The sequence below is a fragment of the Micrasema longulum genome, unplaced genomic scaffold (assembly GCF_059751315.1).
Source record: "Micrasema longulum isolate JH-2025_06_02 unplaced genomic scaffold, ASM5975131v1 h1tg000158l, whole genome shotgun sequence".
Classification (NCBI taxonomy): domain Eukaryota; kingdom Metazoa; phylum Arthropoda; class Insecta; order Trichoptera; family Brachycentridae; genus Micrasema; species Micrasema longulum.
Window position 1 is genome coordinate 8028 of NW_028277363.1, and position 60948 is coordinate 68975.

The following is a 60948-nucleotide window of genomic DNA, read 5'->3' on the forward strand; positions in this document are numbered from 1 at the left end:
TTGCTAGATAAAATGTGAAAAATTATCAAAGCAACATACATGTATAATACATTAAAAAAAAATACAGATGAGCAATTTAACAGCCTAATAATTCGGCAATTTTCAGATCTATGTACTAAATAACTCCTAAAATAATACATAATTTAGTAATGAAATACTTTCTAGTATAATAATTTCATAATTCCATTCACTGACAATGAATATATCACTAGTCGAAGGAATATAGATGTTCAAATATGGGCAGAATGGTGAATGTTACACAGTGTGTAAAGTGGCCACTTAAACCAGCCAATGACAGGTCGTAAGCCCTGTTGATGCCTAGACGTCTATATTACCTTCTCTTAAATGTTCTTCATCTCTGTTGTAATATGTTAATATCACTAGTGTTTAGTATTGCAAATTTGATCAAAATAATCTCCCATTTGAGACGTCCAATTACTTATTAACATTTTATATTACAAAAAATAGTAATAGGGACTCGACTGTTTCCCGACAGATGGTGTTTTATTGGCCTTTTTACATCTGGCAATACTACAGCCATCGTGAAGCTCCACTTATAGGCTTGAAATGACAGTATAATAGGTTGACTACACGACTCGGGTTGTAGTTCCATGGCAGTGTTGCGGACCCACGGACCAGAGGTCCAAGGTTTAAACCCCACTCTACCCCAATTTGATTACCATTTTCTGATAGTGAGTTATTTATAACTCGTTGAAAATGACTCCAAGAAAATTTTTTTTTGGCAAACCATAAAAACGCTTTTTTTAATCGGGTTAAACATGTCGAATTTCGTGCAAAAAAAAAACATTAGCGGCAAATTTTACTGCATTACTTTTTTTTCTTTTTTAATCAGCAGCTGAAGCATTTAGAATTCTGGTAAAGACTTACGGTGACCATGCTCTGTTGGAAACAACATGCAGATATTGGTTTTAACACTTTAAAAATAATGATTTTTATGTTGAAGACAAAGAACGCTCTGGCGCACCGAAAAAGTTTGAATGCAAAAATTGAAGAAAACAAAATTGCAAAATCATTTGAACGTAGTTATGCAGAAAGCAGCCAGTCCACAGTTTTGAAAAAATAAGATATTAATGTTATCGGGTGCAGTAAGGTCAATTCTATGTTCTGCTAAAACCAGCCAGGCCGCTTTCATACAAAAAACTGTAATTATCCCCTTCTGAAAACGGTGTCGATAACAAAAACGGCATTTCTCAATTCGCTGAAAACACCCACAGCACTAGAAAAATCTTACGGTACTCTCAAAATCATTAAAACTGGTCAAATACGTAATTCGATTCGGTGAAAAACACTAGTGTATTTATTGTTTATCATTTGTTAAAGTCAAAAACATTCCAGCTGTTGTGTAGATTTGATAATTTACTCTTTTCACAAAGGTGCTATTATCTCTGTTTCACTTTTCTATGGCTGGCTGCTTTCTGCATATCGACATTCATTTGGATTTGATCACACAACAGTTGCCAAATGTTTCGAAGCATTAAAAATGAATCAAAAGCAAAGAAATTTGGTGCCATACGAATTGAAGCCGAGAGACGTCGAACTAAAAACAGCGAAAACTTAATTCTCAAGTCGCAATAATTAATTTAAAAAAAGAATTAAATTGTAAAGTGTTACATTTCAACAAATTAAAAAATGCATGAAAAATATCATATTTTAACCGCGGTTAGTGGTTAGATAAAAACGGATGACAAATAAGGGCTCTAATTTGTGAAAATCCTTGAAATTACACGGGTATAACTGACCAATATTACGTTCATCTCTTAATTTATTTTTTCCGCATTATTCCGACGCTTTCTGAGAGCAAAAACGTCAAAGTTGATTAATAAATCAATCTTTTAATGTGATTAATGAAAACCGTCACGCACTCGTAGAATAGCGAAAATTCTTTGATTTGCATTTGAAAAGTGTCGTCTATTGGCGGGAAAAAGTTTAGCAGAATTTGGCGTCGGCGTCGGAGCACCTTTAGGCGCCGTCTGCTGGGCGCCGGTGAGCGGTGACGCTGACAGGGCGACAATTTACAGCACACCCCTCTATCCCCACACTCCGTCTCCATTTCCCTCCCTAGTGTAGTACTCTAGTCTGTAATATATCCCTTTTCCCGTTACCTTGCTGATGAAGGCGATAATACTTACGCTTTTATTTTGAAAATTGATTTTAGCTAAAGGATTTTTTGTAACCATACAATTATTCTGACGGATTTTTTCTTTTAAACAAATTATATATTTTTGGGTATAAAATAGTAAAATCAAAATCGGCACCACTTTTTTTTATACTATGGTCTAAATTTAAACAGTTTTTATTCATTCATAATATTCATTACTTAATAATATTTCTAATTTGTCCAAATATTAATAAACAAGATTAGATTTTAACCCCTTATCAAGATAAACATACTAGAACATGGATGAAGAACTTTTTGAAAAGAAGTATAGAAGTCTAGGCATTAACAGAGCTTATTAACTGTCATTAGCTGCTTTAAGTGGCCAGCCACACTGCATAATATTAACCATTTAACTTCCCGAAAATTTACATTTGGAAGAATTAATTAAATATCGACAATAAAACCAACATATAATGTAATGGTCAGCGCGTTTGCCTACCATGCAAGAGTTCTCGGATTCGAATCCCGACATGGTTGATATGAAATATTAATTTAAAAGGGTGTTTTGACACTAGAATATTTTATAGTCCCTAGACTGATACCTGAAGCAAAAGACTCATTTTCTCTTTTCGAAATTTTTCTCCATCTGGTCTGTAAATTGTTCATTAATTAGTTACTTAAAAGTCTATTTTGTCTAACTTCGACTCTTCTAACAGACTTGGACAAAATGAAACTTTTATTTTCAAAGGTGTATTTGCACCACGATATTTTTTTTTTTATTTTTTTTATTTTCTTTTATTCAGGAAACATACAGTACAGTTACAAAGTTTAATATTTTACACAATTGGACTTAATTCTAATGGACCAGTGAAGTTTCCATATTAAAAGATAAAAAATAAAAGATAAAAAATAAAATAAAAATAAAAAAGATATTTTATAACCCTAGTACTGAAACCTGAAGCGTAAGACTGATCATCTTAAATTCACGTAACAAAAATGTAATCGAGATTCGCTGCGATTTGTGTAACAATGCAGTGCCCTATGCGGCTAAGGAAATAATGATGAAAAAATAAAGTAAATTTGACTGAAGGCTAATAATAAACCTTTTGATTTCCTATGTAGAATATTAATTTATATTATTATTATATTTCTATTCTGGTTATATAAAAAACTACCAAAATCATATTATCCGTTTTTAAACCTATGTAGTTTCGATAGATTTTCTGAAAATTATACTTTGAATTTTTCTTCTGACATTTCTTGGTGGAACTGCATTTTAATTATAATAATAAAATACGTATATATGTAGGTAGCTACCATACCAGTCTGACGATGTCGGTCACGACGAAACCCGGTTACTGGTAAAAAATATCAACAAAGTCAAATAAAACCATGTGCGTATTTTTATTATTATAATTAAAATTATACGTTTAAATCTGTGGCTTGATCCTAAAAGGGACAATGTCAGCTTTCATTTTTATCTTGCCAACATTAAGATCTGGGTCAATCTGGATCAATTTAAAAAATAACTAGTATATTTAACTATTATATATACACATACATACGTGGTAATTTTAAAAAAATATATTCGTTTCAAACACGCTAAAAATTTCATTTTATCGCCACGAAACTGAAAAACTACTATTCTGTAATATTGCAGTTTACGACATTGTCCCTTTTTGATCCTCACCACATAAATATTTGCACTTTGCTAGGTATATTTCGTGAACACAGATCTGACTATTCAAAATTCGTTCGCATTTCTGAAATTTGACAGTCGAAACTATTCAGCAGTTTGAATGCTCAGAGAAATACTTATAATATATCAAAGGCTACACATTTATGGACCATTAATAGATAAATGATTGTCTCAGGAGGCTGATAGGCTTAACTTCCGCTAGTTGAGTACGCGGAGTTGAGACGATTCAGTTCTACTCCGCTTCGCGAGTCACCCCTATTTACTGTTCCCAATAAACTGTGGCACCACTTATACGATTATCCTAATTTGCCGTTGACAAAAGCTCGCTACTTTTCCAAGGATAGGCTCAATTATTTCCTACCGGGTGATATACATGTTACTAAACATCCCTTTGATAAATTTTCTTGAATATTTTTTAACTGAATTTTTGTTGCAACTGGCCCTTATCAATTTAGAAAAATACAATAAAATAGCCATTGTACTCGTAATAGTAACCAATTACATAAAAGCTCAAGAAACCATGTACATATACATGTCATATATATATATATCTGTTTTACCATTCTTCATACATACATTCGTTCCACAAATATATTTATTTCTAATTTATTAAAAGTAATTTTCGGTTGCTTTCATTTTTTTCTGATATATAGACAGATATATTAAATCCCATTGGGTATATACATGTACATATTACTTATTGTTCATTTATAAACCTTTCTACGGTGATTTTCTTAAAACTTTATTTTTTCCATTTGTAAAATTGATTTTTTGCAAATCTGGTTATTAGTTTTATGTGTATCTTCTTCTTCTTTTGCCGCTCCTACTGGAGGTTGGCGACCATCGTTCTGAATTCATCACGATCCTGGGCCAGTCTAATCAGCGCTGCTGCTTCCGGCACACCGAACCACTGTCTGAGATTTCTGAGCCATGATGCTCATGGCCATTATCTTTCCTTCCATAATAAGTTGGAAAAGAGCATACTTCTGATTGCGGAATATGTGATTAAAGTAGGGGACTTTCTTTCTTTCGACAGTGGTCAGTAACTTCATCTCTTGTATATGTATATCATTGTTTATTATTTTATTTGATTTAACAATTATTTTACGAATAAAAAATTAAAAAATTATATATAATGGTTGCTTTTCAGTGAGACTCAAATTTTTGTGCTTTATTTTCACCTACATTCGAATATATATTTATGTTAGATTTGAGTGTAACATCGCCTTATTCTAAAGAGTTTAATTTTTTGACTTTCCTCCGACTGCATAAAAAATATCGACGAGCAGTAATTTATATTATATTATCATTTAAAGTGTCGAGAAACTGTTTTTAAAATAAGCCTTGAAGGATTTTTTCTTTGAATTATTCAAAGAAAGTAACATTAAAAATGGTATAAATATAAGTATAAATAAGTATAAATAAGTATAAATAAATTGTATAAGTATAAATAAGTATAAATAAATTGCAGAATCATCTGCAGGCGATTACTAGTACTTAATTTAACTCGGAAGAGTCTTAAATACATAAAATAAAGTAATATGCTAATTAAAAATACTTAACTTCAATATAAATACATAGATGGTGCTCCAACACGCTAGTGAATGGTTTCTCATTTAATAAGATATATACAAGAATCAAAATGGTACCTGTGTCGATATTCGCTAATAAGCGGAATGGGGAATGTTGTAAAAACGTAAAGTGGCCACTCAACCCAGCCAATGACAGGTCATAAGCCCTGTAAACGCTCGAATATCGATAATCCTGAATTTGAAAAAATTCTACCTCATCTCTGTAGGAATATTGATATAAAAAAATTAAAAATGGTATTTGCGATATCATATTATGCTATTCCGTTATAAACTTTGACTGAATGTAATCCCGTCTGGCGGAAATAAATGTCCTTTACATGTGTGTCCTAAGCCAAACCAGAGATATTTTTCTGTTTATAATGATCTCTTCTGAAGGACCTGAATTGTTTTTTTTTTGAAGCAAGATAAAAAGTTTTTTTACTCAGCAAGAGAAAAAAAGGCGATAATGGATCATACATACGATAGTTTATAGCAAAAAATCCAATTTGGAAATTATTTCATAAGTGTACATTACGCCAGTTACACGTGATACACCTTGGATTTGATATAGTCAAATTGGTAACTCCATAAAATCCTTCATCAATGTATGGCTACGGGTATTTGTTACATTTGCTCTTTCAATTCGGCTAGTTTAAAAAAATGTCAATACATTTATTGTTTTTTGTTTTGTTTTCAAAGAATAACAGTTTTAAAATTACAAACGAGTAATAATAAACTGAAAAGGCGCGTGTTCTCCGATCACTCTGTACTCATTTCAGAGCTTTGTACACGTTACTTGGCAACGGTTGCCTTTCTGTAGAACAAATCAATCTTCTGGTAATAAGGTTAAACACTCACTAGAGCTTCTAGTTTAGTTCTATTTATGTGCGAAGTTTATATAATTTATATCGTATCTACTTATAATTATAATGATAATATACTGAACGTCCTTTGAATGTATTCCAGGACATTATAATTTGAATGGATCAAAGCAAAATCGTTTAAGAACATTTTTTTGTTAATACTTCTCGCAATACGACTAATTAGATTTTGAGTTTAGAGTGGTACTTTCTACTATAAATACAATCAAACTATTTAAGTATAAAGAATAATAAAGTTAAGATTTAAAAAAACAAACAAACCATCATATTTTCCGGGTGGAGTAGGCAGAGAGGATTGAACGCTACTCTACTCCGTCTTTGTGGACTTGCAGATCTCGCATCCTCAATTTTCTAACTCTATATTCATGTTTTTCAGGCACGCGAGACAATTATTTCGATTCACAACATACCCATCTTCAAGTGTTTGTTGAATTTGGTCATGCAATTTCTTTCTTAATCTTCCTCTTTATCTACGTCCATCAACATTCGCATGGTCAATCCTTCAAACCCTCCTTTCACTGTCAACCCGCTCACATTCTTCAAACCAGCACTCCTTTTTTTTGTCTCAGCCTTACATTACGCATGAATCTCGATATCTGTGCACCTATCCTACAAATCAGGTTGGGGAAAAAGTAATTTCGTATTTCGTGCTCTTTTCTTTCAACTAAATATATCTCGTTTATTATTGGTTACATCGAATTATACGATACAGCGTTGTAAAGGTGTAAGTGTATACTTCAAACGCTTTATTGAGAGTATTGCGCTTGGTCGGTTCAGTCGTGAACTATAGTGCGTCGAGTATGGAGGCCTCAAAGGAAGAAATTCGCTATATTTTACATTTTTACTACCTGATACGGAAAAACGCGTCGAAAAGGAACCAAAAAAAATTGCGATGTATACGAGGCCGATACTCTTTCGGTTCGTGCTGCATAACAGTGGTTTAAGCTATTTCGTTCTGGTGTAGTTGAGGTGAATGATGTACCACGCTCTAGCAGGCCTGTCGTCGAAAATGACGGTAAAATCATAAAAAATATTGAGATAAATCGTCAAGTTAGCAGTCTTAGCATCGCTCAAGAGCTGAATATCGATCATAACACATTTGTCAACCATTTTCAGATGGTTAGATTTAAAAAATAATAGTTGATGTTTGGGTGCCACACGAGCTGGCGCAAAAAAAAAACCTCATGGATCGAATTTCTACCTACGAGTCGCTGCTAAATTGCCACAGAATCAACCCATTTCTGAAGCGGATGGTGACTGGTGATGATAAGTGGGTCACTTACAATAATGTCAAGCGACAGAGATTGTGGTTGAAAGCCAACGAAGCGGCCTAGACCGTGGCCAAGCCAGGACTGACGGCCAGGAAGGTTTTGCTGTGTGTGTGGTGGGATTTGCAGGAAATACTCTACTATGAGCTGCTCACCTATGGCCAAACGTTCAATTCTGCTCTCTGAACAATTCGACCATTTGAAGCTGGCGATCGAACAAAAGCGGCCAGCATTGGTGAATAGAAGAGGAATCGTGTTTCATCAAGACAACGCCAGGCCGCACACATCTTTGATGACACGCCAGAGGCTCCGGGAGCTCGGATGGGAAGTCCTTATGCATCCACTCTATAGTCCAGATCAGGCACCAAGTGTCTACTGCCTGTTCTTGTCTACAGCCAACGCGCTTGGGGTCACAAATTTGGCCTCAACGGAAGCCTCTGAAAATTGGTTGTTCGAGTTTTTTGCCAATAAGGATGAGGGCTTCAACAAAAGGGGCATTATGAAGTTGAATTTAATTTTTGAACATCAATAACAATGAGGAACTTCAGCCCTACGGGAAATTTGATAGAATAAATTAATGTTTTCTTTCGCATGGTATTGGAAATAGGAGCAATAATTTGTACTGCAAAGTTTCCTGAAAATGTACGAAAAAAATTATAAAAAAATATTTTAATTAAAACGAACTATTTTGAACGACGTCACTTGTTCATATGAATAAACCAATGATAAGAGAGAAGATTTCCGGTGTGCTTGTCGTCAATGGAACAATGGCAGAACTGATCGAGAATAAGCGGAAGAGTACCTCTGACGTCACACGCGAAGTTTTTTCAGAAACACATAACTTTAAAGAATCATAGCGCTAATAATTCGATGTATAAAAATTGTAATAAAAAAAATTCGGCGTAGTTTAAAAGTCTATTAGCAAATAAAAAAACCACTGAACATCCTTATTATTAAACAAAAAGGTGCACAAAAAAATCCATTTGAAATAAATAATGTAAGGTTTTTTTGTCAATATGTACAATAAATTAGCGAAGAAAATCAAAATAAATTAAAAAAATAAAAGGTATACCTAAACATACTCGTATTATAAGTAAGTACTTTCTTTTTAAAATGTTGCAGTACCAAAGATTTGTGTTAAGCTTGGGTAAATACGAGTATCACCGTCAAATGTTTCAATAAGTTTTGTTAAAATATTTCGTTCCGTTTTATTTAAGAAATCTCATACATGAACATTTTACGTAATCAATATTAAATTATGTTTTTACGCCGAATTACCTGTATTCGCAATTAATCATTTTATTATCTCATAATCATTGCGCTACTTTCCTGTATACCACTTCAAAGAATAGTTAATTAAGTCTGCAAAACCCAATTTCATTGAAGTGTTGAATAAATTCTGATTGCGGTTTTGCTTTCCGAGTAAGTAGCTGGAAGTAACGCCGCTCCGAAATTCGAGATCAAGTGTTCGATGGCAAATTGAATGAAGCGGTTTGAGTTAAGAACGGATAGGCCGTGCAGCTGATTAGGTTAATCTGCCCACCCCGCTTGACAGGTGCTAGGGTGCCACGTGATAGACGCCCGCGCCGTGAAATCACAAGCGCCGCGACGCGCAAGTTAATTTCCGACGCCCGAGTATTCTCATCGGCTTGTCAAGAAAATTGCTCCGGCTCCAGTCACGCCGCTATCTAATATGCTAAATAACGCTTGGAAGACATTCTTCGTAATCTTTCAGTAACTCGCGTAATTCGATTTGTCACTTGCGTTGACAGCATAATTTTAAGATGAAGGCTCTCACCCACGCGTCCCTCCCTGCCCCTGGCGGCACCACCCTAGCACCTATCCCCTGCCCTGATAAGTGTCACAAGAACCAGCCTTCCGACAGATGTGATGAGCGCTCAAATTAAACGCTGTCCTTCTTGCTCAATTAAAATTATATTCGTCAATTTAGTGCCTGAAAAGATTTACAAGTATTAACAAATTTCTGGGCAGAATGCTGGAAAGGCGGTTTTACTGAAAGCCCCGCGTTAACTTGTCAGAATTGGAATAATTTATTTTATAAAGTGATATAACTTCTTATCCCTTTGGTTTTCTGGTTTACTACCGAGAACCTTGCCACGGTAATGCTTCTACCCAACTTTTTATCCGAAATAATTGAAGACTTAAATTACTGTACCGACAATGAACTGAGATAAAAAATTGATCGAGAATTGTCTTTGATCACCTCATTAAAAAAATAATCCGAATATATATATTTATAAGTTTAAATCACGCTACAATGCACGAGACTCTTTTTCGGAATCGCCGTGACTCCTGAGGGTAATAACACAAAAACCCACCCAAAGTTTTTATTATTCATGTCGCATGCGAGTAATTGGACGTTTAAGTGGAGACATTCATTTAGACATTTCAATAAATCAGTACCGAGCTTCAATGTTTCTGAGTATTTTTTAAATATTTCAGTCACTTTGATATTGCGGGAATTCAAAATGTTCTCACGTAAACCGAATAAAGTGATTTTTCATACTTGTACTGTCACACTCTGTAAAAAATCGCTCATAAATAATATATAAATTCGGTGGCGCGTTGCCAAGCCTCCTAATTGGCAGACTAGAATAAACTCTAACAAAGGGCAAATATATTTTTATATGACCCCTTTAAAGATGGGTTGATTTAAGCAAATGTTTTATTTCCTGATTGCAGTTACGCTACACTTTTAATAATTGTGCTGCCAGCAAACGCCTAGTAGTATGACAATTATGTCATTATTTTATGCCAGCACGGTAACATAGAATAATAATCGTTATGTAAATCAAAGAAAACCTACACCCGAGTCTTATCTAGGTTCTTGTAATGGCAACTGTAACTTTATTAGACGATCAGGTATCATCATGACTCATTATGATGACCATTTTAAGTCTACTTCCTACGAAATTAGTACAAAAGGCGTGTAGGACTACATATACACATAACTTTAGCCTTCCTTACGTGTAGTAAGATCGTTTTAGTTTAACAAAAAACGTTTTCATCAAACTAAACTTCACCTGTATATCTATAAATATAAATATAGGTGCATATAAATAATAAATATATATTCAATAAAACATTTTATCGTGACTTCCTCTTACTGCCTATAAATTGTTATCAATTGCGATAGATGAAAATCATTAACACATTCCTTCTTCAATTTAACACGAGACTTTTTCTCTTCCAATGACTCGTCATCGTGTACCATGTTACTCGATTCTAGGCAAAGTTAGAGTAACATTGATTTAAATCTTCAATGAACTTAGATGCTCGGTAATTTTAATTGGGATAAACTGTGACATGCGTAACATATTCTGTACATTTTACATTAAAAGACAAATCCCGAAAATTACTGAATTTGCATGACATGCGCAGGAAAATTTCCCGAACGGAATACTTAACTCAGCTTTACCGTACTATACTTCACATTCCTGTAAACTATTAAAGTGCAGAAATGCACGAACGAGTATAATTCAATTCAATGTGTTTTTACGTAAACATTTATAGACACGTATTTTTTAAATTCATTATTCGCCTCCATCTTTACCAAAGTTATTTCGATGATTTAAAGTGACTAAGATAATGCGAAATCTGCGCCTTTAAGAAGTTTGGAAGTTGCCATCGATTAAAAATAACTTAAAACACTTTTCCGAAAACATAATTCTTCATCGCGGGGCGGGTAGCACTAAGAAGTAAGAGTAGGCGATAATTCACGCAGAGCTCGGATTAACGATAGTTATTAACGGGTGAGTATTTCAGAAATACATATATCTGGTGGAAGATTGAAACGGGAAAAAGTTTTTCACGGTGGTGTTAGCAAGTTTCCCCGTGAATATGTCTATCGTAGGATTCCCGGCGCCGGCGCTTGCTTTCGACCCGAAAAAGAGAAATCACCCAAAAAAGCTCTACCAACTTGCGAACTTTTATAATCTTTACCTCCGCTCCCCGATACGCGAAATTTCTCTGAATTCAGACCAGAACTTACGACCTTTCGTTTATTAACATATCGTGATGATATCTGCGGGTGTGTAGCACTTTGGTTAGGTATACTTAGGTATTTATTTCATAGGTAGCTTTGGGAAGACAATGTTTCCCATGCCAAGGGAAAATATATCTAAGGTATTTTTCAAGTAATTATTTGAATATGTTCTTTCCTAGGTGAAAAAAATATTTTTTACTATGATTTTATAAACCTGTGTTTGAAAAATATATTTTTAGGTATTTTTTCAAATTTATCTCACGATTCTCAAAACGTTATTTTATCGCGCCGGACGATCATTGTGAATACTCGACGACTGGATTACCTGGGCGTCATATGTATATACATAATATTCCAATTGCACATTTCACTCTGAGTGCAAATGAATTTTTAGGAAGATGAATGTTTTTTCACGAAAAATTTTAACGGAGCGGTGGTGCGGGAGAGACGGGGAGGAGACGATTCATCAATAGAATAGTTTCCTCTAAGAACGGCGAGTCTTTACCTTCCTCGGAGGGACCACTGCCTAGGTGCTGTGGCGCCGGGCTGGCGGGGAGGGGTCGCCGGGGAGGTAGAGGGGGGAGGGGGCTCTAGGTAAGATAAAGGGAAGAAAAACTTAGGTGAGAGATAGTGCACTGCCTCTACGAATCTCTATCATTTTATATTTCCCTGGTAACATTTGAATTAATAGGTGGGCGGGAGTTATATATACGACTTGGATATTTGGGTCAAATCTGGAAATATCCAACTAATCCTGTTACAGAAACGCCTTGTACCCATTCTTCAGGAGAACAAAAAAACTCGGCGTCTTGGATAAAGTGCTCTTGGGGGATATTTTATGATGTCTGTATTCAGTTACAACTGACTATACACACTATCCCGATACAATTTTATATGTATTTAGATTAAGCAAAAAGTTTCGCCTACCTTTCGAGAGATTTATTTCGAGAGCTACATATTTTACCGTCAAGTTATCGGGAACTTTTGTATTTATCTTGTTTTATAGTATCGACGTCCATTTTGTCCCTAATTAATTATTGTGTATTTTATATTCTTTTTTTTAATTCATTCTTAATTAAGAGAAACCTTTTAATATCATTTTTACATGCCCGTATTTAATCTGTCATGTACTGAAAATACGGTTTTCTTTAACTTAAAAGTCGCATTTAACCTTTGACGTCAAGCTTGTTGTACTCAATTTAAGGATTGTATTTTTAGTCCAAAGAAATGTAATTAACTTTTTTAGATAACAATTAGTTTCATATTCAAAGAGTTTCGGTTTGTCGTGTGTGTATATAACAACCTTAGAAAGATAATTATGAAGGTCAAATATTTATTTTGTAAAAGAAATATGTGTGTATATTGCAATGATTCTAATCAAAAGTTTTATAACATTGCCATTTATGAAATTTTTCAAATGTTTATGGAAATATAACATGCAATAAAAATATCGTATCACCGTGGAATATTGATTACTTCAGCAATTTCTGACACCTTTTGTGTGATTTGATAAGTGATGTGTTCTCCGTTTGTCCCATTTCCCTTTTTTCCTTTGCAAAACTTTAAAAACTCGGTAAATAACTAATATTAGAGTCGCCCACATGAATTTTTACGGCACTTTCTTGTTTGTTTTATCTGCTCGTCTTGTGGATACTACTGTTTAATGATAAGATAAAATGGTTATACTTAACTACTTCTGAAATTGACATTCTGGTGTTTTAGTTGCATATCGTCGGACCAAGCAAAAAATCACTAATTTGGATGTTGGATGCATGCCGCAAAACTCTTTAAATGTTATAAATATTTATATTAATATTTTTATGAATGCAGTTTAACCACTTCTTTTTCATTCTCTTAGGAGAACACTCACGTGTCTCTACGATTTTTCGAGCCAGATAGTATTTCTGCCCCTTAAAGGATAAAACGCAGGAGTCTTTTTTTGTCGTTTTGAAGTTAAAAAATGAAGAAATTATCGCACAAACTTATTTTACACTTGAATAAAACAACAATAAAGTCGACTTTCGTTGTAAAAATACTTTTTTTTTAATAAGTTGACATAAAATCTGAAGTTCACATAGTTTTAATACAGCATCGGTAGTCCTTGATACACTATTTGAATATGTATTATTATTATTACCCCACCAAAGCAGTAAACTTGTTTATTTATAATTATTTTTGCATTTCATCGTTTGTATTTGTATCCACACTGTGTCTATGAATATATGCCATATACTCGTATATTTGGCATTTGTGCGGATGTTGGGCCACCGGGAGCTGACAGTAGCTTGTTACTTGACCTAATGTCTGCACAGTTGTTAAATGTGTGAGCTGTACTAATAATATAATGTTGTTTTCTTTTTCTTCTCTTTTTTTTTCTCTTACTATTATACATTTATATATATATCTGTGTGGATTTAAATATGAATACGTAATATTTTATAAATATATTTTTAGACACTATAAGTATAATATATTAAATCATGTAAATGAATGCCTCGACACGGGTTGTGCCCAGTGAGGTATTCATATTTAAAAAAAAGTTTTATGTAAAACGTGAAATAAAAAAAATAAAAATTATACGAGTATATAAAAAAAAATACCTTGAAAGTTTGTTATAGGTTGAAATTATTTCTAAATTTGTTGCAACAGAGAGGGAAAACATTTTTTAGAAGGGAATTTTGAAGTCTAGGCATTTACAAGGCTTATGACCTGTCATTGGCTGTCCAGCCAGTCTGCAAGCATTTGGACATACTCAAAACATTGTTGAAATTATCTCATTTGGTTCAAAAGTTATAAGTTTTTGGATATCACACAATCACAAAATCTTGCTTCTTGATCATTTCGTTCAATGTGACTCCCGTGGTTTATCCTTTAAGGTACATATACGAATCTGTTCCTTAGAGAATAAAATACGAGAGTCCACTTTTTGCCGTTTTAAAGGTAAAAATGCAGAAATTATCGCAACAACCTATTTTATATGTCAATAAAACACTGAAGTCCACTTTGTTTTAAAACAAAAACATCAGTAGTCCCAGATACGCTATTTTAATATATACTTTTATCATACAAATAAACATTTTTTTCATTGAAAATTCTTTATTTGCTGAAACTTTCATATTTAATTCAAAAGTTAATATGTTTTCGGACGCACAATCACAAAATATTCTTTCCTGAACATTTTGTTCAATCTGACTCCCGTGGTTTATCCTTTGAGGCACATATATATACCACCTTTACTATTCTTTGAAATCAATTGAATAAAATATCGAAAAGAACACTGCAGTGCTTATAATACTACAGTCTTCTGTTCAACAGTCAAATGAGTAAATACAACAAACAATAATGGCCATTTTAATGTCAATATACATTAAGTTACGAGCATAAAGTAATTTTAAAAGCTTGTGTTTGTTCTCCTGCAAAACGGCCGATTTAGACATACCACAGTGTACTTTTGAGCGTGCGATATGTTAGAATTGAAATTCTGGGAATATTTAAAATAACATTTTTATTTATGTTTTTTATAGAATCATACAGTCAACAATGATGAATTACTTAGTATTAAAGATAAGGTTGAAAGGCAGACCAGTGAAGTTTCTAAATAATAATAATATATATTATTTAATGATGGTAATTTCTTATATGTGTGCTTGATTATCATAATATTTAGTATTGATAAGTTAATTATCTGCCTTACCACGGGTCTTCTGAAGAAAAAAAACAATATCCTGGACTAGTGTTTTTGACTCGATGGCTACTATCAGGTCAAAATCCTGAAAAAGGAAATCGAGTGGAGAAAAGTCCGCTTTGTAGTAAATTGGTTGTCGCGTTCACCTGCCATGTTTGAGGCCCCGGTTTCAATTCATAGGAAGGTTGACACGAAATATTTGTTTCCAAAGGTCCTTGGACTGGCACCTGAATGATGATCACCTTGCCTTCCTGTCACTTTGACGTACGCTACGTTTGATTTAATTGTAAAAAAAAATATTTCAGGCTAAATGATTTTATGGCAGTCTAACAATTTAGATCAAGCCGGAGAATATAAATGTTACAATGAAAATCACTCTTTTAAATAATGATTACATGTTGACCACGTTAAGAATCGAACCCAAGATCTCATGTATGGTAGGCGAATCCACTACACCACAGACAGACTTATGAGCCCATTGTAAATTAAATGAACCAACTGACATAATAATTTTGTTTTCGAAATTCAAATTCTTTGGGATTTTGCCTCCTTTTTTTTTTACTAAGCAGTTCTTATATTTTTAATTAACGTGTATATTTTGTACAAAAAAGAACCAGGAAAAAAGATGTTTATAGATTTTACTGAATACAGAAATTTAAGCAATTACCTCACTTTTTAAATATCAGTTCACTTTACGTGCAATGGGCTCATGAGCCGGTACTTTTTTTTCCTTTAATGAATCAAATGCTTGATGTCCATTTTTAAATCACCATACGCTCACGACCTAGTGCAGTTGTGGCAACTTCTTGCGATGAGCACTGAGCACATGTCCTCATATCCACATTAGCGTCCATCCCGGATCGTTCTCGCCCGGTAGCGCCCGGTAGCTGGTAGTAGGACCCCATGTCCGATACATCATCCTACGCTAATCTTGTAATTTCCCCGAAGCGTTTTACTATCCGATCAGTGTGCGCAGCCCCCGTGGGACATAAAGCCGGCTTTATTGCCTACATATTGTATGGAACGGTGATCGCGGGTATTAACTTTGTGGTCGAAACATTATTTGCTTTGAATAGTAAAAGGGTTCTAAAAGTCGGCCGTTAAAGGCACTTTTATGTCTTGCGGGTTAAAACAATGGCCGAACGTTAGCGCATGTATTAAACGGAATTCTTGACGACTGCGATATTAAAATTTTTATTCTTGCCCGAGCGAAAGAAACTACAAAGGTTATTAATCGTAAAATGACATTGAAGAAGTGAATCTGAACGCCAACATTCTTTTTATTATTTGAATAACGCATCGCATACCCACATCGTTTTAATTTCTATATTAAACGCATTCAATTACATTACCTGTATATACACAAAGAAACGAATTTATGTTTTCTTTTATTTTATTTTATAAATTTATTGCGTATTAATTCTATTTTAATTGCACATATATATTTAAAACAATGGAATTCATTTAAAAATACTGAATTGGAAAATTAATTCGAAGCGTCTTCTGATTAGGATAGCCTCCATCTAACATGGCTCAGCCTGTTCTAAGGTGGGGATTTTTTATGTTTTGAAGTATAAGTAGTTCTATACTAATATACCAATAACAAAGAAAAAATATAACTTCTTAATTATAAATGCATAGCGAAATAAATATAAGAATTTAATTATCATTATTACATGAATATAAAGTAAATATATTTGCTAAGGATACATCTCTCTCCGATGGCGCTACAGCCCCTATCGAGCTTAGGCCTCCTGCAACTTTCGCCTCCAACTCTATCTGTCCTCAGCCGCCGTCTTTCAATTTGCCACCTGGAGAAACTGCGCTGCATCCATTCTCACTTCATCCTCCCATATCAGCCTGGGTCTTCCCTCTGATCTCCTACCACTCGGTTGTCCGCTCATTAATCTTTTAGGGACACGTGAATCGGGCATTCGCTGTACATGTCCGGCCCATCTCAATCAAAGCAACTTCATATGTGCGGAGATGCTCGGGGCCTGGTCGCCTGGTATATTTTGTACAGTTCTTCGTTATACCGAATGCGCCACTGATTATTCTTCACTAGTCCTCAGATTCTTCGGAGTACTTTTCGTTCTAAAGTGTCCAGCATTTCAGCCATCTTTACTGTCAGTGTTAGCGCCTCACACCCTTATGCCAATACAGTACGTATAATTGTTTTGTATATGGTAATTTTAGTTTTTCTGTGAACGTTACGTGATATGAACACTAGCAGCAAAGAAAAGTATGTTTTGTTGGCTGCTGTGATTCTTTTTCTGATTTCTGTTGGATCTTCATAGTTCTCTGTTATACTGAAGCCCAGATAGGTGAGTTGCTCGACCACTTCAAAGGAGTAATTATCTTTGTATTCGACACAGCCTCTTGCTCTGTGCGATGCGTTTCTGCTTTGTGTCGTCATTTTTTAGGAGGGATCGAGGATACATAATGTTACATAAACAAAAAATATAGTAAAATATGTAGTAAAAAAATATATAATTTAATGTCTATTTCATGTTTTTCTGTAGATACCGGTCATTAGTTTTGTTATCTGAATATTTTGTTTATTATATTTTTTAACCTGTATCATGTTGATATTCCCAATAAATAAAAAGAAAAAAAAATGTGGACTTTGTATGTATCTGTTGTTTATGTTCCAGACTAATATAAGCTTATAGTTAATTGACATCGGCTTTATAAAATTAATACAAGAGGCCAAAAAAAAAAAACATTATTTATCAAAGATGCACAATCGTTTCACGGCATAATAAAACGAAATCAGTACCTATTTAACTGACTGTTGATTATATATAAGTCTACCTTTTGTTTTTCAAAGAGTACATTTTATATTATACTTTATAGGAATATTTTTTAATATTTCGTTTTGATTTATAGAATAAAAAAATGATTTGGTTATTATTTGTATATTGCCTAAGAAAAAGACAAAAAATAATATTTTGGTTTAATACCATCTATTTTAAGAAATTCAAATAATTTCGTTACAAGTTTAACTAGAATTATATATCAGTTTGTTTTTAATTTTAGTAGAATATTATGAATCTTTTAAAATTATAAGTATCGATTATTTGTTTACCTATATTTTTCTTTGCAACTTTCACAAAAATGCTTTGAAAATGCCCAGATTAATAAAGCAGATTTCAACGTATCTAAAATTCGTATACAAAAATCGATATAAATATTGCTTCGTCGGCTTTATAAATTAATTACTTGATTATCATAATTTCCGTTCTCAGTCCTCTGCGGAGAGTCTATCGAGTAATATTTAAAAGCTTCAATCTCCCGGGTGCATATAATTCCTGCGATTTCCCTGGATACAATATGCTGGATTATGTAAAGATTTCAATGATTTATTTACCCTTAATACAGGATAGACAAACGCCGATAAGCAGTTTTTTTCAGTTTTCAAACTTTTGCGATTCCGCCATTTTGTCGGTGTAGAGTTATCCATAAAATATAAAATTTTAACACTAAAAATACTACGAAGTCATTCGAATTGTTTGAATTTAACATCCATTTTTGTATTACCTGAACAGAATAGTTTTATTTACGATCATTTATTGCGCAAGTTTTTACGCTGCCAATAATTGGTGGTAGTTTTACGAACGAGGGATGAGAATTAGATTAACAGTAAAAACTGAAATTGTCACCAGATATTTAATGCCTAGAAAATACCGTAAATAAACCCTTAAATCTATATTTTTAATGCTTATTTTACGACTTTTTAATAAAAGCAAAAGGAAAAAAAATACTTCCACAATCTTTTATTTAATTAACTTGCGCTACTTAGGGCTAATTAGTTAGGGCTAGTTGTCTGAAAAAGTGATGAAATAAAAAAAAAATCAGGCGTTGTACGTAGGTGAAATAATTCGGTCAGAATGTCACCCGTATCAATAAAGGTTTCAGCTCCTTAACTTCACAAAGATCAACAGATGGAAGAATTCAAGGAATATGGATGTTTAAACAGGGGCAAAATGGTGAATGTTATACAGTGTGTAAAGTGACCACTTAAACCAGCCGATGACAGGTCATAAGGCCTAGACTTCTGTATTTCCTTCTAAATATTCTTCATCCATTTTGTAATATATAAATATTAATAACTCACAAGGAGGTTAAAACCTGTTCTTGTCTTCAAAAAATTAGATCTACTCAAAATATTGTTGGTTTCTCCAGAATAATTAAAACAACAATAAAATGAGCGCACATAATGCACTAAAAATATACTTTTGAGTTGAAATAATAATCATATCACGAATCGAAGCTTGCATATTAATACGTCGTTCCTCATTCGTGGCAACCATTTGACAATATATTTTTTATTTGTTTTTTACTTTATGTAAGTTGGAAGACAGTCGGAAATTCTAGGAGCCAGAAAGGTATAATTTCTCTGGGATAGCAGTATTCGTGTGAATTTGTGATTCCTGTAGATCGATTTTGGACCTTTTTGTGAACTGACTTTATCTTCTGATTTCCAATAGCTTACTAATGCTTCTTTCACAAATAACTGCCGTATTAATGTTTTTATTTGATTTATTTCCAGAATTCCATCCGTCACAACCTCTCTCTGCACAACCGGTTTATGCGCGTGCAGAATGAGGGCACGGGCAAATCTTCTTGGTGGATGATAAACCCTGACGCCAAACCAGGCAAGTCAGTGCGCAGGCGCGCCGCCTCTATGGAGACATCTAAGTTCGAGAAGCGCAGGGGACGAGCCAAGAAAAAGGTTAGTCAGAAATGTATTCTTAATTCCGCCTGGATACCGGATTTTTTTTACTTTACATTGAGTAAAAGCCGGATAATAGCTTTAAAACGGTGATAAACTGATGGCTGAGTAATTTTTCGAATGTTTTATGTAAGTTGAATACAAAAATAACACCATTTGATACAGGTGGAAGCTATGAGAAGTGGAATAACAGCAGACACAACACCCAGCCCGAGTAGTTCAGTTTCTGAAGGTCTCGATATGTTCCCGGACTCTCCACCCATTCACAGGTATAGTAACTAAATTAAACCCAACCCTTCTTTGAAAATAATGAAAATCAAATGAGTTATCTCTTTTGTTGGAAAATCCAAATAGTATTATCGTTTAATAATAATACGAATTACATTTTGACTGTCAAATCGTCAAATATCCTAAGAGCGCAGCCCTTTAGTTATTGCCTTCAGTATGCCTCGTGGTCTAATATTTAACACATTTACCTGCCGTGCATTAGATATTCGGTTCGAATCCCGACTTTAACTATTTATTTAAAAAGGAGTTTTAATATCGCTATATTTCATAATTCCATCTTACCTTTACATAACAAATAATGGAAATACATTGCGATTGGTGTATCAATCCAATGTCCGATGCGCCTTTGGTGCGGACAAGAGAAAGTTATGATGGTGCCTTCATTTTGAAGTATCAAACTGTCGATAAAACTCAAAAATTAATAAACGAAGGGAATATTTGTATCTCTTTCTCACATGCATGTTTGTAAGACCTAAGTAGGTACTTGTATCGTGAAATATTATATCTTTCGTTTTGTAAGTTATCATCTTATTTGTATGAAACATACATACATACTCGTACATACTTCTAATGAAGACATTGAACGATCAGGCAATTTGATAATTTCGCACATGATAAATGTAATGTCCTGCGTGTAGTTGATTTGAGACGTTTTTTGTCACGAATTAAATATGTGCAACTTTAAATTATTTCGTATCTGCCCTGCTTTCTAAACGCGTATTTTGAGTATCCATCTTCGCGTATATTAATAATTGAACGTAATCTATTTAATACTGTCATCCGTCTAATTGTCGTGATTTGATTTTTAACAACATGTAAAATATTCGCTTTTTCTTGGATTTTCCACAAAAAAAATAACTTGTGTCGGTTTTATACAATATATTATGCATCAGTAGACACTCATAAGTTATTTGCTGCTCATAAATTTTAGTTGACTTAATGCACACGTTGCATTTATAGAGTAAGCAGTTTAGTTTTATGCCTTAGATTTTTAGAATCGGTAGAATTTAGAATGTAATCAATTTGTTTTTGGATAAACGGTATACATCAAAATGGCATTAAGTAGAAATATTAGGAAAGGTAACAGTTTTAGTTGTGTTCAGATCTCTTTCAAATTAATTTTTATTCAATGTTTATGTAGTTTATTGGGCTCGTGAAAATAATAATTAAATCATTTTTATACGTCATTCTAACAAAATATGACTTTAACCTTAAATTTTATCCTCGCGTCGAAAATACAACGTTTTTTTACAGTTTTCGTGTGAAAAACTAATTAATATTAAAGATTTCAACAAGTTTTCTATATCAAAGTTGTATATACATCACCAACTTTACCGCTAATAATTTATTCTCTCTATGAATTAAAATCGCGATTGCCCTTATTTGTTAAGTTCGAGTTTGTACACTTTGCATATTTAATTTGCGTGTTCCATAAGTACACAATCAATCAAAAATATTATTCAATGAGGTCATTATTTGCACGTCAAGGCCTTTATCCCAAGGCTAACCATTCAACGTCAATGGAAATATCGCTATTCGATACTCTTGACAAACGTAATAGGTACGCATAATTATAAAATATGTTCGTATTCATTACTATTATATAATAGTATAACTTGCGTTCAATTACAAAGTTTAGTGCTACCTACAATTTGAACATTAAATTATGCCGCGAAACTTCTCTGAAGCGTACAATTTTTTTAATTGAAATACTTATATAATGACACTAATGACATTTAATTAAACACCTAATTGTCATCATTCACAAATTAGTTCGCCAGTCATGCAAGTTTGTTTGGGGAAGTTTTGCAGGTTTTGTAGAAAAACTAGAAGGTTTGTAGGTGACGTTACAAGTTAAAATAAATGAGGGAATAAAATAAAATCAATCTATGAAAACGCACAGTAGCGTCGAAACGATTTTTAAAATATCGTTAAAAATAGTACACTCATTTTAAAAACCCTAAACTAAAACAAAAAAATAGTTTATTTGGTTTCAAGCTGTTTTATTATCGTTTTGAAGAGGAATGTAAATTATTTGTATTTCAATCGAACCATTTTCCCGCCCACCTTTTGCAATATTACGAATTCACCTTTGAACTGTAACAATACCTCTAGATCCCGACAAAAACTATGACCCACGGCGAACGTTTTTCATCTCGCGGCTTCCTCTTAGCCAATCAATTTCCCTCTCCGTCAGAATATTTGAGTCTTGTCCCCGAACACAGGGATCCTTGTTTTCGTTTGATTTAGTTTACCAATTTCCTTCGAAAGTAGCTTCGCTTAAACATACCTTGACTGGCGACATTTCAGGTAGGTAATGCAACCGTATCGTCGGGAAATGTGTCTGGGATATTCAGGAAACTAAATATGATTTGCACTGTAGATTTTAAGAGTAAAAGGTGCTAGGATTTTTGCATGTTTTTTACAGTTGATATTTTTTAAGGTTATATTTATTTTCTTATCCTTTGAAAACTTCGTGCGATACTGTAGTTATTTTTAATCGACTATTTTTATTACATAGCGGTCATTTTTTTATTCACGATTTTATTTAGTCACAGATAATACTTTCGCTAGATCATACCATATTAATTTAAACTTTAATCTGCTAATCATAATATCTGAATTCATTACTTTGACCGTTTTATATTTATCACAAATAAGCATTACACTGGTAGAACAAACCGATTTTAACTTACATATATCCCGGTATCTTTGTTTAGTGGGTAAAAGCTCATACACACACTAACATACAAACACATTTCTCAAATAAACCAATATATCAGTAACTGCGCGAGCACAAAGTTTTCACACAATGAGTGAATATATTATTTTTGTAAGTATTTGATTTACTAGTAGTATTGCATTTTTGTTTTGTTTCTTTTTATTTTGTTGCCGCTTCTGGTCGTCGCGTTGTCTTCTACAACTCCCGCGATGTGATGCTCTGTGGACGGAATCTTCACCCCGACAAAAACACCGCACTCGCGCGATTATCGGTATGCGGAACTAGCTCTGCCCAGAGTGGTTTCCTGCCATCCTCGGGACTGTCCCCCCTGGGCGGAGAATACCGCGCGAGGGCGTCCTCTAACGCGTCATCTTGCGGGAGGCTGTCCCCCATCCCCTCCGTATTCGGAGGAGAAAACGACTGGGGATCCCAGGACTACCCTCCGCCCGCCGGGGCAGACCAGCTGGCCGGGAACTTGGCGGACGCCATGAACCTTCAGGGAAGTGATCCCTATCTCAACTCGTAAGTATAGTCACTTGGCCGATAAGAAATATGTCCATCATCCGCATCCCGTGTATTATCTCTACCGTATTGTTAGTATTTGCACGCTGCATGAAGTTCACTCAATATTGCATTCAATCAGTTTTGTAATCATGCATGTCGAATCGAATCGCATGCGTACATGTTTTGGTTTGATCGCCGCTCCGCAACACATGTACACAAAACATTGAAGATTATTTGCTGACAACTCTTTTTCTTTTAAAGTACACATTGTCAACTGCATATTTCAAATACTTCTACTTTTCCCGTATTAATAAAATTACTGTAAAATTCATTGATCTTATTGTTCGTGACATGTTTACGCATTTTCATTTTAAATTTATTACATATTTTGCATGTTTGTATTTTAAATACCAATTCGCTTACTCCGCATTTTCAAATATGACAATATAATACATTTTAAAACTATGGATGTGAATGTAATAAACAAACTGCATATTTGTATTTTATTTAGCGTTGTCGTGTCAAATTACTGTTTAATAAATGCATTAATACAAAACTCGATTTACAAAACCTGCTGATGTCCTAATACTCCTTTCATTTCTATCATTCAAGTATTAACAGTCCATCAACTCATTATTTTGTAAGTAGGAACCTTAATTAAATGTGTTTAACTTAAGTGTTCATATATTTGATAATTAAATTAAGTGTTGTTTAAATAAACTAAACTAATCCATTCACTTCCTACCTATATTCAATGTGTTTGTATTTTTAAAATCAAAGGTGTTTTTTTTTCTATCGTAAAATTCTCGAAACATGGATTTATAATCTAAACGGATGATAATAATTCATTTCAATCGTTTTTTTTTCGTTTTTCGATATTTGTCTTTCATAAACAAAAATACTTTATGTATATTTGATATATTTTGCGGATTATTATTTTATGGTGCGAACTGAGCTGATCCAAGCCAAAGCCTACGGGCCGCATGCCGCTCGCGAACCTGTTTTTTGCTGCCCTCGGTACTGTTTATAACATTAATTTAGAATACCTATTAATTTAGGAATACGTTGTTTTGATAAATTATGGGCTCTTTTTTACGGTTGTTTATTTACTCAGCAGCAAAAAATACACTAGTTATAAATACTGTAATATGGAAAATCAAGAAATGTTTACTCGGGCAAGTTTATTACGATATTGCAGTTTTTTTCATTCAACCTTGTAATAAAAAAAATCTATATATTTAGTCGAAAAATCTTTATATGTAAATACATTTACTACGTATACTTTTGTATCTCTTGAAAGCTTGTGCGACCCGTCACTAAAATTTTTTGGGTCAATCTGGCCCTTAGACTTTGAAATTATCAACAAAAAAAACATTTCATCTGCATTTTATTATATTTCTGTAACACAAAACAAATCATTTACCTTTGACAAAAAATCGCTAGATCCTTTTTTTCGATAGAATTTGGGTAAATGAACACCCTTTTCTCAAAATGCAGAAGTTTCTGTTATTTTATTATAGAACTAATTGTTAAACTTTACTTACGTTTCTTATTTAACAAAAAAATAATGATAATATTTTGAATAGTTGGTATTCATGGTTTACCTCTTAAAAACAGGAGTCGATGGTTTCCTTAATTTTCAGGTTTCCTAGCAGCTTAAGCAACGGCCCTTCGGGGCCTCTACCCCCGTACCCTGGGGGCGCAGCCTACGGCCGGAGCTTCATCACCCACGGCTGTAGTCTTCACGGCCTGCAGCCCTGCGGGTGTATGCACCGTCCTATGCATCACGGAGAGGTGTTTTTTTAATCCATATTCAATGAAATAAAAATACGTGCATTTTTATCTTGATTTGACACGATTTTTTTCAACGTTTTTTAAATCAATCGTAACATTAAAACATGTTTTTTTAAGCATCTGAAAATGTTGTTAATCAAACCTTGTAATTTTTATACCAAACAACATGTATATGTATTTTTAACTTTGTTTAAAATTAAGAAAAAAAAACTATATCGTTGAGATGATACATTACTTTTCAACCAGCCAACAGTTTATTTATTTATCATATTATCTTACGCATAAAATTATGCACTTATATAAAATTGCTTTGACTAACTAGGGTAAATAACCTCGTTCTAATATAGTCAAAATGTAAAAACCATAAAAATTAACAAATTAAAAACAATATTCATAAAAAAAGGTTGTTACATTAACACATTAAAAATAATAAAGATCTCCAAAATGTTTATTTATTTATGTTTGACCAAGAAATCTACAGCCTAATTTACATGTAGTGCATACATTTTATTGTGATTAAAAATCTAGCTAGTTTGTCAATTACGAATTTCTCTAATTTTCGTATTTCAACAAATATGTGAAAATACAACAAAAAAAACATTTGGTGATAAATAAAAATAGTTGTTTGCTCAGTTGTGTGAATGTTGGTGAAGGTGTTTTAATGAGCAAAGTCTTAATAAAGGTGTGTTGGTGAGGATATTCTCTCAGCATCGTTATGACTAGTGGGTAGATTTTTTTTTGCACCACAACTGACAAAAGGCTCAGCAACAGTGATAAATAACAAGACTTCAAGATATTCAACTCCGCGAAGCACTTCTTGACTAACCGAGTCTTGAACAATTCGAACAGTCTTCCTAAGAAGTGACCAGTGCGGTTTTCGTTGCTGGGTTTAATAATAGATTTGATGACCACAGTAGAAGCAGCTCTTGTACTATTTAATAATAATCATAATAGTAAATTTATAGGTGTTCCTTAAATAAAATAAATAAACTCTCTTCCACAGAGCATGTCCCCGTCATCTGTACAGGTGTCTCCTTCTTACCCATCGGAGACGGGAGGGGCTGCGTACCTCAGGGGGAGACCTTCCTCTTGCTCTCCTCCCAGAACTCCCCTTACCCCAGGATCGCTCATGTCCAGCCAACACCTCACGGATATGATGCAAGGTTGGTCTTTGGCAGACAAACTAGGTCAAGAATGACTGCAAGTTTAGAGTGCAATAATTTAAACGATTTGTGCTAATTATCTGCACCTTAATGTTGATTTGTGCACTCGTAAACCCTAGCACGTTATTAATCGGTTCAGGGTTGCGACAGGCTCTTCAGTAACTGCATCATTTCGTCTAGAGAAGTCGAAGGAAAACTACATACAAAATTATAGTTGACAGAGTTGAAACTGACTTACTAATACCAACGCAAACCATGCATGACTATCCGCGTCTTCCTATACTTGCGATCCAAACTTCCAAAAAGTTTGTGCTCGTGAGCAACCAATACAAGCAAATACGGGAGGCAATTGGCCAGAACGCATGGTATGTATGATCATTTGCGTACGGCTTCCGGAAACAAAAACAGGGGTATACAGCTCCGAAAATTCAGGACGCTTAACCCGTTTTTTAAAACTTAATATTTTTAATTACTTCTTGACATACATAATGAATGTATGAATGTATAGACATAATGAATTTGAATTTGATATTGAATTCGTTTAAAACTTAATATTTTAAATTACTCCTTGACATACATAATGAATGTATGAATGTATAGACATAATGAATTTGAATTTGATATTGAATTCGTTTTTCTGGGTGGATAATTTATATTCGTTGTCGACGTTCCGGAGCATTGAAGTGACCATCTTCTGTTTGTTGTTACGAATATAACACACGCCCAACATGTAAAAATGCAACCAGCATCCTAAAAACCTAAGAATGGTCAGTAGTATTACTGACATCGAGATAGTATTTATAAGAAATGTTTTGTCGAATAGGAGTCCTAATTATCTGTCCATAATATGAACAATTGCAACCAGCAAACTCAGTGTGGCTACTCGTAAATGACTCGTTATTTGCTTAGACCATTAATAAATCATTATTGTGTATTCAAGTTTAACGAAAAAAACTATTGTTTATTAATCTATGGAGTATATCATTTTAATATTAATACTTCTCCGATGAGATCCAAGTGCCTAATTGGATTTTGATGGTAATGGTTTTTCTTTTTCTATATACCTACACTATTTTGGTGTTGTTTTCAGGTCAAGAATCGCCTATGCTAAATGGGGCTTTGATGGGAGCCCAGCAGGAAGCTCTAGTCCCTGGATCTACCATGATGGGACAGCTCATGGGAGTACTAAATAATACCGCTCTACTTGATGACCTTAACATTAATATCGAAACTCTTGAGCATGGAGCTTTCGACTGCAATGTAGATGAGGTAAATATACTACACCTAATACTATGTTTGCTTATTACACCGCTGAACGATTTGGATTTATTTATTTATTCACAGTAATATATTTAATTTTCAATTTTCGAGACATAAGTCCGAACTCCATGGGACTAAAGTCTAACATATCACAATAAATAGTATACAAAATAAGAAACATTATTAAAATATATTAGATTGTACGTCGATAGAAAAAGAACAAACAAAGACAAAACATTTGATTTACATGAAACAAACCCAAATATTTAAAAAATCATCAAGGAGTTTCCTACTCAAATTTCTCTTGCCAAGGGAAACCCAATCCTGAATTCATCTTTTGGAAATAGGTATTGTATTTAATACGCTCTTCCGAAATATCGAACTCTTTCGGTACAATGAAGGAGATGTGCCTCTGAGCATAAGTCTTGCGGGCTTTGGATATGACAATTTGCTGAGATCCCTCCTTATTGTTCGACCAGAAGTGTGTTAATGCTTATTTTAGGAAGAGTTGTCTCCCATTCAATTATTCTATAGGATGCAGTGGATTGAAATATAATAAAGTACACACTTCTGAGAGTGGCAATATCCGGAATGTCCCTAAGAGAGCAGAATAGATGGCACATCTGTCTCATTTTTTTCTCGTTTTTCAGCCTTTTCTTTTTCTTTATTTGCAGGTCATAAAACACGAACTTTCAATGGATGGCTCCCTCGACTTCAACTTCCCGCAACAACACCACCAACACCAGTTACAGCAACACCAGCAACAGAACCTCCAACAACAGCAAGCCCAGCAACAGAACCAGCAACAAATGGGGTACCCCAGTTCCCTGCCCTCGGGGGGCGTGACGGGCAGCGAGGACTCCTTGGGGCAGCAGAGGCCCCCCGCCTACTCCCTCGCGCCCTCGGTAGCCCCCTCCTGGGTACACTGAATGTAGGCCAATAGCTAATCTCTTATGTTCTTGTTCTCGAAGTTCATTAGATAACGCCGCGATTCAAACAGTTACCACCGCGCGTCGCCGAGTAGGATCGACTGCCGTGGTTTGTTCGAGTACTAGGTATCGCTTGTCGAATGGTTGTGTCAAGTTCCGTCAGCTCGCTGACGCAACAGCTGAACTGCGAACGTTTGTCAGAAGCTTAGCTTGGTTACCATTTACGCGCGTTATTAAGGAAACGGGTCAAGATTCGTGGGTAGGGAAAATATATATATACATACGAAAACGTAGGTGTCAGCATCGCGCGAGTTGTGGTCGATGCGTAGTTAGTTGAAATGCTGATAGTCAATTGTCTCTTACATTACTATATATTTGCCGTTAGTTTATACTATATGTTTATGTTAGGTTAACTCCGTTTTTACTTAATATTTGTTGTCTTAATCGCTACCTGTCTAAATGTTCGCGTATCCCTTTTTTACTATCGACTCTTAATTTTACGAACTGAACTTTAAAAATTCGCGATAATATCTTGTGTTCTCCGTTGTACCGACAACATCCTTTTGAATTTCTTCGATTGTGATATCTTCTATAATACTTTACGAGTTTCACCCAATGATGACCCTTACTCAATGCAGTGCTGCGCATTTTAGATGAAGCCCCAACAGTGGGATTGGGAATGTTGAGGTTAATTACAGAACTATTGGGCCAATTTGTACAGAGCACCGAGCAGAACACACCGCCAATACCTGTTCATTGTAGGATTCAGTAGTTAGCTAGAATTTTATAAAATATATACAAAATTATAATGTATATAGTTATGAAGATCGTTTGAATGCTAATAGATTAATATATTGCCCAATTAAAATAAGAACTTTTTGAATTAATTTATAGTTTTTATCGACAATATTTTTATTGTTAATTGTTGATTATTTTGTTACGGCTATTATAATTTGAAATATTTCGGGTAAATTTCGCCGCTATGAGACGAAACGATAGTGAAACTACAAGTATGTTCGAGAGCTTTAGATATATTTTATATTCGTCGTAAAGTTCCACAAATTATTTAGTAATAAGGTAATAAGCGGGAGGGGGCTCTCGGGATAGTGCTCGTAACTTTGTGAGCCAAATCCGAATATCCTAGATGATTCTATAGATGGTAAGATAAACTTTTTATTAATCTGTATGTTTTACATTATTTTGTTGTTCGAATTGCCAGTTTGATTTGATTTATGTAGTATGAAATTTCATTAGGTCATGTAATTCAATTTTATTTTATTGCATTCAATAAATTTGAAAGCTTTCTATTTCAAATACCTTATAATTAAAAAAATAATGAACAAAAAAGAGAACCTAAATTTATCTTCAGTTTGTTTGTACTATCGATTTTTTTCTAAAAAAATATTGAAGTAAAAAATCACGGCCGTCCGCGTCCATTGCAGCCAGTTGATTGATATGCTCTCACACCAAATAACTGGAACATTACCTTCCGAGAAATTCTCAAAAAACATCCCACCGGATAAAATCTGGCCTAGTTTAATATTAATGAAAGTATAAGCATGTTTCTTGGGAGAAAAGATTTCCCTTTTTTACTTTTTTAACGTTTTGGACCTTTCACTTTCCAGACGATCATTTTGAGGGCGAAAGTGCAAATTAAACGACGTGTTTACATCGGATTTGCGGTATTTTTTTTACAAGAGGGAAAAAACTTACTGAAGATAATTTGGGGTAACTTTTCTCGCCGCACATTGTGCCGCGATGATATTACAGCGTTACAATATTACCCTCACGCTAACTAGATCACTGAACCACACATTACTTGTAACGAGTTCAACAAATTCTATAATAACACTGAACAGTGTGTCTACGGTTCCTTTAATACAATCATTATAGTACCGTATTCGTAATAGTATTATTTGAAATTAAAACGCTTTTTTCACTTTGTTTCTTTCGGTCATTTTTCATTGAAATATTTTGTCGATCTTCTCAATTTACGAGTTTTTTACGACGCCTCGACGAGCGGAGCTCAATTTGATTTTTCGGATACATTTTCGGTGATAAAATCGCGGGAGGAAATATCTCTCTCGAATGACAGGCGACTGAAAGTATAAGAAAGAATCTTAACCCCCTCTTCAGCCATTCTGGCCGATATACCCATTGACGGTGTCGCGCGGCATAGAAACCCGAGAAAGATTAATTTAACACTCGACCTGTCCCATTCTTGCGCCTTTCGCTGCCGACAAATCCAGCGGCGCTTCACGTTTGTACATAATTAATCACTTAATCCGCGGACGGGTGGTGAAAAAAAGCAATTAAAGATTCCATTGTCGTCATAGTTGGCCGAAAAAAGCAAGGGAGAAATAGCGTCGGCGTTTCATCCCCTTCCCTTATACCCGCGCCCTCGTGGCCTCCAACTCCCGGTTCATTTATCAAATTTCTTCTTGTTCCGCGCGCAGTTAGGGATGTTATAATTATTTTGTAATAATCTCCCCTCGGACAGGCTGCCCCTTTCCCACCCCTATCACGCATTGTTCTTACTTTACCCGGTGTCGGATTTCCCTTTTTTCAGTTCATACTTCGATCTTTCCTTGTAAATAAGATTACAACTATCATTAAAATGTAAATATTTCATAAAACTCTTATTTTAGCAACTTAAGGAATAAGTAATTAAATATGTTTTTTTTGTACTGCATATTGAATATACCTCGCTAATATAAACATTTCTGAAACTTCTAAAAGTATGTTCTACAGTGCAGACGATGAAACACCTATACACATTATATTTACAAAAGGAGCCCTTCCTCGGTGGACCATTGATTAAACCTGAGTATGTGAGAGCACTCGCCCCCTTCCAAATATAGCCTTTTATTTTAAGGACTCGGGCAAGGAAGAGGAGATTTAGCAATATGAGAACACTCGCCTTCAACTCTGTAGGCCAGGCTCTTAAAAGGCCTAGGTTTGGAGAGCGGGAACTTACTCACGGGAACCCGTCATAATAGATTTACTCAGGTCGCAGTGACGTCAGGAGCTTATTTAGCACTGACCCCATCTACAATATAATAATAAAAATAATAATAATAATAATAGCACATAAAGTCCATGCCACTGAAAACCCTGTGTTGAATGGGGACATATAAGACTCAATAGTACAAAAACAAACCAAAAAAGAATTGAATTATTATTTAGAGAGATAGAAAAAGACACAGTGATATGCCGCTCTGTTCTCTCTGCCTACTCCAATAGAGAAATGTCTTCATGGTTTGTTTATTTTGCTCTTGTTTAAATACTATTTTGCAATTAATCGGGAAAATACTTAACACCGACATCGACTTGCGCTTGTTGGTACCAATGTATAATACATAATAATAAAAAAAATTGCTAAATATGTTGTCTCCCAAAACTTAAAAAGCTGTAAGGAACAAAGTGTAAATTATTTAAGAAAGGAAAATGGGAATTTTGAATAAAAATCTGGTTTTTGTAAATAATATATTATTACGAATTATCGTAATGCAGGTACTGTACAACTAAAATTTATTACTATTTATACATTAAAAAAATATACAAATATGTTGTTTTCGTAACATTCTGTTCCCTTCCTTTTTTAAATTTACACATTCTCCCCTACGTCATTTCAAGTTTTTCCGTCCACGATATTGCACGTTGTTCTTACCTACTGTATACACTCTCCATTACAAGTGGCAGGCAAAAAGGTACGGGCTCTTTAAAATTAATGTTTTATACAATGACAATAGGCATATCGTAAGATCTTGTTTTCCGAAATGTTGTCTTGAACCTAGTCATCATCATTATCATTCATCTTTCTGCACCTAGTGGTGCATAGGGCACTGTATTTTCTCCTTTTTTAGGGCCTCGAATCGAACCCAGGTCCCTAAAACCGGTAGGAGAACGAGCTAACCACTTCGCAACGGTTTTTGGGTGAGAATTTTTAATTGGAATCAGCCAGTACCTAATACTCACCCAGAAAATAATGGTTATGATGAGATACATTCCGATTGAAATCGAATTTCGGCTGCTGTTTCGGCAACTTATTTCGATACATGAAAAGCCACTTTAAAACGCCTAAAATGAAGCTTTTTTTATTACTAACCCTTACGAGTTCATTAAAATAAATGTTAAATTAAATTCACAATGAAATAAGATCCATAAATTTAATTAGTATATTTGTCAATTTTTCGGCGCTTTTTGGTTTAACATATACAGGGTGTACATATATTCTACAGGGTGTTCTTTAAACCCTGTCACATCCGAAACCACAATGATCAGTACGACCAAGAAGACATATTGGCACATTAAAATTAATTTTTAGAACGAATAAAATTTACAAAAATAAAATATTTAAAAAAACAAATGGTTGCTTACTTCTGCAAGGAAGAAGCGAGGAGAGGGAAGGGGGGAGTCTGATACACTATCAACCACATGGCCACGCCCCCCTCGCTTCTCCCCTTCAGAAGAAAGCAACCATTTGTTTTTTTTTTTTTTTTTTAATTCTGCATTCTAAATATTGTTTTAAATATGCTAATATGTCTTCTTGACCATACTGATCATCGTGGTTTCGGATGTGACATGGTTTAATTTACACCTGTATATGTAGTTCTTCAATGTACGCCATAGGAATTTTAACTTATTTCCATTTTTTTTTAAATTTATTTATTTTAAAGAAACAAACAGTTGACAATGTATTTGTATGAGAGTAATACCCGTATGCAGAGACAAACCTTAAGGTGAGGAAAGTACATTCTATTGTCTTCACCTTCGGGTTATTCTCTGCATTTGAAATTAGAATGTACTTCCCTCACCTTAAGTTTTATCTCTGCATACGGGTATAAGTGTAGATGTGTATTAGTGTGGGAGTAAGTGTTCAGGAGTGTGTTACTATAAAGGAATTACAAAAATATAAATACGAAAGATCTTATAACTACTTACTATAGTCAACAAATCACAAAATTAATCTAGTTTTAATTTTTATGTCAGACAATGACAATACAATAGCTTGCCCGCCACATACCGCACACCGCATCTGAGGACATAAGGTGCCATACACGGAAAAGTTTCCCGTTACCGAACGAGAAAAGCCGCCCAAAGGAGCTCTCTGAACGACATGGGAGAAACTAATTATTTGAATGGACAACAATCCAATATCTCCAATTTCCTAATTTTCCAGCCCAACGTAATCCGGCACATCCCGACCGCAGGTTTCGGTTGAGCCGAAATTTCGGCCAATTTTAGCCGAATCCGAAATTTTGGTCGGTCACTAGTTTCTAAATCAAATTACGCGTTTTTATTCAAACTAAGTGGGACAAATGAGCAACTCAAACTGAACACAGTTTTCTACACGCGTTGAAATTTAAATTACCTTTTTGTATAATAAGTTCGCTCCCTGAATGCTCATTTGAAAAGTCGACAACGTCTCTGGCGAAGTTTTCTTGATAACATCGTAGGAGACCAAACTCAAATTGTGTTTGGACATATTTAGGCAAATGAGGCGGCGCGGCGTCACGCCATCATTGTCGGCAAAAATGTCAATGGGCAAAAATTCACTGTAGAATTTAAAATGTAGATTTGGACGACTTTGTAATGGTGGGACGTCTGATGTCTGATCACCCGCTTTTATTCCTGTAGTTTATATTTCTAATATAATTTTCACACGCCTTAAAGAAGACAATTAAACTTTCTAAACATCCCTCTTTTCTTATTTTCAAACTTTCAACTTTATTTATTTCCTGTTCATCTTTGATTTCTTTATGGAAATACGAAATGTACATATTCAATTACAATTAACTTTTGATGCTTTTTTATACCTACCTTTTCAAACTTTGGGCAAAGAACGGTTTTCTCGCACATTTTCTTAAATTAAACAGTACATTTATTTGACATGTTTTCCTGGAGGGAATATATCTTATTATGTAGAAGTCTAGGACTTCGAGGTTATTTATAAATTTTAAAATTTATTTTTTCCATATCAATTTGCTTATGACCTCTAGAGGATTAAATTGTTTAAGATTTGGACATACTCAAATAATCGTTAAAAACTTTTTGTTCCTAAACATCACCATCATCTTCCCCCTTACCGCACCCAGTGGTGCATAGGACACTTCATTGATAAACCAAATGAAGCGTAGTTTTATCATCAGTTACATAAAGGTAAGGTGACCAGACCAGTCTTACGCTATAGGCGCTTGTCCTGGAAAAAAAATATTGCTGTTCTAAAAACCTTTGAAAATCAACATTTTACGTCCACCTTGCCAGGAATCGAACCCAGGCCTCGAGAATGGTAGGCGATAGTGTCAACCACTACACAACGAGGCGGACTTGATTTGAGTAATTGATCCAACACTTGTATTCAAAGTTTGAACTCTTGGGAGGTATTTTTATATAACTAACGCGGATACTTTGTACACGAAGAACCAGGGAGAAAAGGCGTTTGGATTATACTGATGATAACAGAAATGTAACGTAAGCAATGAGTTTACTGTAGCTTATTTTTCGTTATTTTTATTATATCAACAATATTTTGAGTTTGTCCAAATTTTTGTATCCAAGAACTGGATTCAACCCCCTAGGGAGCTGTTAATATTAACATATTACAACATAGATGAAGTACATTTTAGAGAAAGAAATATAAAAGTCTAAGCATCTACAGAGCTTATGACCTATCATTAGCTGGTTTATGTGGCAACTTTACTCACTGTGTAACATTCACCATTCTGCCCATATTTTAACATATTTAAATATATTCTAACTATATTCCTTCAATTCCTCCGAATGTTTGAGTTTACTGTTTACCATATTGATATACCATATATATATTTATATTATTGTTATGTTTCTGATCCTATAAAATACTGACTATGATATACTCATGTGTCTACTAATTGCTCGTCCCAACTCAACACACGACTTTGAGTCCCATGGAATCGGGACTTATGTCTCAAATAATGTGTAATAAACAGACTATACGTTAATAAATAAATTATTCTTTCATCCGCTGAATTTCGCAAAGTTAAACCTTTACGAATTCGGGTGAGATTTATCTGATTGAATCATTTCACCTTTATACTAGGCAACCCCTGAAAATATTTTTTAATTTTTATACTTCTTAAACCAGAACTGGTATTATGAACACATTCATAGCGCAATTCGGCGTATTTTAATTATGTAGATACGCGCTATACCGAGCTACAAATGCGTTCATGATACCAGTCCTGGGCTGGTATTCAAAACGCTCTCGCGGCAGTAGTATCTCGTGTATTTACATACAAAATACTTGCGAAAACCTATTTTTTCGTACCGTGAGAGTGGTTCAGAATAGCACCCCGGGTAGATTTATCGACAAAATTTAATGTTTGAGAAGCCTGTTGTGTAATTTTGAGAAGCCCAGCAGATGCCTAGATTTATTATATTCCTGTCTCATAAATGTTCATCATCTCTGTTGTGATATATAAATATTAACAGCTCCCTGGGGGTTGAATTCAGTTCTTGTCTAAAAAAATTAAATAAACTCAAAATATTGTTGATAAATCCACTTGAGTCAACAAAGCAACACTGTAAATTGCCTAAAATTGCAAAAATTTACTTTCTCGCTATCCACCAATAAATGTATCAAAGATAAACAGATTTTTTCATACCGAATATTTCCATGAGTATTATAATTGCATAATGTAGAAAATTTAATGTACACCTATTTTTTTATTTAAAAAACGTTAAAAAAAAACATGCAATGAAGAGTTAAATTTCATCAGACATCTGCGTGATTGTATTAAGGAAAACCGTTCGGACGAACATTTCTTTATTCTTCTTGGTAATATATTCCTAGCAATTCTACTCTCCTTGGTCTGAAGATATCTCTCCGAACACTTTCCTATCTGCGAGTTATTCAGTGCCTCTGCTCACCCCTACTCCGGTTTCTCCTACACACCTACAATCACCGCAAACTTCAACTTTAGCTATTCAGCTAACGAAGTCGATGTCCAACTTTTCTCTCGGCCTTTTATATTCTTTCATCCCCTTTGTCTAGATTTATTAGATCTCTTATTTTAATTTTTCACAACATCACTATCCAAATTACAGTGAAATGGTATTACGGGAAATATATTAAAATCTACGTGTCCGTCGTTAAGTTGTTCAAAGTTAAATTGAAGAGTTGCTAACACGTTAGATGATTGGATAACCCACCTTTTTAATTTATTATCGTATTCAAATTGCCGGCGTAAATTTGAAATGTTGCAAGGGAAAAAATGTGTATTTATTTATTGATTTATTTATCCATATTTTTTATTTTACAAACTATAATTAATAATAAAAATAATGTGACCTCACTTGGGTTACCCGTGCCGATCACACTTAACAATATACTTGTTTTTTTTTTTTTTATATTTTTACAATTAAGAATAAACAAAGAAGACTAACTTTATAAATAGAGATAATGAACAAAATGTTCAGACAGTTTTAAACACTACATATTTATATTTATAATTAATTTATGTACATCTATATCATTTAATATTACAAAACGCATAATGAAAGAACAAAAATCTAACATAAGCTATACACTTCTGGAGCAGTTGATTCAATATTGGTTTGGGCGAATGAGACAATTGATTTTACTTCTACCTAGCTCCACTATCCATTTTATATGGCCTTTTTGAATATTTTCTCGTTACTAATTGTTTTAATAGATAGTGGAAGTAGGTTATAGATTTTAATTGAATAATACTCAAAATCCCTTTGTCCGAAAGGGGTATTAGTTTGTATTTGTTTAAGTTGTCTTTGTGTTGAGGATCTAGTGATTTTATTCTTTGTGTGTGATGTATTGTATAGGTTATGCATTGTTCAAGAAAAGGAATAGAAAATATCGTGGGCATTCTGCGAAAAAGCATTGCGTCAAAATTACTAGTTTAGAGATATTTTAGTTAAAAATTTGTTAGGCATTAAAAAATAATTTTACAACTAAATGTTATAAGATATGCTATTATACTAAAAACCGTGGTTTCATAAAAAAAATAGCGTTTTTATGACCTTCAGACCTGCCCTTATCGTTTTTGGTAAGGGCAGGTATGAAGGTTTATATAGTAAGTATTACCGAAGACATAATTTTACGTAGAAATAAAGTAAAATGTCACAAAAATGTATGTGGTTCAAAATGCTTGTATTTCTTTTCAAAATCAAAAAACTAAAATTTGGTTTCGGCCACTTTCATGTTCAACTTATTATCTTTAAATTATTACAACAAATTTCACTTCAATACTTAGTCTTTATAGAGATCCCAGATACCTAAGTTTAGTCTAAATTTGAAATGGCGTAATCTGCCGGTCTAAAAGTAATTATATTTTAGTTACATAAATCTTTTAAGTATATTTTAAACAGAAATACTTTAAAAAAATACTGTTTTTATCTATTTTATGTTTTTTTTATTTTTTTATTATTGCGCGATTAAAAAAAACATTTATTTTAAAATGGCAAAATCGTATGATTTCCTAATTTTTCGTTCGTTTTACCAGACTACAGCCTTAAAAATGCGTTTTCTACGCACGCTTTTGTGTACAGAATACCGCCTTAAGGCTGCTATTCCAAACGCTCTTGTGGCCGTAGAAAACACTCGTATTTTGTATGTAACCACGCGAGATAAAAGCTTTTTCTACGGCTTCGTGAGCGTTTGGAATAGCAGCTCAGGTGGGTTTGAATTTTTTTACGAAACATCACTTTACTCTCATACTTTCGCACTTCTGCTGGGTGAGCATTCCATGCCATAAGACCTGCGACAGCAAATACGCGTTATGTTTATCATTACCTATCGCTATGGATGTAACTGACCTAAGCGTAAAGGTAGGATTAGGATAGGTAGGTAGTGATGTCGAGTTAAGGCATGATTACATCGTTGTGGAGTGGTAAGGTGTGTCGAGGGTTCTTCTGTCATTTTTATTGATCATTCATCGTGTTGCTTAACGTGCCTGTGTAGCTGTGAACAGTGACTCAATGCGTTAAGGTAACGTTTTTAAAAAAACATATTTATGCGGTGTGTTGTGACGCACCATAACCCCCCTCTGTCACTCTGGAGCTGACTTGTTGGATCGGGGCTGCATCGTGGCGCGCCACGACAGACCACGCTAGAGCAGTGCATTTCTAATCATATAAATTACTGGAAAGTTGTACGCACCGGATATCTCCCCAACACACCACTACCACTCCACAACACGTCATAACGATCATACCCTGCCTTAAGACGTATGTATGTCAATAATAATGACATAATGCGTACATCGCGTACGATTAAGTAAACACCACGAGTTATGCTTCCTCACTTTATTTGTCAACAAAGTTCTGCGTCGCCTATTATAATCCACGAGTATTATACGGATACAGCCCAGGCTCGGCCGTGGTAACCGGCAACCGGCAACTGGCAACAGGTTGTCGTATTTTGGTTGTTTACTGCTCGTATAGGTATTGAGATATCAACAGCTGGTTATGCTTTGTTGGTAAACATGAAAAGGCTCACCCGCTAAATATTTTTCGAGCATTGAATACGGTTTTCTACAGTTCTACAATTTTGCGTTCGCATAAATGTACGAATATATAAGATATCGACCAATTCTTATATTATCGACATAGTATTTTCTCTGTCAAAATCTGACTAGTTTTCTGAACTGAATTTTAGGGGCTTAACCCCAATAGTGTGTTTAACAAACATAACAAAAAACCAACCATCACGCCGTTTCTACTTAGGGGTAGGAATTTTTGCCTTCCTACCCCTAAGGGTTAATTCTCTTTGATTAAACACCATATTAGTCTGTCTTTGCATATATACCTCGCTTCCTCTACATTAATACGAGTACATATTCTCATGCAGACAAGCCGATTATTCCGACTTTTGACATGTCCATCTTCAAGTATCTATTGTGTATATATTCTTCTGTCTTTTTTGCTTTCTGCATCCATCAACATTCGCATTGTGAATATTTTTAGCCATTCTTTCGCCGTCTATTCGCTCTACTTGTCCAAACCAACGCCGCTCGCCTATTTTGTCAATAATGCTTATCTCAGCCTAACATAATGCGCGGATTTCGACATTTGTGCACCTATCGTACATGGTTTTACCACACATTCACCCGAGAGATCGCATTTCGACAGCATTCCGCCTTGTTTTTCCAATTTTATTTTTTGCTTTCATAAGAGTCGGCACCGGGACTCCATTGTAAACTACTAATTTCGCCTCCTGCGACAAACATTGTATGCAGCACCTATTTTAATTATATATATTAGTAGCTTTTGGATAGCATTGTTTTAATATTAGGAGGTTTACAAGTTAGTGTATAAAGTTGGTTCGTTAAAAACTACACAGATTGATTGGAAGTAACCAATGGTATTGATACGACCTCTTTCTGTTTGAACAAGATTTTTCCAATCAAATATTTTTTTATGGTATATCGGGGCTTGTATTGATTAGGCGAAATGAGAAAATAAGATTTTCTAATGTAAATTTTTCATAATAATTTTCGTCGTTAACACACTGACAAAATTTCATACAAACATTTAAATTTACTTATGAAAAATTCTAATAAAATGAACTGATAAATCTTTTATTGTATGTTCATAATCGACGTTCTTTAAGATCGAAGTCAGAATATTGTATGATAAATAAAACACTTCGTGTTTTTACGCCATACAGGGATACAACTTTATACACAAAAATAAAACAACTTTGTTTTGAACCACTTATTTCATATTTTATTACAAGCTTCCTTATCGAGTTATAATTCAGATACCTTGATAAGAAAGCTTGTATAGCTTCGAAACCGGTAGGTAATATATAGTGTCCATGCGGCTCGACTGTGGAATCATCTCCCATCCACCATATGGCGGCCTCCGTGGTGTAGTGGTCAAGACGCTTGACTCACGCACGGAAGGTTCCGGGTTCGATTCCCGGTGAGAACACAAAAATTAAAAATGTGATTTTTCTCAAGCCTGGGTGCTCTGTGATGTAATTCACCACTGTAATTAGGCCTCATGGCCTGTTGTGGTGCAAAAAAAAAAAAAAAAATGTTTAAAAATCAAAGATATTGCTACATTATCTCTGTTTAAATCACGTCTGAAGAAACATCACCTTTCTCTTCCTTAATACCCTTAATTTCCTCTTTCCTCTTTTTTACCTATTGAGTAATGGTTTTGATTTAAGGTCATTTATAAACAAATACGTTTATATCTTTAGCTTTTTAATCTTCATTTTCTATTGAATATGTTCTGTAACTTGAATTATAAAATTAAAACTAATATATCATTGGTTAGTTGGAAAAAATTGCTATTTGGCAATAAGCCCGCCAATATACAAATAACATTATGTATAAAATGTTAAATAAATGAAAATAAATAAAAGTAATAAAATATCAAATAAGTGGTTAATATCTAATAATAATAATATTTTTTGGTTCTAGTAAATGGTTATATAGTGCACAGAGCCAATGAGGTAGTTTAGTGTTTTTTTAATAATTTTTATTTGTTAAAAGACTATTAAACTAAGCAAAAAAATAATATTTTTTTTAATTTTTATATATCACATTATCAACGCCACGATTTTTTATAGTTTTGTATTTCTAAAACCACTCCGTGTGTGACGTCAGAGGTTCTATTCCGCTTATTCTCGATCAGTTCTGTCCATTGGTCCATTCACGGCAAGCCAAACGGAAATCTTACATAACTCTCTTATCATTGGTTGATTATTATGAACCAGTGACGTCGTTCAAAGTAGTCAGTTTTTATTAAAACGTTTGTTTTTTATACGTTTTCAGGAAACTTTGCCGTACAATTTTCTCCAATTTTTGCCGCGCGCCAGAAAACATTAATTGTATTCAATTTCCCATAGGGCTGAAGTTCCTCATTCTACCATATAAAACAAGAACATATTTCATTTTAATGTAAAAATGTAGAGATAACTTTCACAATAGATACTATGTGTTAATCAAATTTTTAAAAGACAAAAACTTCCTCAAAAAAAGTACCTACAAAAAAAATAAAAAAATATTAATATTTAAAGCATTAACTTTGTGGTCAAACTTTTCACTAAATGTTATTAAATATATTCATAGCACGACATACATACTTTTTTTTTGTTTAATTGGTGTCCTGACGAAGAGACGGGTACATCTCGAAACCGGTAGACATAGAAAAGTCGGTAAGTGGTTTTATACAAACATTTAATAACATTAAGTATAAATAATCAACTTACTAAACGAAGTTATTTTATTTTTATTTTAATTTTAATGAATAACCACATTTTTTAAATATTCTTTTTTACTTATTTATCAAAAACATACAAAAATTAAAATACAAATTATCAAGCCCTACTGAACTGCATAAAATGCAGTTTGTCAGCAGGTTTATAGTTAAGTACTTATATATTTACATCTTAAATTCAATAACATATAAAAACTCATATTACTATGGAAAAAAAAAGAAAATGTATATTCCCATGTGCATCGATAATACGAGTATGTTACACATAGAAAAATAAAAATATATCCAAAAAAAAGAAAAACACAAAAAAAATAAACCACGTTCTAAAAGCCGGATTTTCAGCATACGTCTTTCTCGTGACCCTGATAAGTTGTTTTGTTTTTTTTTATATTTAATGGGAGCATATTATACATTTTTGGTATACAGTACTCTGGTGTTCTTTTCCCGTATTTATTATTGAATTTAGGGAGAGCTAGTCCATCTACACTAGTGAACCGAGTATTATATACATGCTCAAATTTCGTTCCATATTCAGATAGAGACGCATACTGAGAAACCAGCTTGGACCATAATAAAGCTCTAACGGATAAAATATTCATATATTTATACAATAAGGATATTGGAATATCGTGTCGCTGACAGTACAATTTTTTTTAAATTAATAATTTGATTATTGAATTTTGTAAGTTTTGAACAAGGTTTGTGTTTGTTTTACTGGAAAAAGCCCATGAGGTTATAGCGTATCTCATAATTGATTCTGAAAGTGACAAATAAATTATTCTTAAAGGGAAATATCAGGGACGTAATATTTCAGAATATACATTTTACCAACTATTGATTTAAGTCTATTACACAATTCTTGTACATGACCATCCCGTTTAAAATAGCAATCGATAGTTAATCCTAAATATACATACGCACTAATATTTTCTAATATATATATTACAATTTTCTGATGGATACAGTGAAAATCATGAAAAACTATACAGGGCTCCATATCAAATTTGGCATTTGGCGATCTAGTGTGCATTATTGCTTTTAATATGAATTTTAGAGCACAAGTTTCGGATATTTGGAATAACCCATCATCGGGAGTCCAAAAAATATTTTTTATTCATTGTATGCGCCACCACAACTGACAAAAAACTTATGCAATCCAAGTTTTAACTTTATAAGCTTTTTTGAATATTTTTTTTTACTTAAGTGTTTTGATATTTTTAATTTTAACATGGCTGGATTTTCGGATTTTACTGAGTACAGAAATGTAATATAAGAAATGAGTTTACTTCACCTTTAAAATGTCAGTTAGTTCACTTTACCCGCAATGGACTCAATACATATTGTTTGTTGTAATTATCGGTTTTCTTTATGTATTTCTCAGAAGGCGTTGTTATTTTCATATTACCAGCCACCGTGAATATTGTGCATTGATGGGAAACTCGTCTACTATAAAAGAAGATTCTGAAAAGTTGTCATGACGACCCTACCCGTCTTTTCCATACAATCAACATCATTTATTACGCTATCACTTTGTATCAAAGAAAGAAATATACTATTTCCCCTAAGAAAGAGATACTTCTGGAACTCGAAACGCAATATTTTGTACGAGTATGTACTAACTTCTACACAGTTTGATGTTTCTGAAGTCAATCTAAATAAGTAAAAAAAAAATAGAAGTGTTTCAATCTTTAGTTGTGATATTTTATGTTTATGCAGGTAAATCCTTGCGACATCTATTGGAAAACTTATACGCCTTTGGACAAAATAATTTCCCGAGTGTTTTTCAAAATAATAATAGTTTTAATGTGAATTTTTTTTTATGTGAAAGTAAATTTTTTCTGTTATTCACTTTTTATTTATTAGCATAAATTGCATTCACCTTTTTTGTTTTCCTATTTGAAAAATCTTTTTAATAATATTTCATTTTAATTAAGTCCCAAAATCAAAATATTCCATTTTAAAAATTAATTAACACGAAAAAGAAATTCCTCGGTACGGAATATATTGGTGAAGAAACACTATTCTAAACTAAAAATTAAAAAAGTTAATGTAAAAATCATAATATATTTTTATCTCTTTTCATAGATACATTAAATCGCTCTATAAAAGTAGATCTCTTTGTCCTTAATGCAGTGTGGGATATATGAGGATTGGCAAAGCTTAAAGTTAGATAATTTATGTATACATACCTTTATTTTTACACATAAAATAATTAAGGGGATGAATAAAATAAAAACAATAATAAAATTTAACCAACAATGTCATACATATGAAACAAGGGGTAAAAAAAAGATAAGATTACCAATGAGGAAAAAAACAGAATATCAAAACTCATTGTACAAGGGATTGAAGCTTCACAATGAGTTACCTGAAGAAATAAAAGAAATAGAAAAAATTGAAATATTTAAAATTAATTTTTAAAAAATATGTAATTGAGAAATTTTGATAAAAAAATTGTAATATTATTAAAACTTTAAATTAGTTCTTAAAATGTAATGAGCTAACTTAATAAAGCATAAATATTTTTGTCCTTGTTTTGTTATTGCTTAATACATTTTTTTCTGGTGTCTATTTGTTAACATTTTCATTGATGTTATTAATATTACATTTTCATTAATGTAATTAATATTACCATTTGTTGAAAAACAATATCTTACATTTCAAATTTAAAATTATTTATTTTTAGCCTTCTAACCTATCTTAGTGATTGGGTTTTTTCGGCATAATTTTAATGAAAACATAAATCGAAAAGATCATTGTGGATATAATATTCGCCGATGAAACAAAACCAGTCATTGATCGAAGATACACGACATTACATGACAAATGGTGTGATTTTTAGAGAATTATTATTTTAGTAAATTCCTGGCGCACGAACACAAAAACGCAAAGCCTCCATTATGAGGTTCGTATTTCCCGCCAATACATATACATGGTTGCAAATTGCAGCTCTCGCCGATACCCATCTGACAACGTTTGTGAACATCGTTTAAAAATGTCTACCAGAGCCGTGATTGCGTGTGATAACTTGTATCGATTCCTAATGGCTCGACAAAGCATCTGTATTTGTGTGAACACATCACACAATGAACTTAAGAAAGGTTTAGCGGAGACATACGAAAATAATAAGTCATACTACTAACTACATGTTGTGGATTATTATTTACTGATTTATTTATTGAACACTTTAAAACATTGCGTGTAAACGCTTTGTTATATTAAGCAAAATACGAGATATTTTGATAAATAAAATACAAAAATGTAACATACTACACGGTTAAATATCTATTTTTCATAATAAACAATAATCTTATGATTTAGGCTTGTTATAGCAAAATACGACTTCATTATTTTAAAAAGTAACAGTCATATCTAATCTTATATTCTGTCACATGGGTCTACGTTCAAGGCGCGCGGAAGGAATGCGGTAGTGAGTTGGGACGCTGTCCCTATGACTTTAAATTAAAATTACCTGGTCAATATTCACGAATATATTATACTCTTGAATATCAAGGTGCCATTTTTTTATCGAAACTCAACCGGGAAGCGTCAAAACACATTCCTTCTGTGCGCCTTGAACGTAAACCCCGACTTTACACTGTACTTGACGGGTTTTTTGCTACATACCAACCAAATAAAATAACAATAATTAAGAAATAAATATGTATGATCAACAATAACGAAAAAGGTATATTCGCCGTTAAGGCAAAATTCACTAACCCTAAAAACGACAGCTTTGAGTTAAATATGCCGTTCAAAGCGTAAAATTACGTGCGACTTTATTTGTTCATATATTAAAACATTAAAAAAAACAAAGAACGTTGTTGAATTAACTACCTGATAAAAGAAGTATAAAAATTGGAAAATTGTTTTCAGGCGTTGCCTAGTAGGTGAATTGGTTCAGTCGGATGAATCGCACCCACATGATAAAGGTTTCACCTCTTTTACTTCGCAAAAAACAGCAGATGGAAAAGTTGAGGAAATGTGGATGTTCAAACATAGGCAGAATGGTAAATGTTACAGTGTGTAAGATGGTGACTTAAACCAGCCAATTACAAGTCATAATCCCTGTAAATGCCTAGAATTTCATATTTCCTTCTCAAAATGTTTTCCCTCTTTGTTGCAACAAATTTAGAAAAAATATTTTTTAAGTAAAAAAAATATTTTAACGATATTAAAATAATTATTTCTAATATTTACTTCTTAACGTTTGCATTGTTTAGTTTATAAACGAGCTAAAGTCACCTACCCGAATTTTAGCCACCTCGCCTCATTAAAAACCTTCCAAGATAAATGTACCAGATGGAAAGAGTTACCAGTGCAATGAATTATGTTGAATACATAAAACCTCCAAAACACAAAAAAATAACTTTTCCTTCATCTCCAAACTTTCAATTTGCTATTTTTAAAAATGATGTTTTTTGAGTTAGTTACTTTTGCCTGAACGGCTAAGATACAATATGTAAATATTGTAATAATATAGTAATTATAAACACCTACTGACGGATTGCATAAATACAATTGATTAGGGCTTTGTTTATTATATTTTTATAGTAATTGAATTATTGTTGAGATAAAAAAAAAAAAAAAACAAATCATATTCAATAACTTAATATCAATAGGGAGAGGAGACGTGGGAAACAAGAATGAAGAGGGAGTTATAGGGAGATCAGCAAGTAATTAGACAGGGAATAGTTGAAGGAAAAGTGGATAGAGGTAGAGGTGTCTGAAAATTGGTTAAAGATCTAAGGAAAGGTAGTGATATTAGGACGTGTATTTAAAACACAAAATGAAGGTGTTCTTATAGTCTTGCAGCCCGAGCAGTGGACGAGTTTGTGAAAAACGTATGATAACATGGGGTAAAAAAGTTATTTCATTCGATGAGCGAAGTGATAGTCCGATAGGTAATTTTCGGGCATCTCGGAGCATTGGAATAGGGAAGAATGTTGTATAAATGAAAAAGAGGTTTATGCGCTGTCCATTTTACGGTTATTTTGGTCCACAACATCAGACCCAATAACTGTGGTGAATTACAGCACAAAACACCCAGGCGTGCAAAAAGCAGCATTTAATTTTTGCGATACCACCGGGACCCTCCATGCGTGAGGCAAGCGTCTAACTATTACACCACGGGGGCTGTCAATTTTAATTTCTGTCTAATATTATTACTGTCGTATAACATATTATCACTAATTGATTTTTGTAAAATAATTTAATTTTTAGTTTCCATCACTGCATTATCAAATTATATCGACTGGTTCCGGGTCAACTTAGTATTAGACTATTTAAAAAATGGCAAAAGAATAATATATCTAGATTAAAATAAATAATATTTACTTATTTATCTATCTCCTAATAAGAAGTACTGGAAGCAAACATAAGAATCCCTCCCAAAACTGAAAATGGGTTATTAATACCGAAATCAAGTTTATTTTATTGGAAAGCCAAGACATTTATAAAAATATAAGATACAGATTATAAATACATTTTTAAAAAAATTAATAACCCGCTAAGCCTCTATTTTGAGGCTTGTGAGCGGGTGGGATAGAGGGGAAAAAACTATTCTTGGATTTTTTTCTTGCGACAGACGGGAATCGAACCCGCGACGTCTATAAGGTTTTTTCATAAGGTCCAATAAGAGGTTTCTTCTTAATATTGGTAAAAAAATTAAACATATATCTACCTATTTAGGTAGTCATTTGACAGTGTTCTTCAAAATCGTCCTTAAATCACACAGATTCAAATTATGCTTGACACTGAATTTTTGCATTCTCCGTTAAATTATCAAAGCCCAATTAGAAATTTCACAATCAGTCTATTACACACCGTATTAAGTTTTTAAAAATGGCGGCATTTTGCTAATGTACGAGTATGTAGCTAATTTAGATATCTCCCATTTTGTAATAAGTAAACTCAAAATGTCCCCTTCTGCATAGCCAGCGATGTCCTTTTTTTTGTGTTATTTTATGATTATTTTTATTATTTTCCTATCCTGGTACGTAGTCACTGCATCGGCACTCCAATCGCAGCGTATCTAGATGATTTTTTTACATGGAAAGTAAGGTGATCAGTGTTACGCTTTAGGTGCCAGTCCTGGAACATTGAAATATTGCAGTATAGAACGACCTTTATATCAATATTTCGCATCCACTCTGCCAGGAATCGAACGCAGGACTTAAAAAATTAGAGTCGAACGCAATAATCACTAAGCAACGAGGCAGACTTACCTCCACTTGATTTCCTTTGTCAGGATTTTTACCTGAGATTAGCCATCGAGCCCAGGGTTCTGGATTATATGCAGAAAAAAAACAACATCACTTATTTTACATAAAGTCTCGTGTTTCAAACGGTTTATATAAATTTCTCAATAACTTCTCCACTAGAATTTTAACTTTTTACATCCAGTGAAACCAGAAGGAATGCGAGTATTAGACTGCCAAGACAAAATGTTGTACTACTAATATTATTTGTGCACCACACCGTATTTCCTTTGAAGATTGGACATAAACCCTTATTGTATTGGCTAATGGGGAAATTACACTTTCTTCTGGAAGAAAAAACTTGGCAAGCTTACTGAAAGCTTTTGCGGTCAACGACTACAACTAGTGATAAAGTACGCGATTTTATTCTCTTTCCCGGAGAGAGATCTAACTATGTTATACGGCAGGGCCTCAAAACTACGGCCCGGGTAAAGAAAACTATCCGTCCCGTGGGTGAGCGTGCCATGTGTGCATGCGGCATTTTAAACATTTATTTAATAATATGAACATAAATCATAATACCAGAGAAAATGTATACATCAGACTCCCATTTAGAAAGAAGGCAAAGTCACAAAATGCAATCTTATATAAGGTAGTAAACAACTAATTTCTGAAGAAGAAAAAATATATTTTTTAATAAAAACTTAAAGACAAATGTGTTAAAAAATATATATTAAATAACATACATACCATTTTATTATTAGAGCACATACAAGAATATGTTTAATTATGCACTATTCTAAGATTTAAATTAAAAACATGTATTTTTAAACTCAACATTATCTGCCGTTTTCTTAAAGATATTTATTACAGCGTAATTCTTATTTGTCAAAATTTATAGCTCTTTTTTATTCCCGTAGTAATGGTTACATTCGTTTTCAGTATATGTGCGCATGCGTATTGTTGCCATGTTTGGCTAGTCTCATCGGGACATTCTGGGATTGGGAGATGTAGCAACAAAAATTGCCATTATGTAATGAAATTTTAAAAATGTAAGATACTATTTTGAACAGTTATTTTTGCCCCTTTACGTATCTATTTAACTCCGTGCAAGTCATCTTACAATTAACCTAAAACTGCAACATTTATTCTACAGTCTCTTAACAGCAGAAGATTTCTTTCATCAGTCCACGGGCCGACATCAATTTATTATATTACTCTTTTTTCTGTGGCGTTATGGACAGGATTTTAAAGTAAATGAATACTTGCATACTTGCGAATGTGAAAATTTAGAACAATTAAATTCAATAAAATACTTAGGGGTCATAATAGATTCTAAACTTAGCTGGAAAGATCAAATTATCGAAATATCCAAGCAAATACGGAAATCAGCATACATTTATAAAAGCCTAAGAAATATTTTGAATGCTCAACTTATGAGACAAATTTACTTTGCTTTTTGCCAAAGCAAACTATCATATTGCAATTTAGCTTGGGGAGGTTGCTCTCGTTCAATCCTTGAACCAGTAAAAATAGCACAAAAATGGATCATGAAGACCATTCTCAAAAAACCCTCGAGGTATTCAACGGAAGATCTATTCGCTGAGTTAAAGATGTAAGATGTAAGACAATTGTTTGTGAGGTGCCTACTACTTAAATTTTATGATAAATTAAGTGAGGTCAAAAGAACCCAACAAAATATAAACACTCGTTCAGCAACACAAATTAACTGTATTGTGACATTTGTATCAACCGCCTTTGGTAAAAAGCAATACAATGTAATTGCTCCAAAAATATTTAATGATTTATTGCCAAATATAAAAGACTCAAAATGTAAAACAAATTTTTAAATAAAAATAACTGCACATATAAATAATGTAGCGAGAGATTTAAAAAAATATATATGTAAATCAATAAACGTAGTACTTTATATAATTGGTACACATATTATTTATATTTTTATGTTTTTCATTGCTTAATATTTGTTTTATTATATATTATACTATATTATTTATGTTTAAGTAACATGTATTCTTGGCACATATAAATACTTTATATTTGTACAATAATGATTTTTAATTTCTTACATTTGATTAGCTAGGCATTTATAATTAAGTAGTTTTAGTTTTTCTTTTTTACGTTATTGTTTTATTAGTATAGGACTACTTACGCTCTAAAGATTAAAAATCTCCATCTTAGAACAGGCTGTGCCATATTAGATGGAGACTATCATAAACAGAGAACACTCCGTTTTCATTTTACATTAATTTATTTTATATAGATTCCCTGTTATTAAGTATGTATATTATTTTTTGCAATAAATTTATAAATAAAAAAATAAAATAAAAATAATTTCGTCAATTGACAAAAAAAACACTTTTCTTTCACAGAATAAATCAACTTCTACTCTATAGATGCAAGTTCAGCCTCTATAAAAGTTCTTTAGATACAAAAATTGCTGAAAGCATTTTCCACCTAATCTACACGTTCGTAGTCTTGGAAGGTTTTCGTTAGTTAACAGCGTTACTGCATTGTGCAAATTTAAATCGGGACTCTATAGGTTTTGTCGGGACAAAAAACTCAACAACGGTGGCCCAATATATCGGCAGCCCTATGCACGAGGCATGTTTTCACAATAAACTTGAACAATAACAATTTTATGCACCTGAAGTGTACCTTGGCCCGCTAGTCTCTGTTTACCAATGTGAGCCTTGGACGAGAAAAGTTTGCACACCCCTGTGATCCACCATCTAGAACGCAAGATTCCAAATATGAAACTTTGCTAAATGAATTTGCATAGGGGTGATAAGTAGTTATAATTATGATATTACTGCTACCAGAATCGTCCATTCGTGTCTCATTTCGCTCTCAAAATATATTTTGTTTAAATTACTTTTTCTTTAATTATTTACATAAAACTATCAAACCATAAAATAAAATTTCACACTGCCAAAGTCATAAATTTAACAAAAAAAAACTGCTTAGCAATCTGTGATAAAATAATTCAATTAAAATACGAATTTTGCTACATAAGTCAAACCGAAATGAATTATTTTTGTCTGTGGTATTTTGTGACGTCACAGCTGAGGAGCGGAATAGTATCTATTCAATTTTACAATTGGGATTTCTCGCTTCCTGATTTTCCTCCCTCTTGTAACCACGTGGCACCACCACTAGCACTGACACACTTACAAGCGAGGCTGTGTGATACACGCGATACGTACGTGTATTAGAGACTAGGGATGCATACGAAATATCGATGTTTTCAAGACATCGATGTCAGTTGGCTATGGAAATGGCGATGATAATTTTTTGCTTTTTATAAATTTATTTATATTTCAACCAACAAATCATCACGCCGTTTTCCCGTAGAGGTAGGAAAATAGAATAGAACGCCATATCACTCTGTATTTGCATACAGACATCGTTTCCTTTACATCCACCCATCTGCTTATGCCCGCGCGCCGATTATTCCGATTTTTGACAAGTCCATCTTATTTATTTGTTGGATTTGGTCATGCTATGTTTTTCTACGGATCTCGACATTACAGGAATTAGTACGTATTATTATACTTATAAATTATATCTAGCTATTACTAGACCTCCATATTCCATTCTCAAAAACGTTCTCCCTCTTGGCTGAGTCTTAATAATGAGAATAGTACTCAAAAGAAACATATTATATTAGAATGTAGAAATAATGCATAAAGAAATAAAATTTCTCGCAGTGAAACAACAAATAAAATATAATGTAGCAAATTTCATTCATAAAATAACTAAGTGGTTAAATTAAATGAAAAATTATATTTAATTTAACCAAAAATGCAATAAAAATGAATCTAGAGATAAAAAAAAGTAAGATTGAGGAGAAAATCTGTCTCAAAATTCAGTCTCGAGGAATCAAGACTTTTTTTTTGCACCACAACAGGCCAGGAGGCCCAATTACAGGGGTGAATTACATCACAGAACACCCAGGCTTGAGAAAAACACATTTCAATTTTTGCGTTCTCACCGAGAATCGAACCCGGAACCTTCCATGCGTGAGTCAAGCGTCTTGACCACTACACCGCGGAGGCCGACTTTATGAGTTTAACAATATTTTGAGTTTGTCCAAATGTTTGTAGACAAGGACTGGATTCAACTCCCTGAGGAGCTGTTTATATTAACATATTACAACAAAGATGAAAAACATTTAAGAAAAGGTAATATAGAAGTCTAGGCATCTACAGAGCTTATGACCTGTCAATGGCTGGTTTAAGTGGCCACTTTACAAACTTCACAAATATTAACCGATGAAAGAATTTAAGAAATATAGATGTTCAAATATAGGCAGAATGGTGAATGTTACACAGTGTGTAAAGTGGCCACTTAAACCAGCCATTGACAGGTCATAAGCCCTGTAGATGCCTAGACTTCGATATTACCTTCTCTTAAATGTTCTTCATCTCTGTTGTAATATGTTTATGAGTTTAGTTACATGAAAAATTAACGAAATGGAAATCCATTTAAAATTTAAAAAAAACAATATGTTCTTAATAAATTTTGATATAAATTATTGTATCTAAAGTTATTCAAAGTTTATATCATTTCTTAAGGGAATTTGCGATGCAGAGAAATTTGATGAATTTGAACTAGTTTTTCTGTCAGTTTTTCGCAGATGCCTACTCAATATTGTTCGAAAAAGACAAATGCACGTTGGATTGATTATGCCCAACTAAAATCGACAACATCGAGGTTTCTTTGTCACGTTTTCCGCAACTCAAAACAGAACCTATTTTTTTTATTTTTTCTTAGACAGAATTTTTTGTGCCGGTAGCTTTTCCGTTTTTCAAAATTATTTATCATATTTGTGGTAAACAATTTATTAGTACGGTACGTCCGAAGCCGGCAGATGAAACTGGGTACTTTTATGGGTTTTTGGATGGCCCTAGCTTTCAAAAGAAATAATTTATCAAAAAAGCTAAATTATAGAGACACGCCGATGGTAAATATCTATAGTGCGTAAAATCACTGCTCTAGTGCTATTATCCAGAGAGAAAATACGGGAATACGTTTGTATAAAAGTCAGACTCCGTTTCCTCTTAAGATGTTATGAACTAAATCAATAAATACCTACTTAAAATTTTGTAAAATAAACAAATAGTTTAAACATCGGTTTTTCGCTGAATCGATGTTTTGATAGTAGGTCGTCTCTAGGAGTCTGAAACTACCACCCCTGAGATAGATGGCCCAGTGGCCGACGCGACGTGGCGCCAAGCTCCCTTACACGAGAAAAACCCGCGAAATTTTCAACCACGCGGGGGCGGTTCAGATTCACACGCTTATTTATTGATAGGATTTTACTTGGTTGTGGATTGGAGCTCCGATATCGGTTGAGACGACGAGACGTCATGCTCCTTGTGTAGTTATTGCGTGTTGAATAATAGTAAATCTACATATTATGTTTAATATACATATACATTATATATGTATGTATAAAATGCCATCTGAACCGTTAAACTGTTCATATTATGAACATATTACAACAGAGATGAAGAACATTTAAGAAAAGGTAATATAGAAGTCTAGGCATCTACACGGCTTATGACCTGTCAATGGCTGGTTTAAGTGGCCATTTTACACACTGTGTAACATTCACCATTCTGCCCATGTTTGAACATCCACATTTCCTCAACTCTTCCATCTGTTGACTTTTGTGAAGTAAAAGAGCTGAAACCTTTATCACGTGGGTTAGATTCATCCGGCTGAATCCAGTCCTTGTCTACAAAAATTTGGACAAACTCAAAATATTGTTGATCATATTACCTTAACGTTAAAATAAATTGTGTAGATACCTCGCGATTGTTATACGAATGCAGTGCCCTACGCATCATTAGTGGCGGATAAGGAATTAATGATGATGATCATGATGAATGGGTAAAGTTACACAGTCTGTAAAGTGACCACTTAAACAGCCAACAGCAGATCGCAAACCTCGTAATTGCCTGGACTTTCTAAATTTCAATCCCAAAAGGGTTATCTATCTCGGTTGAAACATCTTTCGAAATTTGTAGTTTATAAAAATTTATCGGTCAAACTTGACACGCCCCACAATCGCACCTCCCTGTTACGCGAGGGTTAGTTGTGTGTATGCGGGTAGGTAGTAGGTTGGAGTAGTGGGAATAGGGTAGGAAGAGAGGGGATATAGTAAGAGAAGTGGGGATAGACGCCGGCGCCGCTGAAGGCTTGTCGACTAAAATTTCCCATTGAAATGTTCCTTGCCACCACTCACTTACGCTACAATCCCTACACACAGGATGTTTATTTTTCATATTCTTGCTATTGCAACAGAAATTAAAAACATATTCGAAAAAGGACACAGAAGCGTACCCATTTATTAAAATTATGACGTGTTTTGTTCGAAAGTCCACATTTCCTCTATTTTTTTAAAACGATAATAAATTTATTTAGTCTTAATATTATCATCATTCCTTTGTCGCGCGTAATGGCGCATAGGGCTCTGCATTGGTACACCAATCGCAGCATATCTTGATCATTGTTTTGTTACGCGATGGTAAGATTATTAGTCTTATGCTAATGTGTAAGTCCAGGGACTATGAAATACTCTAGTGTAAAAACACCTTTTAAAAAAATTAATTAATATCAATTGTGTCGGGAAACGAACCCGAGACCTCTTGCATGGTAGGCAAACGCGCTGACCACTACACCAGCTTCGTAACATTAATGAAAGCTACTAAATTTTTGACTTAAATGCAAAATTTAAGTTCGAGTTCGAGTTAGTTCGAATTTAAAATCTAGAAATGCAATTCTTTAGTTTTTAAGTAACTTTAAAAACAGCACTAGACTCTAAGCTTTTGTAATAATTAAAAAAAAGTATTACTTAAAAGGCTGAAGGCTGATTCGCTGAAATCAGCGTTTAAAGATACTGAGGTGGAAAATTCCTGTCATTTCACCTTGTGTTTACTACTCGTGTCGCCATTTTATCTCGAACAGTTATTTTTTGTTAGTTTACACACTTTTTATTTTACACATAATTATCTTGAGGAATTTTCCACCTCAGTATCTTTAAACGCTGATTTCAGCAAATAATAGCCCATTAAGGACTACTTTTTTGTATTACTACACAAGCTTAGAGTCTAGCAAAATTTAAAAAGTTACTCAAAAACTCAAAAATTGCCTTTTTAGATTTTAAATTTTATGTTGAAAGTTTAAGTCTGACTTGCTCGAACTGAAATTCTGCATTTTAGGTCAAAACTTTTGTAGCTTTCATTGATGTTACGAAGCTGATTATTTTATGCGTGAAAGTACAATAAAAAAAAATGAGTTACAAAAAACTTTCCAAAAATCAAACAAAAATTAAAACCGGTCCGTTCGAAAATTTTTACTCATTAAAAAAATCATAACTCGAAAACTACGCAAAATCGCGGAAAATACATAGGGGTGATCCAAAAACCCCCAATATGAGACACCTACATTTTACCTTTGGACGTCACTTCTCCGGCCACCCTGCACATCTTGTCAAGTTGCTTGCGGAGCCTTAGGTCCATGTTGTTTGGCAGGAAAATATTAGATTTTTTGCTAAACGCAAGCCTCGCTTCGTGTATGCGGCAGTCGACTTCTCTTTTTGTTCTACCACCCCAAGTGATCCTGCGTCCAAGGTAGATAAACTCTTTCGCGGTTTTCAGTGTTGCTCTTACTTAACATTACTGCGTTTATTTGCTGCTCATTACGGGCCACAGTCATCACTTAAGTTTTGCTCCTGTTTGTTATCATGTTATATTTATTATTTAGTACATTCTCCCAAGGCTGTCAGAGCTTCTGTGAAATCTTCTTCCCTTTTAGCAACCAGAGCGATGTAAAAACTAATGTTTACATTGCACTTCTTATATTTAAGTCCTATTTTAACGCTTTTGTTTTACTCTTAAACTGTAACTTTTATCCATAAAAGATATCAATTTGGATCAAGATAATAATTCTTAACAACGTATATATTATAATGTTTTTCATACGTTTTTTTTAAACTGTACCTTTAAAATATTTACAATAGTTTTTTTTTTACTAACTTCATCCTTTGGTTTTTATGAAGTAAAGAATTTTTCCGTGTCTGTGCGGATAAATAAAACAGTTCTGTGTGTAAAATAGAACCAGAACCCCGGACTAGCGTTTTTGACTCAATGACTACTCTCAGGTAAAAATCCTGAAAAACAAATTCTAGCGGAGATAAGTCCGCCTTTTCGTTATGTTGCACTGCGCAAAACAATCTTCTTCTTAAACTTTTAGGAAGTTGAAATCATGATTGTTTCATTCCATTTCAATGTTAAAAATAAGAAATAAAATTTGATTTTCAGAAATAAAACATCATGTACATTACGAAAGCACCATTTTGTGTCTCCCTACTACCTCCGTAGTACTTCCTTATAGGTGATTCTTGCTTATTCGGGTCATATGGCCCTAAATTATGCTCTAGGTACAAGTATTATATAAATAATATATATACATATCGCCTACTATGTACTCATTGATATATTGCGATCTACACTTTCATTTAGATACAAACGTTTTTATTTTTTTCCAAAATATTTGTGATTAAATCAACAGTATTTTCAGATGTTGCTTAGTAAGTGAAATAATTCGGATGATCTCACCCACATCAATAACGATATTAGCTCTTTTAATTCATAAGAATGAACAGTGAAAGCAGTCCCTCCACATTAGGTGGCATCCGTGGTTTAGTGATTGAGACACCTTGACTCATGCACGGAAGATTCCGGGTTCGATTCCCGGTGAGAACACAAAAATTTAAACATATATATAATAAAAAATAATAACTCTGTTGCTTCCCGCTGTAATCGGGGTCTTGTGAATGCTTTGACTTCTATATTCCCTAAAATTTATTAGTCTCTGTCGAAACATTTAATTATCTAGAAGAAAACTACGTATGCACGTTTAATATTAATTTTATCAGTCAGCACCTACATACTCTGCAAGTAATCTAGCGGTTCAGCGACTTGTTCTAGAGCCATTGGAATAATTTTGTGGCCCACCGTATTTTTGAACAATTCATCATCCTTCTTACAATTTTTCAGCGTCCTAACTTGAGAGGAATTTCCATCTTTCACCGTTAGTCCATCCTTGGGTGGGTTAAATGCCATTTCAGACTGTCTGAACTACGAATATCTGCGTAAATTTAAAATTGCGCTCGGAGAAATTAAATTAAATTTGGATTTATATACCGAAAGGGGTTTAAAAATGGGTTATTTTTACTCGCTTGCAGATTTTTATCCAGTCTAATTGTTTTCTTGCGGGAAATTTTTACCGCGCCAATGATCACCATCTTAGGGGAGTAATTATTTAAATGCTACCCTGTCATCCCAACCCTATAATGGAAAGTTTTTCTCGAGAGAAAAAGCCAACCGAAAATTTGGTGACTATTTTATGCGTTTTTAGAAAAATTTAACTGTACCATTTAACTAACCTAATTAAGGTGCCGAGTTATTAATCTTAATTAATTATATTTTATTGCTACATGTATTAAAATGTGTTGTTTTCTTTGTTTCAGAAGGTGAAATACACTGATTTGGATTTTCTATCGTGTTTTATTTGATGGCGACATTAATGAGACGTTTTTAATATTAGTCAATTTCTACCTTGTATTTTGAAAGGTATAGCAAATGTTACTATCCTTTTTTACACAAACATCGAGATAAAATGTGAAAGGAATGCTTTATATAATAATGTATTGTTAAGAGTTATAGAAGAGTCGCTTAATGATTGATGTTCATATTATAAAACCTAGTACATGCGTTATGCAACACATACATAGATCACCTCAATACGCTAAGTTTAACTTTAAGGTGTTAATGTATTAGATAAATAAAGAATAGTCAATTATTTTTACTGAAACATGAATCCACGAATTAAATAATTGCTTTCAGACAACGTCTTTTTCAAATCAATGAAAAGTGCGCAGTATATAAAAATAACATCTTTTTTATATTTTTATATTGTAAATATTTAACGCCTTAAATATTCATAAACATTTTATACACTGTTTATAAGTACATACGTCAGACATACCTCATTTTTTATATTAAGTTACTGTTGGTTATTTTATTTTATTCTTCGACTGAGTTTTGATCGCAAATGTATACACAGTCAGACAATGTAGCATTTCCACACTATATATACTGTTTTGTTACTGGTTTTACACATTATATGTAGAATTACTTTCTTTATTGAACTCATCCTTTCTATATAACAGACAAGTCAGACGATGATTCGTGGTTTGAAGTATGCTTTTTATCATTCATCCATATTTGGATAAACATAGGATTTGATTGCTATTAGAGTGCTTCATTCTCTTTTCTTCTGTTACCACAGTGTAGTTGGCTTAGTTTAAATATTGTTATTAAGTAAATATTGTGATTACCTCTGTAAGTACTCGACACGCTGAATTGTTAAACTAACCACACCATATAAGAGTGCCATAGATCGTAATATTATTATAGCTCACTAAGTCGTATGTCAATTTGAACGAATAATATACATCAGTACCTAAATGAGGCGAAAAAATATATTTTATCAGTTTCACTTCTCGACTCCGATATATTTTTATACTTTCTGAATGTAAATTAAAATATTGCATATAGGTTTCGTAAAAATAACTAACTTTAATATTTTTGTATTAATTATTTTTAATATTTATTTTAGTGTGGACTCGAATTCCCTTTTTGCTGAATACACAGGTGCTCCGTCAATTAAATAATTTTATGTTTTATCTTTAAGAATATAATGATTATGATAATACGATTGTCAATGATACAAAATACATGTTTTATTTCTTAGAATCCTCTGTCGAAACCAATTACATTTTACCGATGTTACGAACACGGTAAAATTGCATTAAATTATTTACTATCTTACGATGCTCCCCGTATTCAGTATAATATTGTTACCAAAATAACCATAATAACTATTTTGTAAATTCAAACATGATCAGGTCACAGTACTGCGTTAACGATAAAAGATATAAGTATAATAAATGTCAATTCATAATGATTGTTAATTAATAATGTTATTTATGACATTATTTTGTCAATGTATGTAATAGGTCAATTTTATCTCTGTGAAAGTAATCATACCAGTCATTCAAATTAATTATTGTTTTCTTGTTATGGTAATTCTTAAAAAGTGTTCTATCGTTTTTAATGTATAATATTATGAAGAAATAATATTATGTGGCGTATCAAGATAAACATTGATTCATTTTTGTAAGATATCAAATACTCCATCTTTGCATTAAGAAAATACGTTCAAATAGAGTTGTGATTTGCACCACTTATAAATAAATATGTTATTATTCGAAAACAACATTTATTATGAAACTCATTTTTTAAATAAAGCGAGTGTTCGTTTTTGTTTTAACATTTAATTTTTAAATTTGCAAAAAAATAACCAAAATGTGACTTTATTCTTGCAGCTTAATGTACTTAACCTTTGTTAAATGGTTAAAAATTTATATCCAGCAGTTTGTACATACTGCGTATTTCACTCTTTTTTGTTAATATAAAATCATTCTTACTGTATGATACTTGTGCTTAGGAAATGTGTTGTTTAAATTAAAATAACTGTATTGACTGTTAAAATGTACTAGTAGTATGAATGTTATTAATGTTATTATTTATACCACAGGTGTTCCTGCTCATTTGTGATAATGAAATTGAAATTGGTATCTAAACATCAGACGATTACGAGCTATTATTGTATTTTTATTAATGAGAATTTGGGAGCGAAGTGTTACACAAAACGGTCAATTTTTCTGTCAATGTCTAAAATCAGGATTATTCTGATGTATAAATAACTTAATTCATATTTTTTATTATGAATTTTTGATCTCCAGATTCATGAACTTTGAAAAAAGATTTTTATTATAAAATTGTACTAGCCCAATAATTGTAGGGTTTTTTTTTTAAGTTTGCTATTTCAAAATTATGTAAAAATAGAGTTTTATATCACATCATATTGATTTGGGAACGCAAAACAACATATTTCATTTTCGCAAAAACGCATAAATTTTGGGTGATTTCGTAGTTTAAAAATCGGTTATTTCTAAAAACAAACTATTTCCGTTTCCATATGGACATGGAAAAAATATTTCCAAAAACTGACTATTTCAAGGAATTAAAGAAAAGAATGAAACCTTTCTTGGATTTTTTCTTGCAACTGGAAAGAATCGAACTCGCGGCGCCAGTTTCACAGTTGGCCGTCTAATCAACTGCGCCACAGCATCAATTTGAAAAAAGTTAGTTTTTGAAAAGAACCCTACAAAATTACGATTAAAATAAAATTACCGTCATTTTTTTTGTACCTGTATATGGGAAAATTTGTTTATAAAGTAAATAAAATGATCGTAATGAAAATATTTTTTTATGCCTTTATATTGCACTCTTAAAATTCTGATTTTAGATAGTAAAAAAAGCTATTACAGTTGCTACTATGAGGTATTTGTGTGTAGAAATATTATTTAAGGGTGTTTAAATATGCAATTAATAAACCTTAGTAATTACTACAAAACTGAAGCAGATTATATGTACTAAAGGAAAATTTTAAAATAGTAAATAATTTTAACTGACATGTACTAATCAGTTGATTAGAAAATTTAAACGAAAATTAAAAGTGAGTAACTTTAAAAAAATGTAATTGTGTGGTGGATCCGCGATTTTCATTCCTGATTTTGTCTTTGTTATTAATTTGTGAGTTACAATGATTTTTCGTTTGTGGATTAAAATTATTTTTGATTCGTAAATAACAATGATTTTCGTCTTTCGAATGTATGTAACAATGACACCCAACCCAAGACGAATCCGGGAAGAGTATAAT

At 33.2% G+C, this 60948-nt stretch overlaps 1 protein-coding gene across 2 annotated transcripts; it reads left to right on the plus strand.

Annotated features, from left to right (window-relative positions):
• The first annotated feature begins 19785 nt into the window (after positions 1-19785).
• On the plus strand, positions 19786-60726 carry LOC148284079 (forkhead box protein O-like). Of its 2 annotated transcripts, none has more exons than XR_015825409.1 (8): positions 19786-19964; positions 20130-20233; positions 23260-23496; positions 25122-25272; positions 26276-26435; positions 27526-27704; positions 28370-29783; positions 57629-60726. XR_015825409.1 is itself a non-coding variant. In XM_088242696.1 (8 exons), the coding sequence occupies exons 1-7, from the start codon at positions 19821-19823 to the stop codon at positions 28622-28624; spliced, it is 1230 nt and encodes a 409-aa protein (XP_088098822.1). In that variant the 5' UTR covers positions 19786-19820; the 3' UTR covers positions 28625-28626; positions 57629-60726. The 2 variants fall into 2 exon arrangements, 1 of the variants encoding a protein (XP_088098822.1); XM_088242696.1 differs by having other exon boundaries at positions 28370-28626.
• The last annotated feature ends 222 nt before the right edge of the window (positions 60727-60948 follow it).

What these genes read in the sequence shown, in the direction of transcription:
- LOC148284079 (XM_088242696.1), top strand. Translation starts at nt 19,821, where the DNA reads ATGCGCGTGCAGAATGAGGGCACGGGCAAATCTTCTTGGTGGATGATA. An exon ending in GACTCTCCACCCATTCACAG is followed by an intron (nt 20,234 to 23,259) that starts GTATAGTAACTA and finishes ATGCGGAACTAG; the next exon opens with CTCTGCCCAGAGTGGTTTCC. An exon ending in GTCCTATGCATCACGGAGAG is followed by an intron (nt 25,273 to 26,275) that starts GTGTTTTTTTAA and finishes TCTCTTCCACAG; the next exon opens with AGCATGTCCCCGTCATCTGT.